Source organism: Mustela erminea, chromosome 4 (assembly GCF_009829155.1).
Source record: "Mustela erminea isolate mMusErm1 chromosome 4, mMusErm1.Pri, whole genome shotgun sequence".
In the NCBI taxonomy this organism is placed as follows: domain Eukaryota; kingdom Metazoa; phylum Chordata; class Mammalia; order Carnivora; family Mustelidae; genus Mustela; species Mustela erminea.
In genome coordinates this window covers 68,671,747-68,743,835 of record NC_045617.1, presented here as the reverse complement: position 1 = coordinate 68,743,835, position 72,089 = coordinate 68,671,747, and the positions used below count along the sequence as shown (strand labels likewise).

General features: G+C 39.0%; 1 protein-coding gene across 3 annotated transcripts; it reads right to left on the bottom strand.

The window, feature by feature from the left end:
• Positions 1-24,389: 24,389 nt before the first annotated feature.
• STX7 (syntaxin 7) lies at positions 24,390-71,431 on the bottom strand. 3 transcript variants are annotated; one of them, XM_032339499.1, is made up of 11 exons: positions 71,241-71,330; positions 68,009-68,121; positions 64,574-64,724; positions 39,530-39,599; positions 36,694-36,787; positions 35,860-35,997; positions 34,895-34,947; positions 34,306-34,402; positions 33,008-33,080; positions 30,057-30,139; positions 24,390-27,301 (listed from the first exon to the last, which is right to left on the bottom strand). In XM_032339499.1, exons 3-11 carry the CDS (start codon positions 64,656-64,658, stop codon positions 27,209-27,211), a joined length of 786 nt encoding a protein of 261 aa, XP_032195390.1. In that variant the 5' UTR covers positions 64,659-64,724; positions 68,009-68,121; positions 71,241-71,330; the 3' UTR covers positions 24,390-27,208. The 3 variants fall into 3 exon arrangements, with proteins under 3 accessions (XP_032195390.1, XP_032195389.1, XP_032195391.1); XM_032339498.1 differs by lacking the exon at positions 68,009-68,121 and having other exon boundaries at positions 71,241-71,431; XM_032339500.1 differs by lacking the exons at positions 24,390-27,301; positions 30,057-30,139; positions 68,009-68,121 and adding an exon at positions 32,080-32,265 and having other exon boundaries at positions 71,241-71,431.
• Positions 71,432-72,089: the final 658 nt, after the last annotated feature.

Sequence of the window (72,089 nt, the reverse complement as noted above, 5' to 3'; positions counted from 1 at the left end):
AGCTGAGAGAGTGGTGGAGTGATACAACAGAGAATCAAAAATCACTTGGAATCAATAGTCTATCAAAACAGAATAAATTTTTAGTTCTCAAAGTCTTTTTTTTAATGATAAGATAAAAACTTTAAAAATGAAATATAGATCCATTTCCCATATATATATATATTCTAATGATGAGGATTACTGTTACTGTCAATTTAAGTGGAACAGTTAATACATGTTTGCAATTCATCATTTCATATAAAACATCTCCAATTCTCCTTTCTTTGAGATAGTCATATATTGTTTTACTGAGACCAACTTGCCCCTTGTGATCAGTTTAAACTGTTTGCAGCCCTCTAGAGAGAAGCATTTTCGGGTATACCCAGGAACAAAATGGAAGCAAGTATGTGAACACGCATGGCGGGAGGGGGAATAGACCGGCACACCGTTTGTTTGTCATACTACCTGCAGCTCTGAGACCAAGCTGTCAGGCTTGTGTCTTTTCAGGACATGGGACACCTTTCACTGAGTTCGTGTGAAACTTAAATGCATGTAATTTTCCTGGAAAAAAGTCCCTCTGTGCACCTGTGCCACATATGGTATTCTACTAGGTACTCAGGCTATTGTATTCCAGGAAATCTGAGCTAAATTAATTTTATATGAGCTAATGCAAGAATCTGTATACAGATATTAGAGGAATCAGTGGTGCTTTTTGGATAACACAGTCAAGACAAAGAGACAACACAGAAGACAAAGAGACTCAAGTCTCGGGATTGAGGAAGGAAAGACTATGTTCACCTTCAGAGAATTCTTAATTTTGAATGAGGAAGATGAACTTGCATTGATTCTGTATTTATACATTATATATATGTAATATATGTATGTAATAAAATAAACTATAAAATATAGAAATAATGTAATATACCATAAAAATACATATAATATAGAAGTAAAGATAGCAAAGTTGTTAATGGGACGGAGTATTGCAACTGAAGAGGAGAAAGGTTGTAAGACAAGACCACAGGTATAGTAGGACAACAAGTGCTTAATTAACATCAAGACATCCTAGGTCTTTTTAGGTCTTCGGGTCCCCTGGCTTCCACCAAGCTTAAGCCTGAGAGAGCTCCAGATGTTTGTTCTCAGGGCATTTTCTGAAATACAAGAGAAAGAAGTTTATTTTCTGACTCATGGGGTAATAATACTTGACCTCTGCTCATATCTGCATCCAACAGGACACAGTTACTCTTGGTTCCGTCCCCCTCTTATAAATTGAAAGTCGTGGAACATGAGTGTTTGAGACCCTTCATTGACCAACTCACTCGATGCTCTCTCCAAACTGAAAAGATAAAAGATATGCATCAACTGACTCAATAAATTTTTTTTTGAAGAAGCAGGAGAAGAATAAAGGGTGAAGGGTATAAATATAAACATGAAACTCAGTCCATCACCGAACAACCTCAACCTGTTTTGAAGTTTTAAAGGTCCAAGTTCAGACTGGTCGTCAGTATCATAATATAGCTCTGTTCTGCACAAGATTTAATACCGTGTTTTATATTAGAAAGTCAATTGGTTAACTGAGTAAAATATTTTTCTGTGTTTCTTTTCTCTGTATCTTCTGGATATAAATTCACCACCATCTTTTTCTCCATCCCTAACTTGTTTCCTAATGATGAGCCTCCCAACTGCCCTGCCTTTTGCTAGCCTTCCAAGTCATTTGTAAGTGGGGAAATGTTTTGAAGTCAAGTATAATGTAGAAGAATTGTGATCATTGCCTGCTCTGGAAATATGGCTTCATTTAGAGTGTTTATAGTTATTAAACTCTAGGAAAAATATAATTGAAGGGAGGTAATGTGAACGCAGAATAAATTTTTCTTGTTTATAAATTGCTTTAAGTTCACTAAAAACAACCTATGGTGGATTTTCTCAAGTGTAAACAGTGTTGATTTTCAAATGTCAAAAGTTGCTCATTCAATCATGCTCTTTCTTCAAATGGAGCCAAAGGGTGTAGTAGTAATCATCACTGTGCAAGACTATCTTAAACCAAATCTGAGGCTACAAACAGAAAATGCCTTATTATTTTTATTCTCTTTAAAGGTTAACCACTAAAAGTTTAGAAAGCAAATTTGATATTTTCTAATATTTTATCCTTTGTGCTTTTATTCTAGATATTTGATATCTCTGTTATTTATTGGTTTAGCATGTGCTTTTCAATATTTAGGTTGGTTATTTGCTGGAATAGTCAGTTTAATTGATTTTTTTTTCTGTGAAATCTCTTCTTTATTTGAAACCAAAACATGTATTAATTCTGTGTCAGTCTCCTTCCACCCTTCTTGCATAAGCTTGATTCTTTAAACATAGATATACGGAAGGGCTACAATACCACACAAATATTCTCAAAACTATAAACTAGTTAAAACAAGTTTTCTGATATCTCAATACCAAGGTTATAAATGCATCTCTGTAAGCATGGCCAAAGATATCCATAGTCACGTACTTCTGCAGGAGTCAAAAAGCCTACCTGGAAGGGATTCAAAGGAAGGTGGGCCAACAGGACTGAGATCAACAGGTAGGTCTTTGGATTGAAAGGAGAGTTACTCTACTCCTGGAAGCTTTCCACTGAACCCATAATCTACTTAATTCCTGGGAGAACTCTATTGATGCTGAGAAGAGAATGATCCTTCTCTGCAGAACTTATTGCTGAACTTGGCTGAATTCATGTTCCACAGAAGAAATTCCTGCTTTAAGGTTTTGGAGTCAAGTTCTTCATTCAAGTCAAAGTGTTTGATTTTTTTTTTTAAGCTGTCAGTTATTTTTGCTATTATTACCATTATTATTATTATTTGAGAGGTGACGGATTCATGCACCCCATGAAGATTCAAACACAACCAAGCACCAACAAACAAGGAGGACCTCATAAAATAGCACATGCCCACACTTCAACATTCACAAAAGGTGTAGCAGGGAGGGGCACCTTGCCGGCTCAGTTGGTAGGACATGCATCTCTCGATCTTGGGGTCATGAGTTTGAGCCCCATGTTGGGTATTGAGTATACTTTAAAAAAAATGTGTAGTGGAGGAATGCTCAGGACAGAATTCAGGGCAAATCACCTCTCTTCCTAGGGCAGGGGAAGATCAGAAGTTGCCTATTCTGAGGCACTGAGACCACAAGGGACCCCCAGGAATATATGCAGGGAGGGGGAATCTCAATGCAACCACTTGTTATCAAATGAAGTGCTTTTCTAAATGTATGAATAGATAGAGATAAGATAATCTCATCTTTAATTAGTCCCTGACTTCTTTGGGTCAGGGCTACCTTTTGGAGAAGTGGACCAAAGACTACACTTGGATTTAGAAGTGGTTCACATTAGCACATGCCTGCTAATGAATATGGATTTCCTTGTCCACGTTTTTCATGTTTTTATTTTTATTTTCTGAGAATGTGGAAGACACAATGTAGAAAAAGTCAAAATGAAGGTTTTTCTTTTTTTTTTTTTAATAGAAAAGATCATTGACAATAGGTGTTTTTTTGTTGTTGTTTTTTGGGGTTTTTTTGCTTTTTTGGTTTTGGTTTTGGTTTTGTGTTGTTGTGTTTGTTTTGTTTTGTTTTTAAAAGCAAGGCCAATTTGGAATTTGTAAAGCATTATTGGCATTCTCTTGTAAATAAATGTTATTGTTGGTTGGGTGATTCAGTAGAGAATCAGGAGATTTTGAGAGTTATATGATTCTTCCTAACATTTTTTGGTAATGCTAAATAATTTTTAAAAGATAACGTTAATATTAATTAATTTATTTGTCTGGTGTTTTTTGCTTTTATGGAGGGAGACACCTGGATGCCTCAGTAAGTTAAGCAGCTACCTTCCGCTCAGGTCATGATCCCTGCATGTGCCTCATGCCGCATCTCATGCTTTGGACACGTACTGATTTCTAGAGTCCTTCCAAGAGTTGCCCTTATAGAAACAGAAAGGTTTTCCACCTGGAAAATATGAGAAAAGAGGTAACAGAGAAATCACAGAACTGAAGAAGTTTAATATAGGCATTGATGCATCTTAATGCCAAGGTGAGTCTTATAGGAAAACGAAGGTGCACTCAGGCCCATTCAAGATTTTTAAAACTAGAATGACCATTGAATAGAAAGGGGATTGTTTTGGAGGAAGGTTGCAAGAACAAAACAAACAAACAAAAAAACGTTTTGAAAGAAGAAGATGTGGACCACAGGAGAGGCCAGAGTTCCCAGGGAGGATGGAAATCTCAGTGAAACTGATTTTTGTGACAGAGAGTAGTAATTACTAGGATAGGCAACATTTCTGATAATTACGAAGGCGTGGGAGCAGAACAGTACAGAGATTGAGAACACGGAACTCTAAGTCAGATCGCCTGGGTTCGAAACTTCTCCATATGTTAGTTAGCGGTGTGACCATGAATAAGCTACATCCTTTCACCTCGGTTTTCTATCTGTAAATAATGATGTGGATAACACCTGCTTCCCAGGGTTGCTGTGAAGATAAAATAAGGTTCTAAGAACATCAGCGGTTTGTAGCACAACATGGGGCCACACTCTGTATTTAGCCAGTCAAGAGGCTGTGTATCATCATGACAATTATTAGTAATTGCCCATAAATAGTGCAGAACCATGAACTATAACCAAGCAGAACTTAAATGTAAAAGCCTAGTATGAGAGAGGGTTAATTTCTGTATCTTCTCCAAAATCTTGAACATTCAGTAAAATCTGATGTCACATGATAGTATCCATCTAACAAGGGCCTTGGAAAATGAGGTGAGACCATGTTCAGGTTTTGAAGAAAAGAAAACCAGAGAAAAGCTGGAGAGAGGACCCAATACAAACCAATAAACAATTGATTTCAGAAGAGGATCCAGAGGTCATAGCCACCCACCATATTAACATCCTCCTCAGGAATGGCTAAAGAACCTGGAGAAAATGCCAGATCCCAAAACTACCTAGGATGGGGACTGGAGCTATCTTATTTGATTATTCATGTAAAAGGTGACCACTAGCTTGGAAAACGTACAAAGATTTGAGTTACATACTTATAGATGTGGAGTATCTATCTACACAAGAAAAATCCTGGAAGGCTATAAATCAAACTGTTAAACAATGTTTCCTGGGAAGGAAGATAACTTCTATAGATAGGTATAGAAGATATCTATATATATAGATATTCTATAGAGATAACTTCTATAGAAAGTAGAAAACCTTGTTTTCACTGTTTAAAAATAAGCATGGATTATCTTTATAAACATGAAAATCAGTAAAGATATTTTCATGAGCATTATTTTTATGTACCCAGTGGTAACTTACCTGATGGTGTTGTGTAGAAGGTATGAGCTTTATCATTCCCACTCTCCCTGCTGGCTAGCCAACAGGACAACCAAGGCATCCTTTATCCCTACCACAGGTCAAGAGACTTGTGGGAAGCAGAACACTAGCATCTCCCCGTTAGTCACTAGAGGCTGTCAAATGCAGAATCAAGACCACATTGCTGGTCATTCCTTGGTCTGGAAGGAACCAGATGACTCTCAGCAGAAGTGACTATTCCCAGAAAATTCTTAGTGTGAAGGCGATTCAAAATATATCACCTGATGATTCTCTAAATCCTACTAACAATAGTATCTCATGTGTGGTTCCTTCAAGTAACAAAAATCTCGGTTCTTTTCTACTTGTGTCTGTATAGAATCTTCCAGGAAAGAGATAGAGTGTGTTGTGTGCTACCAGAGCCAGTCCATGGATTGTTTTGCTCCAGCTCACGTTCAGCCTTCAGAAAAGCCATCCGTCCCTGGATCTCCAGCACCTTAAACACAAGCCCACAGGCGTGCTAAGAGATTCATGCGGTAATAATGACTTCAATGTGATTTCCTGGATGTTCACTTTCTCTCTCTCCCTGCTCACTGCCAGAGCTCTTTCTTCCTGCCTCTAGCTCCCTGGACTTGAAATGATGGTGGCCATCTCAGCTAAGGTATGCTCATGGTGTGCCCATCAGGCTACCCTGGGGACACCTCTCACGCTCTCAGTTCTGCTCTCTCTTGTCTGAGACCCTCTCTGTCTGCAGTATGGCTCGTGTTCTCCATCCTGGCTGCCCTTTCTACCAGTTAGGAAGCTCTGTTCCCTCCCTGTGTCCCGCTCTTTCAAAGAAGAAAGAGAAGTAGCTTCTGTAGCAATCTGTTCTATTCTCTGTCCTTTCTAGTGCAGCTTCCTGTTGTAAAATAAACCTCTCAGGCGATGGCTGATGAATCTGACAATTTTATTGCTACCGCAGGTCTTCCCCCAAAGGACCTCTTGTCCCTCCCTGCTGTCTGCCTTCCTTCGCTTCCCCATTCACCATCCCTCTTACCCTGCTCAGTCTGTCTCCTGATCTATCTCCACCCAACTAAACCCGAGGTCTGAACTGATTCAACGTCTCTTGTGGGATGTACGCTAACAAGAGCAAATTGCTTCTATTTGCCTTCTAGTCTTCTGACAGAGAAGCTCTGAGGATCTGTTTGGCAATGTACACAGATACCCTCCAGAAAGATGTTAGCTGTGGCCAGAAGTGGATTTATAGATTGACCACACAGCTTCATCTTTAGAGTCTCTTAATTGGACCTTCTTGAAGTCTTGCGGTGTTCTCTGGGTAACCAAGGAAGAAGAAAGGGCCCTCGCCATGTGCACAAGCCCTGCTGAGCCTTGTGGTCACCCTCTACAATCTGGAGATGGTCCTATGACTGTAGTGTGCCTGTGTAGTGGGCTGCCAGGCATACTTCTTTGTCGTCCTGTGCCTCCAAGTATAACCCCAGACCCTGTGTTTGGCTCTAGGAGGAAGGATCCTGGAGATGTCTCCCTCTCTGTGGGGCACCATGACTTTTCTGTCCACCATCTCAGGTGCTGCCTAGTGGGAAGAGGGGCAGCAAAGACCTCACCAAAGTGGACCATCTTCTGGGGCAGGGATCATCAGCATCTATACTCCGTGGCAGAAACAGGCTGGGGTTTTGCCATGATTTTCCTGATCGCTGCCTGAGCAAGACACTCGGATGTGGTATCCCCAGGAATGAATAATAAGGTTGCAAGCAAGTTTTCTCACCTCTTTGTTTCCATCAATCACAGCAGAGGAAAGAATGAATTATACTTTTCACTTCTAGAGAAAATATTACAGAATATTTCATATGAAGAGATCATCAAAGTGTGTGCTGCCCAAAAAGGTAGGGAAAAAAATTGATAGAGATTTGTTGGACAGGTGACTACCATCACCACCTATTATTTCTCTAAATTTTGTTGTGTTTGTACTATTTTTCAGCTTTTTAAAAAAATTGTCATCTTTTAAATTCATTTTCTCATTCTAGATACTCACTTTTTTTTTTTTTAAAGATTTTATTTATTTATTTGACAGATAGAGATCACAAGTAGTCAGACAGGCAGGCAGAGAGAGAGGAGGAAGCAGGCTCCCTGCTGAGCAGAGAGCCCGATGCGGGGCTAGATCCCAGAACCCTGTGATCATGACCTGAGCCAAAGGCAGAGGCCCAACCCACCAAGCCACCCAGGCGCCCCTAGATACTCACTTTTATAATTAATGTTGTATTGGTAATTTTGTGGGTTTCTTAAAGAAGGCCCACCCACCTGGCTCCAGTCTGTCCAATACTAGCTCTTGTCTGGTTCCCATTCAGGCTAGGACTTGGCAAAAGTTGATCCTGCAGGGCCAGAAGCAGAAGACACAAAGGTTTTTAATTTTTATGAAGTTCAAATTAATTAGATCAGCTTACCACTGTGTAAGAATTTGCATCTGGTTTCTCAAGTCTCTTTCATTGATCTGTAGGTGTATTCTTGTGCCAATACCACATTGTCTTGAGTACTGTGCCTTGACAGTAAGCTTCAAAATCAAGTAATATAAATCTACCAACATCATTTTCCTTTTTCGAAATTGTTTGGTTCTTCAATGTCTTTTGTATTTCCACATAAATTTTAGGATCAGCTTTCCAATTTCTACAAAAATTTCTATTGGGATTTTGGTAGAGATTACACTGAATTTATAGGTCCATTTAAAGATGATTGCACAGGGGCGCCTGGGTGGCTCAGTGGGTTAAGCCGCTGCCTTCGGCTCAGGTCATGATCTCAGAGCCCTGGGATCGAGTCCCGCATCGGGCTCTCTGCTCAGCGGAGAGCCTGCTTCCCTCTCTCTCTCTCTCTGGCTGCCTCTCCATCTACTTGTGATTTCTCTCTGTCAAATTAATAAATAAAATCTTTAAAAAAAAAAATAAAAAAAAAAAGATGATTGCACAGGGCGCCTGGGTGGCTCAGTGGGTTAAGCCGCTGCCTTCGGCTCAGGTCATGATCTCAGGGTCCTGGGATCGAGTCCCGCATCGGGTTCTCTGCTCCGCGAGGAGCCTGCTTCCTCCTCTCTCTCTCTGCCTGCCTCTCTGCCTACTTGTGATCTCTCTGTGTCAAATGAATAAATAAAATCTTTAAAAAATAAATAAATAAAGATGATTGCACAGTGTGGAGATTCCTCAAGAAATTAAAAATAGAACTTCCCTATGACCCTGCAATTGCACTCCTGGGTATTTACCCCAAAGATAGAGATTTAGTGAAAAGAAGGGCCATCTATCTGTACCCCAATGTTTATAGCAGCAATGGCCACGGTCGCAAAACTGTGGAAAGAACCAAGATGCCCTTCAACGGACGAATGGATAAGGAAGATGTGGTCCATATACACTATGGAGTATTATGCCTCCATCAGAAAGGACGAATACCCAACTTTTGTAGCAACATGGACGGGACTGGAAGAGATTATGCTGAGTGAAATAAGTCAAGCAGAGAGAGTCAGTTATCATATGGTTTCACTTATTTGTGGAGTATAACAAAAAGCATGGAGGACATGGGGAGTTAGAGAGAAGGGGGTTGGGGTAAATTGGAAGGGGAGGTGAATCATGAGAGACTATGGACTCTGAAAAACAATCTGAGGGGTTTGAAGTGGCGGGGGGGTGGTGGGAGGTCGGGGTACCAGGTGGTGGGTATTATAGAGGGCACGGATTGCATGGAGCACTGGGTGTGGTGAAAAAATAATGATACTGTTATGCTGAAAATAAATAAATGAAAAATAAAAGATGATTGCCATCTTGCAACATTAAGATTTCTATAAATACAAAGTACATCACCATTTATTAGATATCTTCATTTTCTCTCAGCAATATTTTCTAGTTTTCAGTGTATAAGTCTTGCCCTTCTTTGCTAAATTGTTAAATTTATTCCTGTTTTACAATGCTAATTCTATTCACATGTCAATGTGAATAAAATTATTTCCTTAATTTCATTTATAGAATGTTCATTGTTAATATATAGAAATACAATGGATTTTTTGTATACTGATCTTGCAACCTCCAACTTTGCAAAACTCACTTATTAGTTCTACGAGTTTTTTTGTAGATGCCGTCTGATTTTCTGCATACGTGGTCACGTTATCTGCAAGTAATGACAGTTTTACTTTTTCAGTTCCTATCTAGATTTTTTTTTCTTTTTTGCATCATTGCAATGGCATAAACACCAGTATAAGGTGATATAGAAGTGATGCAATAGGCACCTTTGTCTTGTTCTCATTCAGAGGCAAAGCATTTAATTTTCCATTACTGTGGATGGTGTTAGCTTTGAGTTTTTTTTTTAAGATGCTTTTATCAGGTTGAAGAAGTTTTATCATGAAAAGGTACTGGATTTCGTCAAATGCATTTTCTGAATCTATAAGCCTGATCATGGATTTTTTGCTTTGTTCTATTAATCTGCTTAGACCAACCTTGCACTCTAAGGTTACATTTTTAATGTCTATCTTGTTATACCTGATCGTTCCTCATCTTTGCCTATTAAGATTACTCTTTCTGGGGTGCCTGGGTGACTCAGTGGGTTAAGCCTCTGCCTTTGGCTCAGGTCATGATCTCAGGGTCCTGGGATCAAGCCCCATATGGGGCTCTCTGCTCAGTAGGGAGCCTGCTTCCCCCCTCTCTCTGCCTGCCTCTCTGCCTACTTATGATCTCTCTCTGTCAAATAAATAAATAAAATCTTAAAAAGAAAACCTACTTAAAAAAAAAAAAAAAGATTACACTTTCTGAGCAAGTATAGGGCTAGAACAACTGGGGTTTCTCCAAAATTGAGACTGAGAAACATATGTTATGACATTTGTAGGCATACACCCGGGTCCAGATAGGTAAATATTGGGTTGTTATAGTGATAAATGACAGTCATTCTTCTGAGGATGACTAGGAAACAACAAATATTTTATTTATTTTTATTTTTTAGAAAGATTATTTATTTATTTTAGAGATGGAAAGAGAGTATGCACAAGTGGTCGTAGGGGCAGAGGGAGAGAGGGACTCTCAGGCAGACGCTGTGCTGAGTGCAGAGTCCAATGTGGGGCTTGATCTCACAACCCTGAGATCATGACCTGAACTAAAATCAAGAGTCAGATGCTGAACTGACTGAGCTACCCATGTGCCCCACAACAGCAAATATTTTATAAGCTGCTCCTCTAGCAGTATTTATCAATGAACTTAGGGCCCCTACCCTGAAGATTTAATGGAAATACAGATGAAGTGGGATAATGCGGTCTCTATAGGCAGGGTTCCTAGGTTCAAATCCTGGTCTTAGCACCTACTTACTATGTGACTTTGGGTAAGTTATTTAAACTCTTTGAGCCTTAGATTCCTCATCTTTAAAATCCCTCATCTATAAAATGGGGCAATAATACCACTTACTCCAAAGAGTCAGGAGTAAGATTGGGAAGATTACCAGTAAGTGTAAGTAAAACATGGAGCCCAATATGACGCACAGAACTCAACAAATGGCAGCAATTAGAAACCAAGGTGTTTTATGGTTCTCCTCAGCTTGACTAAACTTTAGACCAGTTTCTTCTTGACTAGGGGCCTCTGACCTTCCGTGTCATAGAGCATTTACTTGAGAAAACTTGTAATTATAGAGCACTGAGTAACATATGTTGAATCATTATATTGTACACCTGAAACTAATATAACACTATGTTAATTATACTTCAAATTAAAAAATAATTAAAATAAGACTGATGAATCACTGACTTCTACCTCTGAAACCAGTAATACATTATATGTTAATTAATTGAATTTAAATTAAAAAATAAAAATAATCAAAATAAAGTTCTTACTTGGAAAGCAAAAAAAAAAAAAAGAAAAGAAAAGAAAGAAAGAAAGCTTGTAATTATAAATTCTTTCTCTATTCCTTTGAGATGTACATCTTTTACAGCCCAAGAATATCTTTCTCAAGGATCTATGAGTCATCACTTTGAAATATAATCAAGAAAGTTCCCTCATCTCTGTGGGAAGATAGAAGCCTAACTTCAGGAAGCACAATTAGCAAACACAGATGGTCTAATGATATTGACCAACCTCCCCGCTGATGCCCTCCACTGCTTTTCCACTGGCTCCCCTCAGCGCTTAAAAACTCTACCGCCTTTTGCTTCAGCAGAGCTGAGTTCAATCTCTCCTATTGCAGTAGTCTTCAATGAAGTCCTCCTTGCCTGTTGAACCCACCCAGCGCGATTTTTCTTACATTATGATGATTATTATAAAACAGGAGCATGGGTTCTCCCTCTGATGGTTTCTGGAATGAAACTGAAGTCAATACCCACTGAAGACCCATAGTCACAGGAAATAATCTCTTTGCAAGTTAAGGGGAAGTGGCCTGGGGGTTGGGTGATAGAATGCTCATGTAAACTAAGAAGCATAGTGTTCTCATTCCTTTTGAGATCCTCTAGTTGAATATTATAATTTAAATGGAGACCATATACCCCATTAAAATATTGCTGTTGAAAATCTATTTGTCAGGCAGCTGGGTGGTTCAGTTGGTTAAACTTCTGCCTTTGGCTCAGGTCATGATCCCAGAGTCCTGGGATCAAATCCCAGACTGGGCTCCGTGCTCAGCAGGGCTGTCCTTCTGCCCCTCACCCCGCCTGTGATCTCTCTCTCATAAACAAAGATCTTAAAAAAAAAAAAAAAGTCTATCTGTCTTCTCCCTGTCAAATGCTTTCCCAACAGCCCTCAAAACATTTAAAGGAATTACAAGGGCAAATTCGCTAAAAGTCTGAGACAACTCAATATAACTGATGACCCAAAATAAAGTACCACATACTGAACAGTGACTTAACTGCTATTTAACAGATAAAATTGCGTCACCATTGTATGTTGGCCTGTGTGTGTCGCTCTCTGTTTGTTTCTCTTCAGTAATTGTGTATATTTCAATAAAAAAGAATAGTGTCTCCTAAGTAGTATTGTCATTTTGTAAAAGACAGTAATACCCTTGAATTTATATAATTTGGAAACAGTCAAGCAGAGAAACAAAATTTGATAAAAGTATTGAAAGAAAAAGTAAGGTATTAAATATGTATTGGGTGAGTATTGAGAGATTTTTTTTAATTTCCTTCAGGAGGGTAATACTTACTTATGCCTTAAGATAAATAGTTCCCAGTTAATGATTTCCGCAACAAGAGAGTCAATTTCTCTTTGCTCTCTTCCACAGAGCTTAAGGAAGTTTTTAGATTTGAAAAAACAAAACAAAACAAAAAACAACAACAAAAAAACCCACAAATATCCCATTGGAACCATTAAGTGGGAGCTTATGGCCTTTAAATTTGTTCTTAATACAATGATTAAAACAAAGGGTTAAGTCATACTACTTTACAAATCATCAATAGCTTTGGAGACTAGGAGTCAACCTTTAAGCATTCATTATTCGGTCAAAAATGACTGGCTAGGGCGCCTGGGTGGCTCAGTGGGTTAAGCCGCTGCCTTCAGCTCAGGTCATGATCTCAGGGTCCTGGGATCGAGTCCCGCATCGGGCTCTCTGCTCAGCAGGGAGCCTGCTTCCTCCTCTCTCTCTGTCTGCCTACTTCTCTGCCTACTTGTGATGTCTCTCTGTCAAATAAATAAAATAAAAAATCTTTAAAAAAAAAAAAAAATGACTGGCTAGAACTCACCTAGTTCCCTGAGGCACATTACTACCAGTCTTAGAAATGCAAATCAGAAAACACCTGACCCTTGAATCTCAGTGACCTGTACATATGTAATTGTCTCTTCCAATCATGTTTAATATCAACTAAATAAGGCATAGTACCAAACTAAGACCTGCTTTGTCTTTCTGAAACCCATATTACCTTGTCATTGTGTAATATACTTGGGATTAAATGTTGTTCCTTATTAGAACAATACAGAAAGAACGTCTGAAGGACCCAAATCAAAGAATTTTGTTTGCTGTGCAGTCAAATGCTCTACCACTGAGCTATACCCCCAAAGAATTTTGTTTGCTGTGAATTGTCAAATTCCTCTCTGATATAAAATTCTTCTTCATCATCTACATTTTAGAAATTACAGAAAGATTAATAGATTTGTAATCAATGTTGAAATATAGGCTACGTAAGTGTTTAGTATGCCAGCAATGCAGACAAACTAAGAATGACTAAGAAAAGTTTATCCGTGATGAATTCATAAAGCACTTCAAAGTAAGAAAATCCAGAAGAAAGTAATTTTAATGTCAATATTTACATGAGTTTTATGACTTTTTTAAAAAGTTAGTTTTCAATTACATGTGGGGTTATCATCATAATCTTTTCTGTATTTGGAGCCTCTAAAATTCTCTATCCAGCTCTGGATACAAAACTCTAAACACAGAGGGTTAAGGCATCAAAGATGAAAGCTAGTACACTTACAACTATTTATATTGCAAAAGCTTTGCCCTTCTGCAGGAACATGCAGTTTCCCAAACACTAACCTCTCTTTACAAGGTTATGCTTATTAGCTGGGATCTGTAGCTCAATGGTAACACTGTTCATCCTTGGTTCAATTCAGATTGTAATTTCTTTTTAAACTACCTGACCCTTATAATCATATGGTGAGTAGGTCTGATCATTCATCTTCCTGAGGCCAAGTTTTTGGTCTGAACACAGAGTTACTTGTGTTCCTGAAGCCTCTCAGCATTATGATGATTGGGGTAAAAACTGTCAATTGAGAAAAGTTTGAAAGAAACCTTTCATACAATGTTTTCATTGTCTTGCTCTTTTTCTGGAACTAAAATTCCCAACTGAAAAAACAGAAGTCTTCCTAGATACGAGGATGAGGTTTTAAGAGATGATCTTTGTTTCTAATGAAGTGTGGAAGTTATCAACGATTTCATCATCCTTGCGGTGAGAATATGCTGAATAAGATTTTGCTCTTTCTCAGGGCCCAGCATTTGTTAAGCACTCAGCAAGCTGTTATTGAAAGAATGAATGAATGAATGAATGAGCCAAATTCCTGACATCGCTCTTAGTATTAAAGCTGTATCATCCCGTGAAGTATTAAAGTATTGCATTAGTGTCTGGCTTCACATCCAGAATACCACATTTCAGGTGTTGCTCAAACTGGATGATAGGCTGAAGGAGAATAGGTTCTAGCTGATTGCTCAGACTGTTTCTGCCCATTCTTGAATGGTTCACTGAAACAAAAGGAATGGGATCAGGCTGACCGAGTGCCCAGCATCTCTGGAGTTAGGATGGAGTCAATTCCTCCCAAAGCACATGGCTGCTGCTCACTAGAGAATATTCCAAAATCTGGGGTTATTAAGAGCTGACAAGGGGTAGCATGGATACTGGGCAGACAACCAAGAAATATTGACAATGTAATTTCTATTTTTAATGTGTCTCGATGAAAAAATTGATGAGTGTAACTTATGTGTTAGAAATAATTCCCGATTTTTTAAGATTTAAAGAAAATCTCCTTTAAATTGGTTAAAACTGAAAACAAAAACAAAACAAAAACCCCAAACCTAAAAGATTGTTAATTACACTGAGCACTGTGCTTTTGTTTTGGGGGAAGAAACACTAAGATAGGATGCCACCTATTGTGTAGTGGAGTTTTAGAGTTTAACTAGACCTTGATTAGCTGATTGGTTTTGAGTGTTTCTTAAAGAGTGAACAATGCTGTTTCCAGAGAGGTTTTAAATGAAAAGTGGTTGACCTTATGTGGATTATGGCTATTTTTTTGGCATATTTTCTAAGAACTATTCACTAGAGGTCATAAAAACATTCTTCTAACATTTTCCCTCTAAATCTTGTATGCATGATTGAGGAAAATGTCCATTCTTTAGTTTCAGAGTGCATGATTCTTTATGTATTTTTTTTTAAAGATTTTATTTATTTATATGACAGAGAGAGAGATCACAAGTAGGCAGAGAGGCAGGCAGAGAGAGAGGAGGAAGCAGACTCCCTGCTGAGCAGAGAGCCCGATGTAGGGCTTGATCCCAGGACCCTGGAATCATGACCTGAGCTGAAGGCAGAGGCTTAACCCACTGAGCCATGCAGGCACCCCTCCTTTATGTATTTTTTAAATTAATTTTTATTGTGTTCTAAATATTTACTTTCTTGCCGCTTGAATGAAATGAAGGATGTATAATAGGTTTCTTCATTTTTTTTTCTCTGTAGTTCTGCTAATTTTGGATTTTCCTACTTTTTTTTTTAGCGCTCTTTAGAATTATTAGCCCCACTCTATTAACTAAAGCTTTCATTATTTTTAGACAGTTTTTATCCCTATTAGAGCTTTTCACTGTAGTATTTATAAGGGCTGATATTGATATATCTATCATAATGTGGTATATTTGCTTGTTATATCATTTTTCTTAATCCTACTTTCTGTCTTTATCTTTGTGCTTTCTGTCTTTTGTAAACTGCATATATTGGGAAATATAGCCTTCTTTTATCTGATAGAGTAGGCTATTTATATTTATTGCAACTATCGATCTACTTTGTTTTCCATTTCTTTGCTTTTTTGAATATGTTATCCTATTCTCTCCTGGCCTGAAAAATTTCTGCAGAGAAATCCACCAATAGTCTTATAGGAGTTCCCTTGTATGTAACTTCTCTCTTTTCTCTTGCTGCCCTTAAAATTCTTTTTTAGTCTTTGAACTTTGACAGTTTAATTATAATGTATGTAGTGTGACCCAATTCAGATTCAAGCTCTTTAGGGTCCTTTGGGCCTTTTGGATCTGAATGTCCATTTCTCTCCCTAAGTTTGGGAAGGTTTCAGGCACATTGCTTCAAATATATTTTCTGTACCTTTTCTTTTCTTCTCCTTCTGGAATTCCCATAATGAGAATATTATTTCTATTCACTATATTCCCTAATTCCCATAGGCTTTCTTCACTTTTTCATTTTTCTTTTTGCTTCTCCGGGTAATTTCCAATGTCTTATCCCCCAGGTTGCTGATTTTTTCTTCTGCATGACTGAGTCCACTTTTGATACTCTCTACTGAATTCCTTTGTTCAGTTACTGTGCTTCCCAACTCTAGGATTTGTTTTTTTGTTGTTTGCTTTATCTTTGAGACTCCAATTAGACATGTATTAGATATTTTCAGTCTTTCAGGTGTCATTTATATTTTCTCTCTCCTTGTCTGTCTTTGATACAATATGTGTTAGTTATTTCCTCAGTTAGCTAATGATTCCTTTAGCTGTAACTAAGATGCTTGAACTATTCATTGAGTTATATATTTCAATAATGATATTTCATAGTTCAAAGTTTTTATCTGCTTATCTTTTTTTTTTTTTTAAGATTTTATTTACTTATCTGACGGAGAGGGAGAGAGAGCACAAGCAAGGAGAGCTGCAGAGGGATAGGGAATGATGACCTGAGACGAAGGCAGATGCCTAACCAACTGAGCTACCCAGGTGCCCCCTGCCTGATCTTACATATTTCTTATCACATATCACTTTAATTCACAATTACTTTTTTTAAGCATTTCATAGCATCCCATTCCTTCTAATTCTAGTATCTGAAGTCCTTGAATATAAAAATCAGTTTCTCAATCAAAATGGCTTATTTCCCGCATGTATTTGATTAGTTAATCCAGAAGCATTAATTAGGAAGTCTTTCCTAATTTTTTTTTAGAGTAAGCATCAGAATTTACTGACCCAGAATTATTTTTTTTTTTAAAGATTTTTTATTTATTTATTTGACAGAGAAAGAGAGAGATCACAAGTAGGCAGAGAGACAGACAGGGAGAGAAGAGGAGAAGCAGCTCCCCGCTGAGCAGAGAGCCTGATGTGGGACTCGATCCCAGGCCCCTGGGATCATGACCTGAGCCAAAGGCAGAGGCTTAACCCACTGAGCCACCCAGGCGCCCCAGAATTATTTTCATACATTAAATATTCCTGGTTTCATGCAGGAGTCTTAGTTCTGCTTCTTGACTTTATTTACCTGGAATCCATAATTTGTCTCAGAATCACAGCTTTTTTCTGTTTCCCAACTACTTTGGGCTTAACTCACTTTCATTTGTAATGATTATCTTGCCTTCTAATGAGTCAAAAAATAAACCAAATATTATGTGTTTTACTTTTCCAAAACTTATTTAGTGGAAGGATCATTGAGCATATCCAGTCAACCTTACTGCCAGAGGGAGAAATCATCTACTTCTTTTTTGGTCAGTTTTGGCAATTTGCATTTTTGATATAAATTATTCACTTAATCTGTTTTGTAATGTATTGATATAAAGTTGTTTATATTATACTACTATTCTTTAAATCTCTCCTGTGTTTATTTCTTGAGTTCATCTTCATTCCTTATAATTGTATGTCTCTAATTTTTCTTAATCAATTTTGCCCAAGTTATGTGTGTGTGTGTGTGTAGACACACATTTTTTTTTTTTAAGAAACCAACTTTTGACTAAGTTTAAGTAGACCCTCTCTACTATATCAGTTTTATACTCCAGAGGTCAACAAACTTTCTTCTGCAGAGGGCCAGAAACTTTAAAACCAAAAAATACAGTAATCAGAATAAAACACTTAATTGACAGGCTCAATAATAGGATGGAAGAGGCAGAGGAATAGGATGGAATAAACAGAGGAAAGAATCAATAAACTTGAAGGTAAAATAATAGAAATTAACCATCCAAATAGCTGAAAGAAAATTTTTAAAAAGATAAACAGAAACTTAGGGACTTAAAAGAGTATAACAAATTATCTAACATTTGTGTCTTCAGAGTCCCAGAGGAAAGAACAAAGGCAAGGCAGAGAAGAACTTGAAGAAATAATGGCTGAAAACTTCTTGTATTTGGCAAAAAATACAAGTAAATGGATTTAAGAAGCTGACCAAAACTTAAATAAGTTAAACTCCATAAATCTGCACCAAGACAGATCATAGCCCAACTTTTGAAAACCTAAGGAAGGAAAGAGAGAGGGAAGGAGTAAGGGAGGAAGGACAAGAAATAGAGAAATGACACCTTACTTATAATGGAAAAAGAATATAAAAAAAAATGAGGTCCTCATCATTAATCAGAGTTCAGAAGGAACTTTTGGGGGAAAAAAATCTCAAAATTTCACCAGTTTGCTGGTGTTAAAAGGAAAGTAGAATCTTATTTCTGGTAAAAACATCCTTCAAAATGAAGGGAAAAATCAAGAGAATTTCAGGGGAAGGAAAACCAAGAGACTTTATTGCCAAGAGACATACAATAAGAACAATAAAAGCTTAAGAAAATTTCCCTAAACAGAGAAGAAATGATACACAAAGGAATTTTAAAAGACCAAGAAGGATGAATGAACATAGTAAGTAAAAATTTGGGTAAGTACAGTAGGCTTTCCTTCTACTCTTGAGTTTTCAAAATTATGTTAGATGGTTGAAGCAAAAATTACAACATGGATGTGGTTCTAAATATATGCAGAAGTACTGTTTAAGACAATCAGAAATAGGGAAGAGTAAAGAGACATGAAGGGAAGTAAGATTTCTACATTTGACTAGAACTGGTAAACGGATGACACCATACATGTTGTGAGCTTTATATTTATAAGGCAATACTTAAGCAAACAATAAAATGGTTTGAAAAAAATGCTAAAAACATCATCAAAAAATTAAAAATGGAATCCTAAAATATATTCAACTTATCCCCAGGAAAGCAAGGGAAAAAATAATGAAGATAGCAAAATGGAAAACATTAAAATAACAAAGAGTATTAATAAAGCAAAGAACTGTTTGTTTGAAAAGATCAATAAAATTGACAAACTTCTAGGAAAATTTTCAAAGAATACAAGTGATATGACACAATTTAACCATATCTGGAGTAAAATAGGGGCTATCACTACAGACATCAAAAGTATAACAAAGGAATACTACAACCGTACATACATAAACTTAACAAACAGATGAAATAGACTAATTCTTTGAAAAACACAAACTACTGCAACTCAATATGAAATAGGTAGCTTAAACAGCCCCATAAACTATTATAGAAATTTAATTTATAATTAAAACTCCCTCACCAAAATTCCAATGCCTAGATGCTTTTGTTGGAAAATTCTATCAAGTGTAAAAACAATTGACATCTATTCTGAACAATCTCTTAGGTAATAGAAGAGGAAGAAACACTTCCTAATTCATTTTGAAGCTATTACCCTGACAGAAAAACCAGACAAAGCACTACAAAAAAAGAAAGCTATGGGCGCCTGGGTGGCTCAGTGGGTTAAGCCGCTGCCTTCGGCTCAGGTCATGATCTCAGGGTCCTGGGATCGAGTCCCGCATCGGGCTCTCTGCTCACAGGGAGCCTGCTTCCCTCTCTCTCTGCCTGCCTCTCCGTCTACTTGTGATTTCTCTCTGTCAAAATAAATAAATAAAAAATCATTAAAAAAAAAAAAAAAAAAAAGAAAGCTATGATCAATATCCCTCATGAATACAAATGCAAAAATCCTTGACAAAACATTAGTCAATATAATTTGGTAACATATAAAGAACATTATACATTGTGACTAAGTAGGGTTTACTTCAGGGTTGCAAGGCTGGTTCAATATTCAAAATTCAATTAATTTACCTACCATATTAACAGGCTAAAGAAGAAAGATCATATGATCACATCAATTGGTGCAGGAAAAAAACATTTGATAAAATTTAACACTAATTCATGAAAATAAAAACTCTCAGAAAAATAGGAATAAAGGGAATTTCCTTAACTTGATGAAGAGCATCTACAAGAAACCTACCACCAACCTTATACTTAATGCTGAAACACCAAATCCTTTCCTGAGATTGGGAATAGGGCAAGGATATCTCTTCCCCACTCTTACTCAGATATAGTGCTGAAAGTTTTCAGCACTGAATTAAGAAAGGAAATAAAAGGCATACAGATCAGAAAGAAAGAATAACTATTGCTATTTGCAGATGATATCATCATGTAAGATATCCCAAGGAATCTACACAAACCTCCTAGAACTAATAATTGAGTTAAACACGGTCTCAGCATACAAGATAAACATACAAAAAACAATGCTATATATAGTTGCAATAAAACCATGAATATGTGAGTGAAAAACACAGTATCATGTACAATCTCAAAAAACAAATGAAACACTTAGGTGTAAACCTAATAAGAAAATATAGAACTTAATACATTGAAAACTACACAATACTGACTAAAGAAATCAAAGAAGATCTAAACAAATTAAGAGATATCTTGTGATCATGGATTCAAAGACTCAACATGGTAAAATGGCAAATTTCCTCAAATTGGTATAGAGGTTTAACATAATTCTTATCAAAATCTCAGTAAGATATTTGTGTAAATATGGATAAGATTATTCTAAAATTTATATGGAAAGACAATGGACTAAAACATCTAATTTTGGAAAAGAGTAAGGTAGAAACAAGCGGCCTATATGATTTCAAGTCTTATTAAATAGAAAAATAAGGGTGGTTCAGTTGGTTAAGCATCTGCCTTCGGCTCTGGTCATGATCCCAGCGTCCTGGCACCAAACCACACAGCAGGTTCCCTGCTTGCCTGAGAGTCTGTTTCTCCCTCTCCCACTGCCCTTCCCCACGCTTGTGCTTGCCCAGCTCCCCCCCCCCAAATAAATAAAGTATTAAAAAAAAATAGAAAAATCAATACTGTCTGGTATTGGTGGAGGTATAGACACATAGATCAATGGTATATAACAGATGACCCAGATACAAACCCACAGAAATATGTCCAACTGATTCTTGTCCAGTTTGTTTTCAACAGAGGAGCAAAAACCATTCAATAAGGAAAGAAAGCCTTTACAACAAACACAATATTGGAACAACTGAACATCATAAGGCAAAAAACCCCCAAAAAACAAAAAAAAAAACCCAACCTAGATGTAAGTCTCACATTTCATACAAAATTAACTCTAAATGGATCATGGACTTAAAAGTAAAATGTAAGACCACAGAACTTTTAGAAAAGAACACAAGATAAAAGTCAAAATCTTTGTGATCTAAGGCTAAGCAAAGAGTCTGTGATACCAAAAGCATGATCCATAAAAGGGCAAAATTGATAAAATGGACTTCATCCATCAAAATGAAAAATTTTTGCTCTGTGAAAGACCCTGTTAGGAGGAAGACAAGCTAGAGAGTGGGAGGAAATACTTGCAAATTATTTTAGATATTGGACAAAGGACTAGTCTCTAGAATACATATTTTTAAAAAATACCCTCAAAACTCAACGACGAAAAAATAAACAACCCAATTAGGAAAAGAGGAAAAGACATGAAGAAACACATCACCGAAGAAGAAATGTAGGTGTCAAATAAGCACATGGAAATGTGTTCAACATCATTAGCCATTAGTGAAGTATAAAATAAAACCCATTACAATAATTAAAACTTTGTGACATCACCAAATGCCGGTAAGGAAGTGAAGAAACTGGATCATTTAAACATTGCTGCTGGGAATGTAAACTGGAATGGCCACTCTGGAAAAGTCTGGCAATTTCTTAAAAACTAAATATTCAACTGTCCTATGACTCAGCAATTTCAGGGCTGGGCGTTTATCCCAGAGAAATGAAGTCTATGTTCACATAAACACCTATACACAAATGAAAACAGCTTTATTCAAAATAGCCCAAACTGATCAGATATCCTTCAGCAGGCAAAGGGTTAAACTGTGATCCATCCATACTGCGGAAAGCCACTCAGCTCTGAAAAACGAAGGAACAAGCAGATGCACTTGCAGCAAGTGGTATGAATCTCCCAAGAACTATGCTGAATGCAAAGAGCTTATCCCAAAAGTTTATAAACTGTATGATCCCGGTTATACAATGTTACTAAAATAAGAGTTATAAAAATGGAGAACACATGATGGTTGGAAGTAGGGGGTGTCTGTGGAGCAAAGTTGGTGTGGCCATAAAAGGGCTTCAGGAGGAGTCTTTGTGTTTGAATGTTGTATATGGAAATGTTCTGTGTATTGACTGTCAACGTCATTATCTAGGTGGGGATATTGTAGTAGTTTTGCAGCATGTTACTGTTGGGATAAACTGGGTGAAGGGTATATACGAGAGGGATCTCTGGATTGGTTTTTACTATTACCTCAAAATGAAAGTTTAAAATTTTAGCATTTGGGGCTCAGTTGGTTAAGCATCTGCCTTCGGTTCAGGTTATGATCCTGGGATACTGGGATTGAGCCCCACATGGGGCTCCCTTCTCAGCTGGGAGCCTGCTTCTCCTTCTCCCCTCTGCCACCCCCCTTCCTTCTTATGCCCACGAGTGCTCTCTCTCAAATAAATAAAACCTTTAAAAAATAAATAAATTTTTTAGCATTAAGCATGTTTTAATTTATAAAACGGGCTCTTTATTTTAAACGTCCATGCCATTCCAAAGGTTAAGTATTGGTCTGTTGCCTCCATTTCAGGCTTGAGAAGTTTAATGTAACATAGACAACTTCTGAATTACTAAGAAAAAAGATCAGGAAAAGACACAAGGGAAGTCCTAATTTAGAACAAATAATATCCTTTTGCATCCAAGACAGAACTAATTTAAATGATATGTGATGGTTACCTTACTGAATTATGGTATATGCCCCACCACAAAGTAATAATTAAATGTTAAAATTACGGTAACGTTTAGGAAGATTAAAACATTAAGTCTGGCACTGGAATTGGTCAGATGTGGTCAGGTATACTGCAAATGACTTTAAATGAACTTAAAATGACCATAGCACCTGGGTTTGGAAGGATGAAGTACAATATTCTCCACTAAGTTATAATTTTTTTTTCTACAATCATTATTGACATTAGAATCTGCTTTGACCTGGAAGCTTTATATGATCAGGTCTTCAGCTATGCAAGTTAGTATAAGCTTGTACCCTTGTACTGCTGGGTTAAAATCTCTTGTTTCTAGAGATATAAACTTGGCTGTCTTTATCTGGTCTGACTTCAGTATTTCAGATCTGCCGTTGAACAGTCGGTATGAACATTTCAGAAGGCATTACAAACTGAAATTAGTGTCGGGAAATCTTCAATGAGGCTGACTAACTGCATTTCTAAGTTTTCCATCAAGGCTAATAGGTTTTGGAGTCAGCGACTACTGTCTAGCAGTACTTACAGTAAACACTTAAAAATCTGTACTTTGGGTTTGCCAAAGTGGGCATTAGCGCCCTTTCAAGTTTATTTAAAGACCCGGTTCAGTTCTAGCTGACTCCCTCTCAAACAAGCAGGGGTGTTATGCATAGAACGACTGCACAGGAAATCTGGTTTTGCCTTCCACCACTTACATTTTAAGCAGAAATGCCATCACTACACAAAACCTACAGGAATCCCACTCTGAGTAATTAAGTGACCAACCTCTTAAAAACTTGCCAGAAGCAACAGTGTCTATAAAAATCGATTTAGTTTGTCAGTTATTGACTTCCACCTCTGCATTTTAAATTAGGATTATTTGGAGAAAAATAAGTTATCCCATCATTTTCATGGTCACCAAATAATTACCGAAACAAAGGACTGAAATGGACATTTTAACGCAGTGTCTCAATGATGGGAAAATGGGTTAAGGTGAGGCATGCATTCCGTCAGAGATGTGTTACAGTGAGGTCCTTTCAGGCTGCTGCTGGTGAAAGCTTTGTGAAGTGTTTCCTTACTTGAGACATCGAGCTGTTCAAATCCTAGGGTGGGCGGAAGAGGTCTGGGCTCCACAGGGAAGCGGTTCATTTTCTCAAGTGAATCATGAAAATACACAGGAAAAGCAGGAAAGCAGGACGCCTAATGATGTTCTTTTTTTTTTTTAAAGATTTATTTATTTATTTGACAGAGATCACAAGCAGGCAGAGAGGCGGAAGCAGGCTCCCTGCTGAGCAGAGCCCGATGTGGGGCTCGATCCCAGGACCCTGGGATCATGACCCAAGCAGAAGGCAGAGGCTTTAACCCACTGAGCCACCCAGGCGCCCCGCCTGATGATGTTCTTTACCACTAATGAGAAACTGTCATCTTATCTAAATGAACCAAAAATGCCATTTAACTCATGACTTGCCCAAACTCTACCCCCTTCCGAAATTTATTTTTATTCCAGCAACCTGGTCACCATGTGTAAACAGTAGTCCATTCTGAGTTTAAAAACATAAATGCTGAATATGTTCCCTTTGTAAATTGTTCTTTCCCATTAAGGCGGACAAGGACGTCTTTCTTTAGACACGTTTTATCTTTTATTGTGTTCTTTTCTCTACACGCAGAAACGAAAATTACAACAACTAGAAACACTGTTCTGCTCTTTACTTGCTAAAGCACAGACTAATTTCGTGGAACAAAAGTCTTCAAAAATCATTTTTCATTATAAATTTGTTGAAAAACATTGATATTCAAAACATGGTTTTTCTGTGTGTACAAAATGTCACTGTTTTATTTATTTATTTAAGCAGCGACGATGGTGAAGGCGCCGATGGCAATCTGAGACGCAGTGTTGTCAGCCGCCACCACCGATGATGCTGGGCACGCAGAGGGTTCGGAGGCCTGACTCTGGCTGCTGCCTTCACAGTTTGCTGGCCTCGATCGAGTTCTGTCTGTTCCCACACGTCTGTTTTTCTAGAACCGATCCCATGCCCACTAACAAACAAGTTTCATTGTTGAAATGGCACCTGTTATTTTTTATCATCAGCAGTTGTGCAAAACCCAAACATTTCTGTATTTAATGATCCGGAGAGGAGTCAGACACTTCATGCCACACTGTCATTCAATTTCCACACAGAGCCTGGCTGATCTCAGCTTGCGCTGTTCAAGAAGGTCTTTGGAGCACATTAAAATAAACAAGATGTGTCGCGTGACGGGGAAACTTCAGTTTGAGACTCAGTTGGGCTGATTCAAATTTGCTGTCATAAAAACAGCTTCAATTTTATTTTCCATAGTGTGAGCTTCACCTTTCAAAGTGATTTGAAAACTGGCCTAAAGGAGAACTTCAAGAACCTGAAAATCTTGGCTATTTTGGCTATGCTTTATACTTTTATTTTTTTCAAATCAAGACTACTCTTTGTGTTCCAAATATTTTGGGATAAAAATTGCCTTCAAAAAGCAATGTTTCTTGTAAGAGTGCATGCCACTGAAGTTCTTGTTTTTAATTACTGATCTGTGTCCCAGGTAAAATAATTTATAAAATATTACACTTTAAATGAAGATGCCCAAATCATGCAAAAAAAAAAAAAATTAAGTGCCTTGCTATTATTGGGAGTTCATTATGAAGTGGATAGCCTAAGTGCGTTTGCTTGTATGAGAATAAACATTTTATCAAGTACAACTGTGCAAAAAAACCCTGAACTGATTTGTGGGCACCACTAGGAGTTTTCTGTTGCTATAAGATACTGCTTTATCACATGCTTCTCTGAGCTCTTACAGAGAAAGAACATGTTCAATCAGGCCTGATGGGCTTGCACTGACCTCAGCACCGGTAGCATTTGTACAAATTCCTCTTCCGGACTGGCCCATCCTGTTCACTAAAGCAGACTAATTTGGTAAACACCAAGCCTCAAAGTTTCCAATCACTAACTCCCGAGAAAATTTTCTACAGTCTCTTGTGGAAAATTAAAAAAACGGCATTTTGCTGACACGCAAGGCAGCTTCTGCTAGCAGCAGAACTTTGACGATTGCCAAAATAAAACACTGAATCAACCAGTACTCCAGAAAGACAGAAGGGCTGCTGTGTGATTGCGTCAAGTGTTGGTCCCACAGAAGCAGGGTCCTCATGAAACAGAAATATCCAAACACTTTTAAAATCATCTTTATTTTGGTTGCAAAGATACAATTTACTCATGTAGTATTTTATTTGTTCCCATTTGAAGTCTCATAGCTTTGCCATGTAAAACACTGACTTCACTATCCAACTGCTATGTAAGAACGTTATAAAATACAAACTGTAAACTAAGATAATCCTCTTTACAGTATTCAGATTAGTGCATTAAAACAACATTGATTTAAAAAAGCAAGTGAGTTAATTGGCAAAAAGATCCAAGTTGTTTTCTAATGAAGGAAGGTACAAAATGGTATGCAAGGTAAATATTAAATTTTAAGTGTTAGTGCTCAAAAACAATAATTCTGGGAAAGTTCCTTCCCCAAAGTAATTCTGATCCAAGGATACACATGTAGCCATTACTCTAAGGGACTTAAGGTAATTAATTTTCCACAGTAATAGCTGTGGAAGTATACAACAGAATAATAAGGTGGGGTCTTCAGGTTCCTAATGCAGTAAGTATGGATTTTTCATACTCTTCCTTCAAATTAAACATTTATAGTGACTACACATTCCCCAGCAAACATGAGACTTACACAGGGCCTATGTAAAAACAATCTATCCTTAGTATTTTACTAGGCAATCTACAGCAAATGCTTAATATATACACATCGGGAGTATGAGATACTCTAGGAAATTATTCACTGATTTCATTTAGAGTAAACAAGGGTCTTAAGAGAAAACCAACAAGAAAAGTTAAATAGGTAATTTGTGCTGCTATGAACCAGGGAAAACAAACAAACAAACAAACACCACAAACAGGTATGATAATTTTTTTTTAATTATTGAGACTATTTCCTCTGCTGACCCAAATCAAAATTAAATTTGAGATTTTTAAATGAAGGAACCCAAATCTGGGTATACATCACTCTGTGAGAGAGACGCCCATGAAACACATGCACACCTTTACATTTACTGATTCCAAGAACTAAGTCAACAGGTAAATAAATTATAAGTGAAAGGCATCTACAATGTGGACAAAACCTCACAGTTATTAGATTGAAAAGTGTGGAAGTAATGCCAGCAGTCATACTGAGAAAAACTTTCAGTGTTAGAAAATACCAGATTGAATCCAAAGGAAAATTTCCCCCCAAATGAAAATAATGAAGTCTGGGAGCCATCCTTAATGGAGTAACTTAAAAATAATAATACAAAAGCCCCATGATTATAGGAATCTTCCTACGTAATTTAGAGAATGTAGTGCAATAGCGCGCTCCTTTATAATTTAGCCTTTGACTTTCCATATGATGAGACCGAGAATTACAACTCCGATGACAATGATGAAAATGATGATGCACAGGGTTTTTCTGGATTTGCGCTGCAGATGCAAAAACAAAACCATGTTTACAGGCATACTGGAGTGTCTGCAGCAACTGAAAATCACTTGCTCATTTCTAGAGTAGAATCAATAGTAATTAACTGCCCTCAAATTTTGGGCTGTGTTTTTTTTTTTTTTTTTTTTTTCGCTTCTCAAAAATCTCTTCAAATACAAATGGCACCATTCTTTCAAAAAAAGTCTTCCTGAACTAATGACATAATTCAGGGGCCAATTATTCCCTTTTTGTTGATCATATTCCTGGGTGTGGTCGGGCTTACAAAAGGAGACACAGAGAAATGAAAATTACTGACTTAAGCAACAGACTGAGGTAGACCTCTGTATAAAAACTAAGAACAGCTTAAAAGCTAACTTTTATCAAAGAGCAGCTCTTTAAAATGAGTTCTCTGAAAATATTAGCAAGTGTAAATGTTTGGGCATTTCTCCTGAAGTAAATTTATTCGGTTCCAAAATTCCCATTCTTAAATGTTAGTGGAAATTGCATTTAAAATTTCAACATACAAATGAAAAACAAAGAGCTAAAAAAAACTGTAACACAGTCATTTAAAATATAGAGGTTAAAAGTTTTGTTCCATTCTTCATTCTGGCCCAGCAGATTTCCTTAAGGGCTTGCATATCTCACAGCAACATGCAGGAATCCTTTCTCTCTCTCTCTCTCTTTTAAAGATTTTATTTATTTACTTGACAGAGAGAAAAAGCAAAAGAGAGCATAAGCAGGGGTAGGGGCAAAGGGAGCCGGAGAAGCGGGCTCCCCACTAAGCAGCGAGCCCTAAGAGGGGGTGGGTCCCACATGATCTGATTGGAGGCAGATGCTTAACCAACTGAGACACCCAGTCACCCCAGAATTCTTTTTCTTACAAGGCTGAAAAGTTTGTAAATTTTCTTTGTCAACACGTAGTACCATAAAATTTATGGAAAGATAGGTTTCCGACTGAAATTCTCCTGAAAACTATGATGACTTTCAGTATACCACATACTCAGCAATTTTTTCAATGAAATATTCCTTATTATGTGAAGAACAACTTTCCTAGAGTTTCAGTGTCATCTTGCCTACATATTTTCCCCAGACGCCACCTGAGTCCCATAGACACATGTGTAATACACCTGTAAGAACAATGCAGGCCTCCCCCTCCAGGGGATCTGTAGACACATACCCAGGGCATCCTCTCTTGTGTGGGATGGTGAGGTCCCAGGGTATGGCAATTGTAAGAGTACTGATCAGCTTCCCTTCCACTCATGGCTCACACAAACTATTTAGAAGCACCATATTTCACAGAAGCATGAGTTTACTCTCAAGGCTTCCAAGGAGAACTAGAGGGAAGCTGCTTTTTTCTCCAGCACTCATGTTGCATGGCTCTTCCCTCATCTCTCCAGGGTCCATGGGATTCAGTATTGGGCAGCTCCAGATCTGGAGGTGTGGCTTGGAAAGATGAGCTCTTTTCCCCCAGGGTGGCTGTAGGATTTGCCCTTCCCCGAGGAAGGGGAAAAGTAAAACTTGGAGATGTATCTACATCTCTCCAAAATCCAAAGCAAAACAAACTCATGTAAACCTAGTTACTGATAAATCCTGCTAAACACTACATTTGAGTAACTGCAGAGATTTATAGATTATCGTGTGTGTGTGTGTGTGTGTGTGTGTGTGTGTGTGTGTATTCAATTACTCATGAATGATCCCTATGGTCTGTGACATCATCCTGAGCTGCACACCTGAATCACATGCACACAGAAGGTCAAGGTGAGTTAGCATTATTACTTCACTGAGGACAGATAGCTGTAACTCAGCAGTGTCTATACAACTTCACTCTTCTCCATGTATCACTAAGTACACAGTGATTTGCCTAGGGGAAAATGGCACTGAAATGAAAGGGGACTTCTGAGGTTAATGAGAAAAGTGAAAAAAAATTGAAAATATCTAAGATTGTGATAATATCTTAGGTATTTTAGAAGAAGGCAACACGGTCTGAGAAAATAATTATGAACAACTATAAAAAGTGGAGTGTTAAGAGGTAAAGCAAATGCTGTGGTGGTATTTAGGGGTTCCCAAAGAGCCTGGCCTCATTCTTACTGTCTACATATTGTATGCTATATGCAGAGTTCACGGTCCTAATACCTGTGTAGTACTCTGATATCCTTTCTATCTGTCATGTATATGGACTCCCTACATTAACCTGATCCCCTGAAGAAATCAATTCATTCCTGGTGAAGGGTCTGCTGAATGCCTATGATACCCAGTGATCAAGGGCACTTGAAGGGAATATAAGTTCCATAGGACCTGATGAGAACTCTCTAGAGCACAGATCTTTGCCTTCTTACTGAAGAGTGCCACAGACAAAAAAGAAAGAAAAGGTGGAAGGAAACAGTGAGAGAAACAGAGGAGGAAAGTTATCAAAGATGTTTCTGGGTTGGAAGGTCACAATAGTATCAGAGACCGCCAACTGTCAGAAATGCCTAGAGGTGTCTGTCCACCGCTCCTCTCAGGTGTTTAGACATTGAACTTCCTATCCTGGGGCCACAATTCTGGTCTGATCCTGAGAACAAACAAGAAACAGGCTAAACCCAGTTTTAAACGGATTGGTAGATTTCTGACCGGTCTTTCATGGGATTTTAAATTTTAACATCTCTTGCCACTTTATACCTGATCAATCTCTCTCTCTCTCTCTCTCTCTCTCTCACACACACACACACAGGTTGGAAAGCCTAAATTACAAGATAACTAACTCACTGCGGTTAATATTACCTGATATTCTGCTGCCCTTGACAGCTGCTGGTTTGCCTGCTGAACGTGCACGTCTGCATTCTCCACGTTGGCTTCTATGCTGTCTTTAAAATAAGACACACACACACACGCACAGCTGTTAGATGTGTGTTGGTGTCCCAGTAAGAGAGCTACCTAAGTCAGAGACTTCATGCAACATAAGACCAAACATGTTCACTATTCAAATGTTAACGCTGGCAGTATACGGGCAAAGCTGAATTTCTTTTTAAACTGGCTGAGTCTTCCCTACACCATTCCTCAAACGATCCAAACAACACACAGATATTTGGAAAGAAACTGGATCACTCGTATTATGACACAATTCCAGTTCTACCTGGTAACCCCTGAAAAGTACTATGCAGTCTGTGTGCTCACGGTCAAGGCAGCAGCAGACATCTAACAACTACTCCTGAGAGTAAACGCCGCCTTGAAAACCATCATTTGCTCATGGTCATCACCAACCTACTTGCGGGCTGAAACCAAGCCCTCCCTGAGGGCTCAGGCAGCCTTCTTAAGTGGCGACAGTTGCCCTTCCCTCGCTGCTCTGGCGGAGAGGGAGAACCAGTGGCACCCCACAGCCTGAGACCACAGCCTCTCCCTTCTCTCCACCAACACTCAGCTTAAAGCTCACGCTTGCAAATGCCTCCAAACCCTTGTAGCAGACATTTGAAGAATGCATCGCTTTTCCTTTATTCTTTGAATATTTTAGCTTTGGATTCAATGATGGACCCTTCAATGCTTCTGTTACACACACTGCCAGTTTCTCAAGCCAGCTGCTGACCTGCTAACACCCAGCTTTCTCACGCCTTGACCACACTTTTTCAATGACTTCGCCTGTTTCCCCATCCCAGCCACCTACCTCCATGATCATGTCCCAAGCCTCATCATTACTGAAAACTGTAACTTCTCTATAAACTCACTTTCAAACCTCACTCTCCGAGCATCATCCGCTGTCTAGCACGCTCTTTCCGACACCCTGACTTTACTGACCCTACCGCTGACCCTTCATGCCCCTCATTACACTTCATGCCCTCACCTTCCTCCTGACCCAGCTTAGATCTCCTGGGACACCACGGAGCCATGCTTTCGTGCACTCGCCATCGGCTCCCTTGCCACCTGCTTCGGTCAGACTTATGTACAACACCCCAACCTGCATCCTCCTCACAGCTGAGCATGGGTACAAAAAAAAAACAACTGACATTGATTTCTTTCCCTTTGAATTTGTGACTGCCAAGCAAGCCTCCTTCATGTCAAATGACACCTCACACTTAACATGTCCCCAAATCGTTGCTCTCCATCCTTCCAGACCCTCCAGTTCCTCATGGCCCCATCTCAGAACATGGCAACATCATCATTTCCCTGGGCTTGTCCCTAACCTTACGAGCTGTCCTTGAATGAATTCTCTCTCACACCCACATCCAGCCGGTCACCCAGTCTTCTTGGCTCTACATTTTGCAGCTGTCCAGAATTCCATCGCTTCTCACTGCTTCGCTGCTTCCATCCCGATTTGAGACAACACGCTGCCCGCCCTGACTCCTGCCATCACCTTGGAAGAGGTCTCTCTGCCTCTGGTCTTGTCCCTTTATAGGCTGCTCTCAAACTCACAGCCAAGGTGAGTCTATTAAAACTCAAGTTGGATGACAACACTCCTCTGCTCAAATCCTCTTGTGGCTTCCCATCTGGTAATAGGAATGCAAGTCCTCACCAGGGCTCAGAGCCCTGCACAGTGCCGAACTTTACAACGTCATCTCTGTCTCCCTCTTGCTCGTTTCACTCACCAAAAATATCAGACGTGCTTCCACTGAAGGCCTTTGCACTTGCCGTTTGCTTTACCTGGAAAATTTTCACTTGCTCCCTTAATTCCAAGAAGTCTTCACTAAAATGTTATCTGTCAGTAAGGTCTTACTTGACCACCCTAGTAAAGCAGTAACATTCCCCATCCCGCTACCTGCCTTACTTTCCTGAGAGCACTTATCGGCATTTACTTACTTTTCTTTCCTTTTGTAAAAATTCTCTCTCTCCTCCAATTAGATTACAAGGTTCATGACGGCCAGGTCTTTTACCTCTTGTTTAACTTCAGCTCAATCCCCAATGCCTAGATTTGTGCCTGGGTACAGCAGGCACTCAATAAACATGTACTGGATGAATGAATGAATTGGTTTTTGAAATCTTACCCCATGATCTACTGTGGCTACAGAGAAGGGTTAGAATGGACAAGTAACATCTGTGGCAAAATATAGGTCCAAGTATTTCAATGAATATTTTCAAATGCAGAAAATATCTGAAATCTATCTGTGGACATATCCACTGATATCTTTGTATTTCTAAATGATAAAAATGATCAGGACACTCATCAGTATCAGTTGACACTCATCAGCTGACAGTTACACGTAAACTGAAGAGCTACTCCATTTAAAACTTACAGGGAGTCTGTCACTGATTTTTTTTTTTTTAAATTTGTAAAAGAATTCGCATCTAAGTAATATCACTGTATTACTGTACTGAAAAGACACTGGAATAAATGATCACCAAACGGCTACCTATCCCCTCTGGTCTAAAAGATAAGGTCGCATGTTCAATTATAGAGCACAGGTTTCCCAGGAAGTGGCTGGTGTGACGAGAACTGGTAGGGGCTGAGATGGAAACCAGGGGTCCAGCAAACAGGCAGCAGTGAGACTGCACACCACCTCCATGATCCTGGCGGCCACAGGCTCTGGTGAGATTCATTTCACAAATAAATGAAGCTGGTTGATTTAATTAGTGGGAGTCAAAGATAAGATCTGTTTCAGATAATGCCAAGGGTGATGCTTTGTCTGTTGGTAGAGCCTGTGCTTTTAATTCCAGGGGTTCCTGGAGAGACAGGGGTCACTCTTGCTTGAGACATTATAGCAGGTAAACTGCATGAAGCCTGCTCCCACCCCAGCAAGGCTTACCTATCACATCTCCTTGTTCGTGGATCATCATCCCCAAATCTTTAAATATTTCATTAATATCCATAATATCAGCCTGAGAGAAAGAGACATATGTTACTATAATCAGAAATTCAGCCCCAATCCATAAAAGGGGAAAATTAACCCTCCCCCCAGAAAAAACCCAAACCACCACTTAGACACAAGTGAGAATGCATCTAGGCTTAATATATAAATTTTGGAACTATCAGGAAACAATGTGATTAGAAGCAATCTTAAGGAAGATGACCTTGAATAACTGGAACCAGTTCCTTAAAAGTAAGTTTATAACATTAAAAATACCAAGCAAGGCAGCATGGAAACCAAGAATCTGTAACAGAGAATGGTCCTGGGTCACTGAGTTTTTGTTTATATAATCTGATAGTCTGTTATCACTAGCAATAGTATTTCCTCGTAAGAGTATAAAATATCATTGTTATGATTTATTTCTAGTAAAAACTTACATATCAACTTGACATTATAAAAGTATAAAACATTAAGTATAAATTTTAATTAATAAATTGGATTATGCAATGGAATAGTGATGAACAACTTTTAACTTCTCTTTTCTTTAATATACAATAAGTATTATTTTGCCTAATTAAAGAGTAAAGTTTAAATATTCTATTGGGGGGACAACTTACATATTCATCCTGTGTCTTAGTCTCCCCATCTATAAAACGGTGATGATGACGATACAATTAGCTACTTCATGGTTTTTATGAGAACGAAATGAGATAGTGCAAAGAATTTATCACACGGTGCTTAAAAACCCTCAACAAACTGTAGGAACGGTAAGCTGTTTTAATTTTAATTTAATTTTTATTTTAGCCTTCTAGAGAATAGGTAGGTTCCACAAGAACAAATGCCTATTAACCCTTCAACTCTCTTTGACACAGTCAACCTACTACAGAGAAATAAAAGACCCATAAAGTCCCTGTCAAGTTATTCAAGTGGCTCTTAGTTGTACTGTGTGTTCTGGAAGCCATCCAGACCCCGTGAGTAGACATGTCTGGACTGAGATTTTCTCCAAGCTAAGGACCTGAGATGATCTGACAGGATAAAAAACAAAAGCTGGAGATGAGGGAGGATGTTCTCTCATCTTAGCACAAATTCTAACATGATTTATTTTTAAAAAGGGAATTATTCTCATTTATACGAAATGCCACCACATGGATATATTTAGTTTTCTTTCTCAGGCCCCTCCCCCACAACTGTCTAAGCATCTTGAGGACAGACATGCAGAGAACAGAGCAGCCGTCCAACTGCCATATCAAGCTTACTTCAAGTTGCCTAATAGAAGATTCTCTCTCCTGAATAAGGCGGAGGTCATCCTCTGTGATTTCTTCATCTTGCACCTGCACTTGAGGTTGAGCTTGGCTAACAGACAGAACAGAACATGGGGGGAAAAAACAAGGAATGGTATTAAACTAATGGGACTTCTTTCTTTATTCAAGAAACATGAAATAGAATTATCTTTTCGTCAAAGTATTCATGTTTCATTTCACTGATTTTTTTTAGAGTTATTATTTAATTATGGGAAGCTGTATTTGGCAACTGGGTGTTCCTTTTTGGTTGACTTAAACGTCACAGGAGGTAATAATCTCCATCAAATAATAATTAGGTCAGCTGTATTTACTTGGGTAAATAATTATTTACAAAGTATTACTGCTATATTGGAATATTTTATGTATTTATAGACTTTATAAATAATTATTCTGAAAAAAATTAAAATTTACAGCTTTCTATTTAAAAACAACTAGGATAGTCCCGATACAATAAGCCAAAAGCTTTCCTTTTATTCCAGGGACCAAAATGTATAAAATGTATTTGAAAAATTATCTTTTGCTCTGTATGTTTTATATTTCTTACCTTTCCCAGGATACAAGATTCCTTTCCTTGGAGCTGTCCTCAGGAAAACCACCCTGGAAAATTTAGTGATAGAATGGATTGAGAAGGGGCAAAAACAAAAACAAAAACAAAAACAAAAAACCACCAACACTCACATTTTCTCTATAATAATCTAAACTGATTTATGTATGCATGTGCGCGCGCATGTGTGTGTGTGTGTAGAGAAAGAAAAATGATTTTGTTCTCATTTTCCAGACCAACACTCACATTTTCTCTATAATAATCTAAACTGATTTATGTATGCATGTGCGCACGCATGTGTGTGTGTGTGTAGAGAAAGAAAAATGATTTTGTTCTCATTTTCCAGGTCAAGTGCTTCGAGTAATAATAAAATTGTATCCTAATCTGACAAGGAAGGAATTCATCAAATATTCTCAAGGGCCAAATAATAAATATTATTTGATTAAAATGTACTATAGTCCTGGAGCCTCCCTATTAAGGAACAAGGAAACAACCTGCAATAGTTTCGAAGGGAATTTAAAATTAGATTAACTCAAAATTCCACTCCAAAGTTATCCTTTGGTTTATTTTCCCCAGGGTTATAATTCATTTTCAGTATTCACACAATATATTGACTGTTCATTTTCATCATCTTCATATAACCCCAGGAGTAAAGTGTTCCCTACGTGAGCCCCTACAGAAAGTGACAGCCTCTAATACAAATCAGTGTGGGAATATCACTCTGGGTCTGACCCCAGTCTTCTCTGACAAAATGCTTCCAAATTATTGTATAATAATCTGCAATCTTTGGTTCCACAGCAATACATAACTATCATCCTTTTTAAAACTGAGCTGAAAAACCTAAAAGTAAATATTCAAATACTGATTTCCAAGATAGTCACACACCCTTAGGCCTTAGAAAAATACTAATGTAGTCTTTCAAGGGAATACCATGGTCACTTTCTAATGCCTTATTAAATACTTACGGACACTCTGGAGCTGGCTCTTACTCGAGCAACAAACTCCTTCTCTTTCTCTGCAGCTTGCCTCTGGACCTTCTGAAAATTTGTCAGTGATGTTGTGAATTCAGCCACTAAGCGATCCTTCTGTATTTTCCTTTGACGCTAGAGGAAAGGGGGAAAAACCTACTAGAATCAAGCCGTAAAGTTTTACAGAATACGCAAAAGTTGTTTCACCACTAGCTGGCTCCTCATTTTATTCTGAAATTCTCATTCACTCTCCAATTATGGGACCCTACTGATTAAATCTCAATTTAACACTCTGACAACATGTTCAAATGCTATGTGTATTTGCTATCTTGAGGCAAAAAGTCCATAATGTTGGATTTCTCACCTCAAATTTTCATCCTAAAAACTGGGCCATGACTTTGACATTATTTTGAAGTAGTTCTTTTTGTTTTCTTTTTAGGAAAATAAAACCTTGTGCTCTACCTAAGGAGTAACTTCCTTTAAATAATAAGCAAGGAAATAAATGTGTGCCACTAGGAAACCTCACATCTTGAATGAGTGCGCACGTCACACGGAGTCAGCCCTGAAAGGCCAGGAAACAATTACTCAGGAAGTATTTTCTGAGCACTTGCTTAATTATGGGTCAGGGCAACTGCATGGAAATAATTTTTGCTTTATTGAACCACAGGATACTACATGGGCAATTAAATATAGTTTTGTGTTCTGCGAACTAATCTCAAATATAGTTTTCCCCCCTTAATTTCCTTTCTAGAATAACAGTTCAAAGACCCTACAATGTATGTGATTTCTTTCACATTCACTACATCAACAATGTGTCTTAAGGCTTGATACCTGTTCACTGGGGGTGGTGGGCAGAGAGCCAAACTCTTTAATGTACTTATCCGTTTCCTTGGCAAGTTGGTTAGTATACTGCTGCTTCTGTTGCCTAAGTGAGAAAACACACGTTATAGCGAAAGAACAAAGATTTTTTTAAGTTACAACTCTGGCAGCTGACGAATAGTTTGCTAAAAACCACTATTTTATAGACTGGCTCTGAATTTTTTAATTTGTAAAAGAATGCTTTGCATCTAAGTAATACCACTATATTACTGTACTGTTTTCTATGAGAACAAAAATTTCAGGGCACCTGATCGGCTCAGTCAGTAGAACACATGAACCTTAATCTCAGGGTTGTGAGTTCAAGCCCCACACTGGGCATGGAGCCTACTTTAAAAAAAAAGAAAAAAAAATCCAGATTCTATTTCTTGATAAATATTGAGCAAATATTACATGGAAAAATTCTTTACTCACAAGGAGCAACCAAGCTTTGAGAAATAAATCTCAGCAGCTATTTAGAAAGGAAGATGACTTGATTGAAAGCCAAACTGTGGGATGTCTGATGTTTTAGTTATGGGGGTGGGATGGTGGGAGCCTTCTGTCTGCATCCCACAACTGAGAGGTCAGTTGAATAAATGAAAAGGATTTGTCGCCTGAGACCACCCAGTTCCCAGGACTTATCAGTCTTATCTTGATCTGGACATTTATATCCTTATAGACACTTTTAAAAAAGAGGGAAAGAGGCAATAAATAATAATATGCATTTACTACTTTTTAAGTTTGCTGTGGAAAAAACAATAGCATTTCTCCATAAAGAGAAAGAACACAATAAAAGAAGTAAATTGTATCAGCAACTATATCTGTCTTGCTAGCTAGCTTATAAAGTACAAAGTCCGATTTTTTTTTTAAAGATTTATTTATTTGTCAGAGAGAGAGAGAGAGAGGGAGCATGTACACAAGCAGGGAGAGTGGCAGGCAGAGGGAGAAGCAGGCTCGTCACCAAGCAAGGAGCCCGATGTGGAACTCAATCTCAGGACCCTGGGATCAGGACTAGACTCAAAAGCAGATGCCTAACCAACTGAGCCACCCAGGCATCCCAAAATGTCAGATTTAAAAGAACTTTACTCTAAAAAAAAAAAGCTTATATTAACATGGTGCTTTACAAATTACAACATCAGTACTTCTCAAATATATTATCTCTTATTTTAAACACTTATTAGTCACACTTGGGATCCTTTAAAATAATGAGATATTGTATAAGAGTATTTTTAAGTATAGATACCTGTATTTAACTAATAAGGAAGAATTACAACCTACTTTTATCTATTTTCTGCCTACCCTACCTTTAATATGCCTTTTAAAATCTTTAGAAAATGTAAGATAGCTAAATTTCTGAAAAGAAGACTTACTGATATCTACCAACTCAATCTCCACTAACAACCTTAGCAAACTATTTTATCTATTAAGAATTACGTGTTTCTATTCCACTTTAGTTTTTTTTTTTTTTTTAAGATCTATCTGAGAGAGAGAAAGTGTGCACAAGTGGGGGGTGGGGGGGAGGAACAAAAGAGGGGAAAGTAAGCTGACTCCATACTGAGTGGGGAGCCTGACATGGGGCTTGATCTCACCACCCTGAGATCATGAACTGCACCAAAACCAAGAGTAAGACGCTTAACTGACTGAGCCACCCAGGTGCCCCTCTATTCCATTTCAGTTTAACAAATGCTGATTTATTATTTAGACTTGTGGCATTTTTACCATCCCAATATCCCACTGCAGTAAAAGTATAAATTAGACATAACTATAAATTCTTCAAAATGTACTTCATAAAAAACATGAATTCCCATCACCTATCTTTTAATTCCTTTCTCTTTGTAATTTTTTCCTTATATAGCTAATTTTGTTTGGAATATCACTTACTACATATATATTACTTGAAATATGGCTGTAATGGCACTGAATTGTGATTTAAGATTCAGGTTCACAATGATGTTAGGCAAATTATCACACCCCATGAGAAATACTTTCTTTTTGAACAAAATGAAATTTTTTTTTTTTTTAACGATTTTTAGTTGCTTATTTGAGAGAGAGTGCAAGAGAGATCACACAGGGAGAAGCAAGAGAAGTAGACTACTGCTGAGCAAGGAACCTAATACAGAGCTCTATCTCAGGACCCTGAGATCATAACCTGATGCTTGAAGACTGAGCTAGCCCAGCACCCTGAAAATAATTGTTTTGATCTATGTCTTTTACTCTAGATGAGAAAGATTCAGATGAGAAAATGTTTAAAAACACTGTAAAATCTGTAACACCACAAAGTATGACTACTGTTCTTTTCTAACAGCATTTATTATTTTCCTGAAACATGTACTGCATATGTAACTTCACTAAAACCTTTCTTTCTTCTTAAACAAAGGCTAATCCTTTCTGAAATTCAAGGATTTAGGTATAAGTTTTTTACGGATAGCCGTTCATACTGAAAATGTCCTTGATCTAAACCAAATAAAAATCTAGTCACTGAAGCAACTGTTAGCTATGGGGAAAAAAACACATAAATAGAGAGGCTTAGAATAGCATTTTTCTAAAGTCATCAAAACAACCTATTCAATTAAGTATAAAAAAGGCAACTAACGAAGTCCTGCTTTGCTAGAGTGAGCCAGCTCTTTAAAATAAAGAAAAATAATCTGCTTACCCACAACAGGGAAAAACATACACAAAATGTTGGTACAAATAAAGGAGCTGAAAAATCTTATTAACTTGCCATTGTTTTTCCAGTAAACATAACACTATAGACCATCAAAGCAACATAACAGTGATTTTTTTTTTCTTTTTTAAATTTTTAAACACTTACAGCTGTTGCCTCAGTTCAGGTGAATCTTGAGGTGTTCCAAGTTGATTCAGACTCCTCTGTATTTCTGCAGCTATTATGATGAAAAGATAAATATGTAATTGTTATAAATCTTAGGGCAAAAGAAATTAAGTTAGACATTAATACAGGCAACTGGACAATTAGAAAAGTAAAAAAGAACAAAGAGAGAATATAGAAAATGTTAATTGAGAAAAAAATGAAGATTAAGTGGTTTATTTAAATCCCAGTTACAATGATGAATTAATTTTCAAGAGGAAATTGTGTGGGGTTGTAAACACGTGAAACTGCATTTATGATCCAAAAATGTTATTTTCCTCCCTAGCTCCTCAGAGCATTTACAACAAGGGCACATGAACCTTCACTTAACTACTGGCCTAAAAACTGAGGAAAATAATTGTAACAGTTACATATCTCAGTGGATTACAAAGTGAATGAAAGATTGTTAATAAACAAGGGAGGAATAATAAAGATGAAACAATTATTTGTAATTTTCCATGTAACCATGGATCCAGGCAAGTGTCATCAGGGGATGCTGAAATCACAGAACATTCACACAATCTGGAGTTATCACCACATGGATGATATTAATGAAAGAACTAACTTCACCTCGGATAAATTTGTTGCTTAAAACAAATGATCAGGGCACCAGGGTGGCTCAGTCGGTTAAGCGTCAGACTCTTGATTTCAACTCAGGTCATGACCTCAAGGTCATAAGATGGAGACCAGACTTGGGGCTCCTTCCTTAGTGTAGAGTCTGTTCTCTCCTTCTGCCCCTCCCCATGTGTGCAGGTGTTTGCTTACTCTCTCTAAAATAAGTAAATAAAATAAAATAAATCTTTAAAAAAAGCCAGAAATGATCAATTTTTTTTTGTTTTTAATTCTAGAAAGAGAAGGAGAGAGGGAGTGTGTTTGTGAATGTGCATGGGGGGAGAAGGAGAGAGAGAATTTTAAGCAGGTTCCATGCCCAGCATAGAGAATGACTCAGGGCTTGATCTCACAACCCTGAGATCATGACCTGAGCTCAAGTCAAGAGTCCTGCGTTTAACTGACTGAGGCACCCAGGAGCCCCAGAACAAAGAATCAAATTTACGAACACCAAGGAGACAAACTGGCATGATGAGCTTCCTGAGATGATGCAATGAGAAAGTCACAAAATGATCTACATATATTTTTTTTTAAACCAAAATGTTTAACCAAAATGTTTAATCTAATCACAGGGGGACAAAAAAACAGACGAATCTAGATTGCAGGAAAATGTACAAAACAACTGGTCTGGGCTTTTAAAAACATCAATGCCATGAAAGAGGAGAAAAAAAGACAAGGCAGGGAGCTTTCCAAATTAAAGAACTAACCCATCCAAATTACTAAAATACCCGAAAGCAATATAGGGTTTCGGATTGGATTCTAAATCAGAAGGAAAAAAACGCTAAAAAACAAATGTGGGGCTACTGAAGATGCTTGAATTTGATTTTGAAATTTAAATTTGAAGAGACATACAAAACAAAAATGGATAAAGTCAACTACTGGGGAGCCAGGTGAAGGTCATACAAAAAGTTCATTGCACTACACTTTTCTGTAGGTTCTAAATATTTAAAATTAAAAGTCAAGAGTTAAAATTCAGGCTAAGCTCACAATCCAAACTCTAAAAACACTGCAATTTTTATAAAAAGGTTATTTCTCACAAATGGGGAGGTCCTGTAGCTATATGCATGTGTGCAGACAAATAAAATGTCAAGTAGAAGTTGAAAATCCACCTCCAAAGTAAAGGATATGCACGTTTCCAAGAACTAGAGAAAAATTATCTGACTCACCAATCTTTTTATTTTAAATGAGTGGTTTATTTACACAGCTTAAATGTTTTTAAATAGTCATTACTTATTTATGGGATCAAGGGAATGACTGTATCCCAAATCCAGGATAACTTTGTTCACTGAGGACAATGTAATGTCACTACTTTCAGGTCGAAGCTGAAAAATAAAAATACTGGAAAGGAATCACATAGCATATAGCAACTGTTAACTATTTGGCCAGTTTCAAAAGAATTTCTTTTTGCCTTTTTGTGGGGAGGTAGTAAATTTTTCTTTTGCAGGGCAGAGCAATGTTGTTTGCTGTGTGTAACTTTTATGGGCAGCTTGCTTTGAGTTACGTATTTCCTTCTGAATCTCAACAGGTTTTTCTGGACTGCCTTATAGGAGTTTAAAGCTTTTATTTTCAAAAATAAGTATGTTGATAAGACAAACTGTAGCGTGAGCATTTATCTCATCTCTAAAGGGTTCTTGTCATTGAAAAAAGTTGTATTAAGTTAAGAAAAAACAGCTTAATTCAATAAATGACATCAGGAAAATGACTAACCACTTAGGATTGAAACAGAAAACTACTGTACCTCATACAACAAAATAAATCAGAAATTATTTAGTTAAATATTAAAAGTTGAAACCATTAAACTGCTACATGAAACAATAAACACAAATTTATCATTATGATCTTTTTATGATCTTGAAGCGAGGGATAAAATATTATCTAAGCATGATATAAAACTAAAAGCCATGGAAGAAAATATGTTAAACCTGGCAACACAAATAATTTTTTAATGCTACATGCAAATGTGTATCTGTATTACAGATATATATATATATAAGTAATGTGTGTGTGTGTGTGTGTGTGTGTCTGAAAACATCTGCAGCATATGATGAACAAAGGGCTTAATATCCCTAAATATAGGAAAAAGAAAACTCCTACAAATCAATAACAGAAAAATAGTCCAGTGCAAAAAGGATAAAAGATGTCATCATGAAATTTGTAACAAGCAAATAAACATATGAGAAATTCAACTTCACTGATAACTTTCCACATAATGGAATGGTACACCCTAAGAGAAATAAGCAAATAAAGATACAATTACCATCAAAAGCCTTAAAAACAAAAGGTAGAGACATACCTAAGAAGAAGCAATATTCATAACATATGAAGAACTAGAAATAACAGAAAGGTCAGACAGGCCAGTACAAAAATGGGCCAAGAAGAGGGACTTCAATATTATTCATTGAATAAATGAATAGCAAAAAAAAAGATCAACAAGCCTAGTGAGCTTAAAAAGCAGAATCAAGTCTAACGTATGAATGCTACGTAAAATTGTTCAGGTATTAAAAAGAATTATATAGAGCTGCTTCCTACAGGCCCAGTGGGAACCTAAAATCTATCAAGTGGTCCTCTCTCCAGCATTTTTAACAGACACACTCAGCAAGTCCAGCTCTCATTCTTACTCCCTGAGTGAAGGCTCTTATGGGGAAGAAGAAGCAATCAGAAGCCCCAGGGGCTCTGCAGTCTCACTGAGTAAACCAAGGGCAGCATGCTATGGAAATGCTCAGAAATGCTACCACAAGCTGAGCTATTCTCATTAACTGGTCCACCTGGAAAAATGCAAATAGTCCAGAAGGCTTAGCAGAAGCTTATTCAGATTAACTCCAATTCCAATAATCTCCAAAATGTGATCTGTTTCTAGAACAGACCATCACAATCTCCAGCACCTTGTATATACCTGCCGGTTTGGTAAACACTTCCTGCTCTAACTTAAAAACAGAGAACATAGCAAGGGGTCACATTCAGCTGGGTGGAACAGTAGTGAGACGTCACAGTCTATCTCAAGGTTACATACACTCTTTGCCTCTGTACTCCAATTTAGTTTTCAAAGATACTGATCATCTCCTCCTATAGAACACTACAGTAGTCCAATGCACTGTTTCCATTTGCTTTTAAGGACCTGAAAAGCAAGAAGTGACCATATACTCTTAGGTGCCTAGGAAGGATGTTAAGCATGACAGCAGGTAGAAGATAAATTCCAAGAAAATATAGGGTCCTGTCTCCTCCTAGTCCATTAATCTGTATGGACTGTTGACATACCTCCGCAAAGTAAATGACGAACTGCTTTCTCTGCAGTCTCAAATACAACTGGGGAACAGTGCTTCATGAGACTTCACGCTGCTCCCATTTTACTGAATGCCCTAAAAGGTTGCCAGCTCTGGCTTTAACTCCTCCAAAGAAAAGGCTATCCTGCTAGCTAGCTCAAGTCAGGGCACGAGAAGCTCTATATTTGGTTTTAATGGCTCAGTTGATCTAATGGCAACTTCAGTGCCCATGTTATAGCAGGATACTCTACAAAACGAGTTCCATGTCCCAACAGGAAAACACAGAGGGGTCCTTTAGAATCCTGAAGCAAGATCATGCTTTCTGCAACCAATGTTACCATTTTGAGGAACAGTTCTAGTCTTGCTACTGAGGCCTGTATAAAAAGGAAACAGTGGTGTGTACTAGATAACCAAGTGTCTCGAGTTGCCTACTAGATGGATTAGGTGTTGTATTATCCTGTTGATCTATCTCTTTCTGTATTTCGTTCTGTATACGTCAGCCTGTCCCTTGCCCCAACTCCTACAGCACTTGTTTGGTAACAGGAGACTACCTATGGTGTAGGAATAAAAGCCACATACAGGCTCACCAACTTCCCCTTACTGAGACTATCGAGATTACTGGCACTGCCATATACCAATTTGTAGCAAAAGCAACCAAAAGCTAATATGGGATATGGTGCCATTCTTGGGAGCATTAGCCAACCACCAAGTGACATGATAATTGTGCTTCTTCAATCTTGAATGAAGCAGAATTTTATGTTCACTGAAACGGTGATTACGGATTGTGTTATGCTTCCTCTACTCCCTTCCCCCATACTCCCACCAGCTTCCTAATCCATGCATTAGTCACAACCATGGTACTTTACATATCAGAGTTTCTGATTAAGATACCCACTTTACAGAGAAAAAAAAAATGGACAGACTTCCAAAGACAATGGAGTTTCCCAGTTGGCCAGCAGCCATTATCTAGGAGGTGCTGGACTTTTTAAAATGTTTACTGGCCCATTTGAGACTCAATTGTGGTGTCACTTGGGGGACCATATCCCAGGAAGGTAAAGCTCTGTCCTATAGGAGACTCTTTATGCTCTCTAAGAACAACCACTCCAGGGTGCTGTTTTACCCTGAAACAGGAAGAAAACTAGATTTGGGAACTAAGTGGTGAAAATAAAAAGAAACATTTCACATTTACACTCAATTATCCATTTGAAAATTTCCTTCCAGGCTGGAGGTTAAAGACAATATTCAAGTGAAGGCTATAAACCATGTTTCTACCAGAGCAGAAACTGAGATTCCATGTAGCCATAGGAAGCCAGAACAGTATAGTATCCATGGAGGTATCTGTTAAAGGGATGTGGGCCTGTGCCCACCCACACCCAAGTGAGAAAGAGGAGTGGGAACATGTCCCTGGAGATTAGCTGGGGAGAACTTGCTAATGCTGCCATCCTTAATCATTAAGCACAAGAGCAGAAGCAACAACCCAGGTTTGAGAGGCCAGGTTACTCCATAGACAAGGTGTAGAATGAAGGCAAAAGGGACATGGAATGGCTACTAAAGGAGAGTAAATTATTAATGTGAACCGTGACCGTGTTTCTGTCTGGGGAGGGGCAACTAACCACCAGTGTTTTCTTCCTCGCTCCGCAATGTACCTGTTTAGGTGTGTTAACTGTTTGTCTCCGCCCCTGCCAACATCCTCCCCTGTTTTACACAGGGTGTGGGGTGGTTACACATACTCTCTGGTCCAATGGCTAAGAAGTACTGTGATTGAATCTTGCTGAAACAGAGGAATGGAATGAAATCACCCTCAAGACTTGGTGCTGGATGCAGGAACTGAACAGACCTTGGTTTTCCCCTTTTGTGGAAATGGGAGAGGACTTCTGGTGGTTTGAGATAGGAGTACAATGTTAGGCAGGGATTTTTTTTTTAAAGCTAATGTACAAATATATATATATATATATATATATATATATATACATGTATATAAATATATATGTTCACTGTAGGAAACAAAAGGCATGAAGTATAATGGGTATTTATTTTTGACCACCTAATACCTAGAGTTCTTAATTATATCCAGATCATCTCGGTTATAATATAACAGCCACTGAGAATGATCATCACAAATCCAGTCTCAGGAGGAAAAAAACCTGGTTGTTAAAGCAACACAACTGTTCTAAGAGGCTCTACATTTTGCTTATCTCCACTAGGAATAATACAGGTGATGAATAGTAACAGAACTAGTAGCAATCACAGAGAAAGGGAGACTGTTTAACAAGCTAGTTATAAACAAAAGCTAGACTTAGTCATTGCTGTTTAAATCGCATAGATGCTGAAATTCCTCATAAGAGAAATGCTTTAGCTGATGACCCTGCCACTCTGAAACAATCCTTTTGATAACACAGTATCTTACAGAATGATGTTTACTAGGAATGTTCCGATTATGTTATTGCCTAATTGATGCATTTAACTGAGTGCTAGATGCTTTTCATGATGCTTTCTCATGAAAATGTAAGTAAAATAAGGCCTCCTATATTTACCTAAAAAATAAAAGGAAAGGAAAACACATCACATAAGCCCAAAGAGGAAGCAGGACCATTAAGTGCTATAAAAATGCTTCCCTTAAGGAGCATCATTGGTCTTCTACTGGAAGGCAACCCAGAAAGCCTAAATGGAGGTGGTATTTGGAATAGCTTCAAAGTGTAAGAAACAGGACACTTGAGCTTGGCAATTCAAATCTCTAATACCATATTAGCATATAAGTTGAAATAATTAAATTACTTAGCTCCCTGACTTGAAAATAAACTCCTTATTAAAGGCAAAAACTAGTCTTACTCATTTTTGTGTCTCTCAAATCCACTGAGTTGTTGACACTCAATGGATATTTTAAAAGCTGAACCACAAAAGGGCATTTATTAGAAAGATCAAGCCTTATGTAAGGTAAGTATTCCTAACATAAAACACATACGTAACACTAGAGTTAAGAAATGTTAAGTGTGCTCAACCACTCATTCATTCAGCAAACATTTACCGAGCATCCATTATGTATCTGGCACAGTGGGAAAGGTTTTGTACATCAACACTGATTCAACTGTGGTCCTTTAATTTCTATAGCTCTAAACTTGTGGCTCAAATAAAGGTATCTGACAAAGGGCCTATGAAAATATAAATCTGAAATTACTGAATCAAATTTAGAAGAAATATCACATGGCATTCATTCGATCCTATTTTATAAACAAAAAGTTGAGAACCAGACCAAATAACTGAGTTATCCAAGAAATCAGTTACTTAGTAGAAGAACTAGGATAAAAAATGTAGATTTCTGAGTTTTCAAACCAATATTTTTCAGTGTACTACAAGGGCTGAAAGTATTTATTTATGTATTTTTTTAAAGATTTAATTTATTTATTTGAGAAGGAGTGAGACAGAGAAAGGACAAGCAGGGGCAGAGGAAGAGGGAGAAGCAGACTCCATGCTGAGCTGGGAGCCCAATGTGGCTGGGTCCCAGGACCCTGGGATCACGACCTGAGCCGAAGGCAGATGCTTAACCTTCTGAACCTCCCAGGCACCCCAGGAACAGACTTTTTAAAGGATTATTTCATTATCTAAGTATATGTCTGCCAAGGCAAAAAAGAGACAAATAAGTGTATGCTAACTTGGACTAAAGAACTGAGCTGTAAGTTTCATGGCCCACCAGTGGGTCACAGGGATCCTTGAGTTGGGCTGAAACTGATCAGGAAAGAAATGCCTGTCCTTTCTTCAGATCTTACGAACTAGCAGAGACATGATTTTACATGACTGATATTACCCTTTTCCAAGAGGGTCAGCAAATTGTGGCACATCTTGTATAGCCTTCCAGCTAAAAATGGTTGTTACATTTTTAAAGAATTAAGGGGGAAAAAAAACAAAAAAGAACAAAAAAGAATACGCAAGAGACGAGATGTGACCACAAAGCCTAAAATATTTACTATCTGGCTCTTTACAGAAACAGTTGGCCAAACCCTGTCCTAAATTAGTCAAAATTACTAAAACTTTGTATTCACATACTCTGACTCAGTGTTACTCCAGGGTATGAAGTACTCACTATGTTACCAAGCCTATGTGGTACAATATTTAACAATGCCGCAAATTTTTCACCAACCAGGCATGTATACTGAGTTGAATTTTCGCAATTTTCAGAAATAATACATAATCAGTACATCACAGGTGCTGGCTTGATAGGTTATTTCAAATGCTGCTCTTTTCACCTTAATTTAGAAACAGAATTAGTTACCTTTTGTCTACTGGCTGAACATTTTTACAGAGTAACTGTTGTATTGTTACCCCTCTATTATTTTATTACTCTCCAATTTTTCACTATCTCTTAGTTCTTTTTCTTCTGGCAGATAAAAACAGTAGGATAGTGGTCCGGAGGATCTTTTGCCATGCCCAAGTTAACCATATTAAAAAATGCTGAGGAGAGATGAGCTTACAGAACGGGAGTCACAGTAAGGTCTCTATGCAGATGACAAGCAGGCTGGTGATGTGAAAAAGCTGGTAAGCAATCCTGGTTTCTCCCAAGTCAGGTTCTTTATGGCTTCACTTGATTATCTAGTCTGGGATATTGTTAAGTTTATAGGATAGTCGTATTCAATTCTAATTGGCATATGCTTAACTTTAAAGAAAATACTCATGAAATATTAAAATTAAGGAACAAATTCTTTGCATAACCATAAAGTGTCTTGAAGAAAAATTCACCTACTAAATGGAGATAGATTAAGTTCAGTGAACAAATACAATGAACAAATTGTTTTTACATTACCTGCAATTTTGAACTATTTGCACCATTATATTTCTAGAGAGATGACTTTAAAGAATACATCACATTTTTTCGTAATATAAAGAGAACACTATTTCCTACACATCCCAATTGGTGCATTATTACTTTCTCAAAAACCAAGCAGTCCCCTTTCCAGTGCTCACCTTTAGTAACAAAGACCCGTTCTAGTGCACGTGGGTCTGCTGCCATCTAGTGGATTTCTTAAGGGAAAAATGCTGCATGGCAAACTATTTTTTTGCCCTAAAAATTGTAGGTAGGCGTAAGTTGGTGCAGGGAGGGGCTATGTGATGTTGCGACCTGTCACAGTTCACTGGGGGTATGAGGAGGATGCGATCTGACCGGGGAGAGTGGCCAGCAGGCGGCGGCACCTGGGCCAGCCCTACCAGGCACACAGAACCTTCCAAGAATTATCTCCAAAAAACAGAACAGAATATGGCTATTTTCTAAGCACTAAACATCTCTGCTGCTCAACCCCCAAAATAACTCAGAATTGTAATAACCAACCAAAGAAAACAAAATAATAGTTAGGAAAGCCCCTGGGCAGGTGAATTTGAGACTCGGACTCAGTGTCAGGCACATCATATAGTATAAATGTGCAGACCAGCAAAAGCAGCCTTGTAGCCAGACAGCCTGATGAAGCGGAAACCTGACCTCACTTCTTCCTAGCTGCTGACCCCTGGCAACTCATGTAATCTTTCCAAGCTCTAACTGCCTCAGCAGTCAAATGGAGAGAAAATCACCTCTTTTTCAGTTATGAATTTCAACTGAGAACAGTGTATGGAAACACCTTATACTGGAAATTTTAAGAAAGAATTCAATAAATGGGAGCTAATGGTGTGAAGCAGTTAATGTCTTTCTCCTGAAAGTCAGAAATGAACAGTAAGAATATACTTTTTTTTTTTTTTTTTAAGAGAGAGCGAACATGTGAACGAGCAGAGAGGGGATGCAGAGAGAGAACCTTAAGCAGGCTCCTAGCTCATGGCAGAACCTGACATGGGGCTCTATCTCACGACCATGAGATCAGGACCTGAGCCAAAATCAAGAGTCAGGCACTTAAGTGACTGAGCCCAACGCCCCCAGAGGCCCCAAAGAGTATTCTTATTAACGTATCTTAGCTAACTAACTAAGGTGAGCCATGCACTGAAACTTCATAATCTCTGATACAGTTACAAGAACTGCAGAGATGAAGATAAATATCAGCTGACACAGAACAGTTGTATTTTATCATCCAACACACGAAGAGTTAGCTGTTGCCAACACTGAAAGTATCTAGCAGTTACTTACCAATGATAGATCTGAAACTGAAGAAGAAAACAATGAAACATGGAAAGAAACAAATTCCATTTTAGCCTCCCCTCTTTTCTCATCTATCAATCAATCCCTCTACTCATTTTAAAGAATGATTTGGAGTATTACAGGGGATGATAGCTATGAAAAACATTTTGAAATGGCGTAGAACTCTTTAAGAATAAAAGGTACTGTTACTGGTCGGTTTACCATAATTCGAAGTAGAACCATTAGGTTAGGTTCATTACAGTGTACAAGATGCACAGTATAATACATCATTAAAAAAATTAGCGAGTTGAAAAGAAGTATCAATATAAAAAGGTGCTAAGAAAAAAAAATCAAGTGAAATTGGGCGATATCATAGATCAAGAAAAACCAAGAAAAGTGTATTATAATTCTAAAAAAGCACTAGCTGGGGAAAACCCCCCAGAGAATCTGAAAGACAGCTACTAAAATAATTATGGGCATTTTTCCAATATGCTCCCTATCTCATGCTCTGTCTTGTGACCTGGGTGGGCAGCTTATCTTCTTTGTGGGTAAAAGAACTGAAGCAAACTGTGGAGAGGAAAAGGGGTAAGAGCAAGATAAAAGATCTTCTAAAGGAGAGTCCTGAGCTGAGGCTCCACAAGGGAGTCTGCGCCTCCAGAGGCCAAGCCCACTGGTTCGCCAAGCTCTCCTTCCAGAACTAACCAGCATGCCTGCATGCGCAGCCTCTTCCACAAAGTGGTCTCAAACACTGAACACATTTCTTTTTAAGTTTCTCACTGGTTTTCTTCCCAGATATTTCAAAGGCAGGAAGGCATACAGATGAACAAAATGGAAAAGCAGGGTATTTTAAAACTACTGTAGATTCATAAAGAGTTAAATCTGAGGGCACGGTTCGTAAAAATTGCAAGCCATTTGAAAACTGTATGTAAACTGTACTCTGGACATCTAAGATGGCTGGAGTATTACAAACTCTCTTAGCAAAGATATTCAGTGCTACCATTTTATCACATGGATCTACTCAGTTTACCTACTGCTCTGAGGGAGTCCAGACTCAGAAGTAATGAAGGCCTGGAGGCAGATGCAGCCCCTTGAGAAGGTGATTTGTTTGAGCAGCAAACCCAGGCAAGGACTCCCCAGTGGTCAAGCCCTGCCCCTCCAGCAATCCAGCCTTCCTGGTCCTCTTGGCACACCTTCTTGACAAGCTGCCCTCCTGTCACCCACCGAACGGCCCATTCATTCTCTTTCTGCTCCAAAAGCCCCTGAGTGGTGTTAGCTATGTCATGAAGTTCACCTCCAGTTTCTATGGCAGCAATTTCCAAACTGTCACCTCACTCCTAATTTCTGATCAGTTCCGTCTACCAAGACACTGCTACTCAGATGTCACTAACTAAAGTGGATTGAACATAGATTTCTGTTGCCTACAGCGACATGGTATAAGCCTGTTTCTGAATCTTCCCTCCTGAAGTCACAGAGAACAAAGTGGGGGAGGGGGAGAAAACCCACAGAAGTTTTGTTTTCAGAGAAATGAGGACAATAAAAACGTCTAAAAAACATATACATGTGGTCAAAAGCAACAGAAAAGAGCAGCTCCCGAGTGGGAAGCTGTATGGGTAAGGTGGGGAGTAAGGGGGATGCAGAGCGGTAGAAGGGAGGCAGAGCTCCAAGATGAAGATGCGGGCAGCAAAGAACTGGACGCCCTCTTGGGGAAGGAGGAAGAAGGACGTGGGGCCACGCTCAGGGCCCCTAGGCTGCTGACTTCTAAAAGTACCATCTTTCCCTAAGAGCAGGCGGATGCCTTATAGAAAGGTAGGTGTGTGTCTTGGGACCAAGAGAGTGATGCAGGGCTATGAGGACTGGAGGGGGAGGACCTTCCACACAAGACTGGGTTCTGAGAGGCAGAGGGGGAAAGAAACAGGGCCTCAGGACAAGACAGAGAGAAATGAGCACCTGAGCGGAGTGACTCAGCGCTCGTCTCCTCACAGGACTCCCCTGCCAGGAAAACCAAAGTCATTCCGTTGAATAACATATCAAGAACAGATACAGCTACCACAAAAAAAGACCATAACAATTGTGGAAAAGAATGGCAAAATTCCCTTCGAGAGAACACAGCAGGAAAAAATGTGGCCACAATGCGGATAGGGTAAAAATTATAGCCCAAAATAGCACCACAGTTTTTTGGGTTTTTTTTTTTTTTTTTAAACCCAATGAGACAATTGCAATTTTAAAGCTAGGGCACAAAAGAACTCATAGATGAGATGGCTAGATAGTAGGCCCTAGGGAAGTAGAAACTTGAACTCAGGAAAGAAAGAGAAAGGCAAATTCAGAAGGGAAGACTAGTGACAAGGAGGACAAGAAAGAATGGACACACACAAAACCTCGAGGACCCTGTCACCACTACCCATTACAGCTGAGATCACTTCGTGTTCCTCGGCCACGCCCCCTCACCTGCTGATGTTTTAGCTCCTGCCTCCTGGTTGCTCTTGACTCCTGCCTCAGATCTCTGTGATATCAACATACATGTTGATGATCCTTCCACCAGCCTGGCCTCAGTTCTTTGCACGCTCCGCCCCAAAGATCTGGTCCTCCATCCCACCTTAGTCACACTCCTCAAGATCCTATCAAATGCTCGCTCAGTGCCAGTAACTAACTTTTCCATCACCTTCCTCTCATGCACACTATTTATGACCCACCACCTCCGGTATGTCATGCTCACTGCCACTGGGCCCTTGGTTCCAACAACAGGCCTCTGACCTACCAGAACCTTCCATCCTTTGGTTCTGTCATTTTGCCACTGTCACTCACACAGCCTCCCTGTCCTCCATGTCTTCAATCATCTCCTCACCCAACCCAAACTCTGGGCAATCATCATATTCACTCTCTAGCACATGTGCCCCTCCATCCCCTCCCTCCATTTACCTTAACCACTTGACAAACCCGGAACTCTGCTTGACCCCAACACTGTGCCTCCTCTATTAGATCCGTGTGCTGTGCAGCATTTAATCTAACCTCTGTTCATGGACATTTTATCCTAAGACTATGTGTTTAAAAGTTGGGGAACTCACAACTTAATGCTGACTCCACAAATGCATCCCTCTGAGCTCTACACAGATCAAATAAAGTGTGATGCTGACTGCGTGATAAAATTCTCAGATCTGTTTCCGCACTCCATTTATTTAAATGCTCAAAACCTTCGTTCTACCTGGAATGAAAAGTCCAACTCCTTACAGTGGCCCACAGGCCTCACCAATCCAACCACAGCTCCAACTCTCCCTTCTCTGTGCACGCTGGCCTCCTCACCAGTCCCCTAGTCCTGCTCCTACCGCAGGGCCCTTGTTCTTGTTATTCCCCACTAGAACATTCTTCCCCCAGAAGATCTAGCTAAGATAATTAATGAAGGTGGCCAAACTAAACAACAGATTTTCCATGGAGATGAAACAGTCTTATCTTGGAAGAAGATGCCATCTAGGACTTTCATAGCTTGACAGAAGTCCATGCCTGGCTCCAAAGCTCCAAGAGACAGGCTGGCTCTCTTGTTATAAGCCGAGATAGCTAATGACTTTTAGTTGAAGCGAGTGCTCATTTACCATTCCAAAAATCCCAGGGCCTTTAAGAATCATGCTAAATCTACGCTTCCTGTGCTCCAAAGATGAAAAATGAAGGCTGCATGATACCTCATCTGTTTACAACATGGTTTACTGAGTATCTTAAGCCCACTGTTGAGACCTACTCTTTAGAAAAAAGATTCCTTTCAGAGTATTACTGCTTATTGGGGGTGCCTGGGTGGCTCAGTCCGCTAAGCCTCTGACGCTTGATTTCAGCGCAAGTCATGATCTCAGGGTCATGAGATCAAGCCCCATGTTAGGTAGAGTCTATTTGTCCACCTCCCTCTGCTCCTTCCCTCTCCCCATTTGTGCACTCTCTCTCTCTCAAATCAATAAAATCTTCAAAACATATTATTGCTCACTGACAATGCATCTGGTCACCCAAGGACTCTGATGGAGATGTTTAACAAGATTAACTCTGTTTTCACGCTTGCTAACACAATATCCACTCTGCAGTCAATGGGAGTCATTTCAACTTTCAACTTTCAAGTCTTATTTAAGAAACACACTTCATAAGGCTATAGCTGTCCCCACTAGTGACTCCTCTCATGGGTCTGGGAAAAGTAAATTTAAAATTTCTGGAAAAGAGTTACCATTCTAGAGGCCATTAAGAACATTCATGATTCATAAGAAGGCAAAACGTCAACATGCACAGCAGCTGGGAAGAAGTCAATTCCAACCATTATGGATGACTCTGAGAGGCTCAAGACTCCAGCTTAGGAGGAAACTGCAGATGTGGCAGACAGACCAAGAGAACTACAATTGAAAGTGGAGCCTGAAGATGTGACTGAATTGTTGCAATTCCATCAGACATTAGTGGCTGAGAAGCTGCTTCCCGAAGAAGCTGGTTTCTTGAGATGGAATCTACTCCTGATAAAGCTGCTGTAAAGACTACTGAAATGACAACAGAGGTCTTAGAACATCACATCAACTTAGCTGGGCAGGGTTTGAGAGGATTGACTCCAGTTTTTAAAGAAGTTTGGCTGTGGGTAAAATGCTGTGAAATATCATCCCATGCTACAGAGAAATCGTTCACAAAGGGAAGAGGCAACTGATGCAGTAAACTTCACTGCTGTCTAATTTTAAGAAATTGCCACAGCCTCTTGCACTTTCAGCAACCACCGCACTGCTCAGTCAGCAGGCATCAACACTGAGGCGATACCCACCAGCCAAAAGATTATGACTCCCTAAAAGCTCATATGATGGTCCACACGGTTTAGCAATAAATTATTTTTTAGTTAAAGCATGTCCATTGTTTCTTTAAATATAAAGCTACTGTACATTTAACAGGCTATAATATAATACAAATATAACTATATGCACTGGGAAACTGAAAATTTAACTTACTTTATTGTTCTGCAACCAAACCCACAATATCTCCAAGGTATGCCTGTAGTTAAAAGATACTAACTTTAGTTAAAAGATACTAACTTTACACATCTTCTAGAGACTTCTGAATCAGGCAGAGTATACTGGCAATACTGTATAACTCAAATCACTGGATGTATTTCCACCACCCTGCCCAGCTCTCCCCCCAAGCCCCAACAGCAAGACAGTGCTCTGGGTATTCACAAATAAGCAGGCGTCAGCTGGATTTTTAGCTAACAGTTTTCACAGTCCTCGCTAAGAAAATAACAGTCTACACGCTGGGAAGGAATCTTGTTCATGACTGTGGGCATGCCCTTGGCTTTGAAAGGGATAACGGCTAAGCTATCCCAGAGAAGTAGCTAGCTGGCCATATTCAGTATCAGTGACATGCTACCCCAACAATGGTTTCTTCAAATAAGACCAAGATAATGACACTACAACAAGAAAGACTGGCAAAATAAATGCACCAAAACCTACAGAACACTATTTTGTAAGACTTATAGGTTCATCCAAATAAATTAACAGGCAAATCAATTAATACCTGCTTTTAAAAAAAAATCCAGTTTGGAATGAGTATAAATGGCAATTACTCTTTAATGGAAAATATTGCTCAGGAACTGGTGAAAAACAACATAAAAGAGTCAAAGAGAGGAGGACAAGAATTGTCATAATTATTACAGGAAACCCAAACTAAACAACCTAGCCTAGCATCTGCTGTCTGACTCCCACATCAACACTGAACCAACTAAAATGTACAGATAGGCAGCAGCCCGGGACCGTTGAGAGGTCGTTACACAACCAACCACAAACTTCATTTTAATAAAAGAGAAGCTACTCTGTGACATATAAGTACTAAGCACACTGAATATATTTATAGTGAAACAATACAGTAATAATTAAAATGTTTTTACATAACATGGGTGGGGAAACATACATGAGGATTTTATCATATAATCAGCATCATACCTTACCTACATGGAATGCAGGAGGATTCATGTGTGGAGGCAGCATAAATGCTAAGTTCCTCGACTTTTAAACATACAATCTTAGGACAAAATGTCCATTAATAAAGGTTTGGTTAAATGATGTGTGACACACTCATATAATGGAAAATTATTTGGCCAACAGATAAGACCAAAAGAAGCAAGCAGGAAAAGAAATGTATAGTATGATTTTGTTTTCATAAAAAAAAAAAAATGAAAGAATATAATTATATGCAAACACTTCTGTAGCCATCAGATTCACATTCTGTCATAAACATCACTCATGTTTGGTCATGTAGGAAAAGCCATCAGAGAGGAAAAAAAAATTGTCGCTCTCTGTTAAAATTCTCTTGGAGAAGGCACTAATTCCGACACCTATCTCTACGCTGTGTCAACACCCTAGCCATGAAGAAAATTACAGCAATGAGAGAGCAAAGGTACTAAGTTTTTCTGCTCAGGGGAAAAGATCCAACCAAATATTTTCAGATGAGTGATGTTAAACATAGCTATATCAAACAGCATTGGGGGGAGGGACAAGTTTTCATCTCTTTTTCCTCTATAAACCACCTTTACATCTACCAAAACCCACAGAGACTGCTCCCCAAGAAAAAAAGACACATTCCTAATTCCTGGGTAAATATACAGTTCCAGTAAATTTATTAACTTCTCAGGACTGGAGCTTTTTTTTTAAAAGAAAAGTTGGCCCTGACACCAAAAAAGAGAAGCTGATGATATTGCTTCCCTTTTGTTTAGTCATGTGTTGAGAGGCAAAAACAAGGGACCCCTTCACCAGACTACAATGAAAAGAACTGTATTCATTCTCAAAAGTAATAAAAGGACTCACACATTTATATAGATTTTATATTTCATCTCAAAGTCCTAGGAACCTCATGAGGACAAAGGCAAGCACTGATCCTTTTTAATAAATAAGGAAAGGACCCATACAGAATGAGAGCTCATCACAACACAAAGAAACCAGCAATATTTTTGCAACTCTAAACAAGTCTGTGTTGAAATAATCTACAGGAAATAAATGACAGAAAATGAAACAGTGAAGATTCAGCATAAACATTTTCCATTCACCTTCTCTTCATCTTTACAACATGGGTTTAAGTTTACACATTTTATGCCCCCCTAGAAGGTTCTGCTCTCCTGAACCCTCTGGAATGAACACACATGCACATATGACATGTTATGCACATGTTAGCAGAAAACTTCTACACTCATAAATGCAGCTGAGTAGTATTTTATGTTACCGATAGATCTAATTTGTTCATTTCCCACAGGCTAACTTGTAGCCATTCTCTTTCTCTTTCAGATTATTCCTTTTAAAAAATACTCAAATGCCAGAATTCTTATTAACATTGGTAGTAAGACTTACTATGTGTACCCGTGGGAAGATTTTATTTCAATGACTAGGTTTCTTTCTTTCTTTCTTTTTAAAGATAGTATTTATTTATTCGTCAGAGAGAGAGAGGGAGAGCGCACAGGTAGGGGGAGCAGCAGGAAGAGGGAGTCTGATATGGGACTCGGGACTCCATCTCAGGACCCCTGGATCATGAACTGAGCCAAAGGCAGACACTTAACCACCTGAGCCACCCAGACACCCCACTGATGACTATGTTTCATGGCCGACTGTTGATATTTCTACTTATGTTTCCTTCAATTCATACCTTAATTAATGAAGACACCTTTGTGACTGCAACTCTCCCATCTTCTAATACTTAGAAATAATACACAAGTCTTCATGGAACTCTAGCTGGTCTTGTGAAGACTATTTCAATTACAGAAATTTGAAAGTATGTGTTATGGATCCAGATATGGCAATTTGTCTCTTAATAACAAAGAGAACAATCCTGCATCTGCTGGAAGAGCTTTTAAGATTCTTTAAAACTTTGGTCACAATTACAGCTTGTTCAAGTTGAAAGAGGCCATAATCCAGCCCAGAGAAAATATATGTAAGAAAATCACGTCCTGGGAATGAAAGAGCTTACTCAAGGTCATACTGCTACCAGGATCTGATTTCAGGAAGTGTGTACGCACTCACAGAGAGCTTGCTTAATTAGAAATCTTTCCTATCGTCTCGCCGATTTTCCTACCTCAGCGACGTTCTAAAAAATCTGATTCTAATCAGGGAATTGCAATATAAATCACAATGAGATAGAACTATGTCTAAAGGGGTGAAATTTAAGACTGTAAAGGCCAAATGCTGGCAAGGATTTGGAGCAAAATGAACTCTGATACACTGGCTGGTGGAGTATAACCTGGTATGATGACTTTAGGTAACCACTAACTACAGCTAAGCATACATGCATCCTGTAACCGTACTCTTAGGCACGTAAGTCAGACAAAAGAACATGTAAAAATGTTAAGCATTGCTCATAATAGCAAAAAAGAAAAACAGAAAGACAGAGACATTCTAAATGTACATAAACAACAGAAAGAATAAACAGCTTGTGGTCTGGTTGAATATGGAATACTACGCAATAATGAAAACATATGACCTACAGCTACACGCCACAACATGGTGAACAGTACAAATATAACGGGAGAAAGAAGTCCAGCATGAAACATAATACATGACTCTACTAAAGTTAAGAAATTGGGACTATCAGTCAGTCACGTTAGAGGTTTACCTTTATAGAGTATGGGGCGGGTAAAACATGAGAAGGGCTTCAGGGTACTGGTAATGTTCTTCTTGGTATATGTGGTGTTGTAACAATTTATTGAGTTATACACTAATAACTGGTGTACTTCTCTCTCTATACATTATAGCTCTATTTTTTAAAGATTAAAAAAAATGTTCAGTTATGAGATGGATTTCAATAATTTATTCTGCTTCTTTCAAAAACATGAGTTACTTCTGTGTGTTTTTGCAACTCTAAACAAGTCTGTGTTGAAATAATCTACAGGAGATAAATGATATCATTTATTCAAAAATGAGTACATTTTTCTGGGTTTGGTTGTTTGCTTGCACAAGGATGAATGGTACCAGTGAAAATATCCTACTCTGCTTTACCTTATGTAATGGGCTCAGCCATTTCCACCCATAAAGGCTTGTTCATCCTTACGCTACCCATCACTGGTAGGAGTTTGTGTCAAAGAAAATACAGACAGGTGATAAGCGGTAACTGGGTATACATCTCATCTCCAAATACTACTAATAAAAATGTTACTTGTAAATATCTCAAGCCAAAGCCTAAGCATTAAGTCCAAGCATTTCTTCTGATGCATGATCATCTTCTAGACCTGGGATAACAAATCGTTTTATTGACATGCCAACTCCTGTCTATTGGGAATGGTTGCCTGCAGCACTGGATTGAGAAAGACTGGATGCCATGGTGGGGCCATCAACGGAACAGTGTCTGTGCCACAGGCAAAGGATGGAGCAGCTGGGGCACAAATACCTTGCTGACTCTGTGACAGAGTCAACAACAAAACACTTTCTCTCACAGGGTCAAAATATTTTCTTCATCGGGATCACACTGAGATCTAAATAACTTTCCTCATTGCTTCCACCTCCACCCCTACCACCCTGTCAATAAAATTCCATATTCAGGAAAATTTTCAAATAAATAGTTACATTAAGAAAAAAATATGTATTTTCTTAATTATTTTAAATGCTCTAGAGAAATCCCTAATAAAGTTCTAATCTGTTACACTTATTAGTCATTCTTAAAAAGTTAACGTTAATATAATCTATTTCTATCTATTTTATATTTATGAATTTACACTTTAAATATTTTTATATAAGTTACATTATTGTAATATGATTTAAGTAATTCACTAGTAAAGAAAATTGATAAGATTACAGATATTTTTAACAAAAAGTATCTTAAGACAAAAAAAAGTTAAAAATATCTTGTTTCATCTGTTCTACTCTTTGCAAAACAGAACTCTCAGGATATAGTACTAGTTAAAGAAAAAATTCCAATCTTAGTAAATGTTATTCTTGGGTCCCTCCCAGAATCAAAAATCTTTTTGATTGCTATTTTCTTTTTTGGTATAAACTAAGCCATAAAAATTAATAGTTTACAAGTTTTCCCTGATCTCAATCAAAAGTAATATCAAAATAAACTTCTCCCACTGCAGTATTTAGGAAGACGTTAGCTTTAGTTGAACAGGTGCACATATTCTAACAAGGGTATTACCCTACTTACAGCATCTTCTTCTAAGATTTCTTTTGTGCAACTAGATAATTTGTCTGGACACAAATTTAAGAGATGCAAATGTAGTGTGAAGAGAAACACCTAAATGTGGTGCAAAGTACCATCTTATTCAATGACATCCAGTATTATTAGCACTACCAGATGGGAAAAAAATGAACTGAAATTTCACACTTCTGCCTTTCACTTCCACGTGATTTCTTCATATCCGATTCAGTGATGCACACGGGGTAGGTTAGATCTTTAACACTAACAAACTCTACCTCATCTAAACTTCCCTTCATTCAGACACTGACTCTCAGAATTAGAAAAAATACATAATGATGATTGGTTTCACTAAATTCATGATCCCAAATCTCAAGTGAGTACTCAACATGTGAAACAACCCTTCATTCCAAGGTATGTCAATCCTTCCCATTGTCAAATCTGTAACTAATCACTTTCTCCTTTCCATAAACTTCCCATAGCCTTCCAGCTCTTCTCTGCCTAATGCCTTTGGCTCCTACTTCATTTAAAACCAGGCCACCCAGACGGAACCTCCCATCTTTGCCCACCACATTTATATTCATGCCATATTCTGCCTGGGCTCTGTACAGTGAACAAAACGCAAACCGGGCACTGGTGACCCATTCCCCTCCCTCTCTCACCTTCAGAGACCTTCCTTTCGCAATTGTACTCTCGGTAGACTCTCTCTTATGTAGCAGAAAAAAGCAGCCTCTTCTTAGACCCTCTTTCTACTTCAATGGTAGAATCCTCCAACTGCCTCCTAAATACTGAATTTCTTCCCCTTCTTAAATAAAGCAAGCCCCAATTTCAGTAAGCATAGTGCAATCCAGCCTTCCCAGCAACTAGGTGTAGCCAGGTCACTATACATAAGCTCTACTCAATGATACAAGCAGAGGAGAGTAGGAGTCTAGGAAAGCTCTTTAGTTGAAAAAGGATCAGTTCTTCTCCCTCCTTTTCTCCATCACACTCAGACATGAATATGAGATCTTTCTTCCTTTCTACTTTCTTTCAGATTTTATTTATTTGACAGAGATCGAGAGAGCAGCAACAGCAGGGGGAGTGGCAGGCAGAGGGAGAAGCAGGATCCCTGCTCAAGTAGGACTCTGGGATCATGACCTGAGCCAAAGGCAGACGCTTAACTGACTGAGCTACCCAGGCGTCCCTGAGACCATTCCTTTCCAAGCAACCAGTCTGCCCTAACCAATTCTCTGCTTTTTAGTCTCTCGGCAGCATGAGACACAGATGATGGCTCACTCAGTCCTGAAACACTTTTTCTGATTTCTGGAAATCCACCAGATCCTGATTTTCTTCTTACCTCCCCAGTCACTCTGATTCTTCATGCCTTCTCCCTGCCTTCCTGACTTCTACATTTTTAACGCTCCTGCTCTCTGCTTCTACTCCTTTGTGATTATTTTAGACCCATGGTTTCAAATACTACTTATCCTCTGATGACACTCTGATCTCCAAATTCATAAATCCAAACTAGATGTCTGACATCTCTAATTAGGAGTTTAAAAGATATCTCAACATTGGGGAGGGTATGTGCTATGGTGAGTGCTGTGAAGTGTGTAAGCCTGACGATTCACAGACCTGTACCTCTGGGGCTAGTAATACATTATATGTTAATTAAAAAAAAAAAAAAAAAAAAGACATCTCAAACTTTACTTCGCCAAAAAAATTCTCTCTGTTTCTAAACTACAGTATATACCTCAGTATGTACTTGGCTGCTCAACGAAAACATGGAGTCACCCTAAACTTCCTTCTCTCTCTCTCAATCCACCCACATTCATCAGCAGGTCTTGCTGGCTCTGCCTCCGAAGAACATTCATCAGTTCTCTCTGTCCCCACTGCCACCACGCTGGTACGAGCCAACATCAATCACCAGACCCGTGCGATGGACAACGAGTCCCCACCTCAAACTCCTTGAAGTCCACTTTCTAAGCAGCAGCAGCCAAAGCAATCTTTTCAAAGTACAGATCTGACTGTGTGTCTTCCTTCTCAGAATGAAATCTAAACTCCCTGACAGCCTCCCCGGCTCAGGGCGGCCTGTTTGACCTCCTCTCTGATTTCATCTCCAGCCATAACTGCCTCATAGGCTGTGTTTCAGCCACACCAGGCTTCCCTTTCTTGTCTATTATCTTGCTTCAGGATTTTAATACCAGCTATGGTTGCTTCTAAATGTTCTTGTCATACATCTTCTCACTCCTAGCCCCTTCTCGTCCTCACTCAGGGGACCATCTCAGCCATGGCAGCTTCCCCCTCAGGTACCTGCTCTCATACTACTTTCATTTTCATTATAGGACACCATGTCATTCATTTTTCTTAACTTCTTAAAAAAATTCATTTAAATTAATTAATTAGCATATACTGTATTATTAATTTCAGAGGTAGAGGTCAGTGATTCATCAGTTGTATATAACACCCAGTGCTTATTACATCATGTGCCCTCCTTAATGCCCATCACCTGGTTACCCCACCCCATTAAATTTTTTTTAACCATCGGTTTCTTCCTACACTATAAAGTACATGAGAAAAGGGCCAGAGGGATCTTGCTTACTGGATTTCCAGAGTCTGGTACCATGACTAGCAAGCAGTAAGTGCTCAATAAATTATTTGCTGAACAAACAGAGAATATCTTAATTACAAGTCACTTAGTCTGAACCATTATTCTAGTGTTTAAACCTCTAACAGACCTGAGAAACAGTATTTGACTACCATATACTCGTCACTTAGTAACAGGGACTGCACTCCTCCTGAGCTTGGCAATTCCATCCCTGAATAACCAGGATTATTCAAAAGCCCTATCCTTCCAGAGCTGAAGTCTGGCTACCGTTGCTTCTATTCATTTGTGGAGACCTTCATGATCATGCAGAATACCTTTCTTATATTTTATATAAGACAGTGTTTCTAATATTTGAAGATGGTGATTATAGCTTCTCATAGCTGAAGAGACCTAGTATTCTTTTTTCTTTTCTTTTCTTTTTTTTAAAGATTTTATTTATTGAGAGAAAGAGAGCAGATGTATGAGCAAGGGAAAGGCAGAGGGAGAGAAAGAATCTCAAGCAGACTCCACACCTAGCACAGAGCCTGATGCCGGGCTCGATTTCATAAACCCAAGATCATGACCTGAGCAGAAATCAAGAGTCAAATGCTTAACGAGCTGAGAAACCCAGCGCGCTCCACAGTCCAAAGCTGCCCCAAAGCACACAACAAAGTCACATACTTAGTTATGAGTTATGCCATGAATATGCAACTCTGGCCCAACGTATCACTCCTCATCTGGTTGGATCAACCGATCTCTTTCTCGGTGGACATGACTTAAGTTACTCTTACTTCCTTCCAGTTCAAGCCCACACATGATCTCCAGTCTGTATATCTGTCATACCACCGGATAATTACTGCCTCTATGATCTCAGCGCCTACCCTCATTCCTCCTCCTCTTCCCAGAATTCCTAACATTCACTTTTCCCAGCCCAAAAGACCTGCCTGGTCCTCTGGAGGAAGGCCTCCTGGTCTGGTTTCTTACACAAAGGTCCTGATTTTCCCACACATGTAAACTAAAATTATAACCTCTCTTAATTTTCACACATGAGCCTGAGGCCAACCAGCACTACTTCTAAGAAAGAAAAAGAATCTTGATTTCTTTGGCTTTTATTATTATACCACTGTGCACAGCAGTGCCTTCTTAGAACCATCTGTAATCTACTTTTACTCCTTTTGCCTCCAAAACATGCTGACACCTTACTGAAATCATCTGGGTAAAGTAGTAACTTCTCAGAAGTTAATGATTAGATAAGAAAACATGGTTTGGTCATCTGAAAACATTCTTTATTTTCACAGTGTGTTAACCCATTCTGGTAAAGAGAACAGGAGACTTAACAAAGTAAGCTGAAGAATAATGCTGTTTTAACACACCCTAAAATAAACTCTTTAGGTAACACTCAAAGGGGCAAAATACTTATCACAAGGTAACTAAAAATAATCCACATATGTGATTAGCTATGATTCGGAAACACAATGTAGAACTTTAGGTTTTACTTTCGGCTCAAATTTGCTACAGTAATCTTTTAAACTATCTATCTATCTATCCATCCATCCCAAGGAGTAATAATTTCTAAAAAAAATGCTACATGGGATTGGTCTACTAGGATAGTTTTTGACAGGTGTAGCACAGATAGTTTGTGGGAATTCTGAGAATTATCTTCTAGATCTGTCTCAATGGATTAAAATGCTGCCTTATTAGGGGTGCCTGGGTGGCTCAGTGGGTTAAAGCCTCTGCCTTCAGCTCAGGTCATGATCCCAGTGTCCTGGGATCGAGCCCCGCATCGGGCTCTCTGCTTGTCAGGGAGGCTGCTTCCTCCTCTCTCTCTGCCTGCCTCTCTGCCTACTTGTGATCTCTGTCTGTCAAATAAATAAAAATTAAAAAAAATTAAAAAAAAAAAAAGTTGCCTTATTAGTTACTCCCTGCTCCTTAAAGATGGACCGTGTATTTTTCCCTCTACAAAACTTTATTTTTAATAAATGTAAACTCTTCTTGGTACTCCCCAGCTCCAATCCTATGGCATTTAATCAACAAGCCTCTTTAATCTCATCCAGAACCAGATGATTTTAAAGCAAATATAAGTATCTATTCTTTTATATCTTTATTTCATTAATAAAATAGTGTATTATGTGCATGGCACTCTACAGAAAAATGCAAAAGTATTATCTCTTCTAATTATCTTTCACATTCACTCTAAAAAATTCTAGCCTTCTTTTTTAAAAAAATTTTTTTATTTTTAATTTTAAGAGTTCTAGCCTTCTAAAATCTGTTTTTAGAGGATTGCTCCTCCCTTTCTCAGTCTGGGAGTTGTCCAAGTATGAACGTCGAAGTTCAGTTAAGAATTGAAAACAGTGAAGTCAACTTACAACATTGTGTGATCTTCTGGATATTAGAAGAGATACGCTGGGCCAGTAGAGCGGGGTCACCACCAACTCCCGGAGTGTAAGACATAGCTGATTCGCTTATTCACTAATTTCATCAGATGTTGGCGGGCTGGACAGTTTTCTAAGCAGTCACCTACAAAACAGAAGTCACATAATTGTACTTTTAAAGTTATTGGCCTACATTTTCCAAATTATCACCTAACAGAGTTGAAATATGGCAAAGAGACACATCAAACAGTAAAACTCTCATGGCTATCAAAAACACTGGCCTTAAAAAAAAACAAAAAAACAAAAAAACACTGGCCTTAGAAAGGTCCCAGTCATGTTAAACAATTAAAATTAAGCTCAAATTGTACATTCCCTTTGAAAACTTTGATCTAAGGATAAGTTGCCAAGTCCCTTTTTTGTGTATAATTTTAATTGTTTACATATTTTTCTCCTTAACTAAAGTGCCAGCAACTATAAAGCAGTGTCTACATGCGACGTATCTTTTCTTTCTCCAACATTTAAAAATTTCTGACATGGGGTGCCTGGGTGCCTCAGTGGGTTAAAGTCTCTGCCTTCCGCTCAGCTCATGATCCCAGGGTGCTGGGATTAAGCCCTGCATTGAGCCCTCTGCCCTGCTTCCCCCCCACCCCTCTCTGCCTGCCTCTCTGCCTACTGGTGATCTTTGTCAAATAAATAAAATCTTTAAAAACAATAATAAAAAAATAAATAAAAATTCCTGACACAAAATGGGTATTTACATATTTATTAAATGGTATACAAAGTTCAGGGTGTCCCCAGAAATGTCACTTTATCTAATTTAACACACAGAGGAACAGCTTCGGAACATAGGACTGATGGGTCTTCTAATTGTAATAGCATAGGTCAACTTTGAGAGGCAGAGCTGACAAGTGAGGGGAAAAGGGCATGCTCCGTAAAAGCTCACCACACCTTACCAACAGAGCAAGGAGAACACACTCCTCTTCCAGAAGCCCGCATGAGGACAGGAAGCAAAGCTGGGGCACTGCCACAGGAAGGAGGCGAGAGGAAGCTCTTTTCGGTCTCAATGCACGCCACACCACATGTGTCGCGGTTTGGAAAGAAAGACGGAAAGGGTATCCCGGCAGACAGGACTGGGCACAGCACAGACTCTCAACAACTCCACACCCATATTTCACTGAGTGCACTGACTGCAGCAAAGCTGTAGGCAGTCCATGTGTGAACCGACTCTCTACTCAGAGTCTGCTACATGGCCAGCATGAAATGAAGCACTAGGGAGTGGCAAGCAAACAGGACAAGAATCTGCTCAATTCATGTTTGTCATTTTGGAGGGGGGAGAAACTTAGTAGAGTAAAATAAGAGCAACACAAATCAGCAAAAGGTCATGTGCCAGACAAAGGTGAGAGGCTAGGAAAAGGAAATTTTCACCATTGCCCTTATCTTGAAAGAATTTATGACACAGAAACAGAAGATGTAACTACCTGGGTATGACTGGTACGGAAAATGACAAAGGCAAAGATGTGAAGCCTGGGACCGGCAGACCCAGGACGCGCATACAGGGTACTTGGCAGTGTGGAATTTCGGGAAGGCAGGGATGGTTGCTAGTCTACCTGGGATCAGGAGAGTCATGGCTGGGACAAGTAGGAGACAACACGGAGAGAAATGACCCAACATTTATTGCCCATCTGAGAAATGAAATGCATTTCACACAGACCGTCTATTCTAATTTTTAAAGCCTCCCCCTTAAAGGGGATAGTAGCAAATAAACCTTGTTTTAACAACAAGCAAACTGCGGCTTATAAAATGAAGTAACTATAAATGTAATCCAACCACCTACCGTGTGGAGGTGGGGTTCAATCCCAAGGTTTGGGCTCCCAAGCCACCCATGCCTGCTACCAAACAAAACTAAGGTCATGGAAAAGAGAGGGCCCTGAATGCTGGATTTAGTTTTAATATGTTGCAATAAGAAGCCACTGGAGATTGCTGGTAGGGGAGAAGAGGGCAGTTCTGGCAGGAAGGACACCTGTAGAACTGCAGAGACAGGCAGAACAGTACTGGCTCCATAGCTGAAACTCTGGTGCAACGTGGAATGTCCCTGGCCACTATGGAATTCCTGGGAACTTTCAGATGCTCTCCATTCATCCTTCATTGATCCACAGGTCCAATTTACCTATTCTGGGCTCTTCAGATCTCACCTAGTCCTATGGATAGACCTAAATCTCAACTCAGACAGAACTGCCTCAGGAAGATGGCAGATGGCCTTGGCCTTGGGCCTGAGGCCACCTGAAGAGCTGTGGCCCAGTCAGAACAAGATTGGACTGAAACCAACACTATCGCATGCATCTCACAAGCCACCAATTAGATCTTGAAATTCTGCATCTTTTTTTTTTCAATAAAACCTTGAGATGTAATTCACAACCATGCAATTCACCCATTTAAAGTGTACAATCCTGTTTTCTGCAAACTCTCCCACTAATCTACTTCATGTCTTCATGACTTTGTCTATTCTGTACATTTCCTCTGAATAAAATCACACAATGTGCCTCTTTCTTTTAACATGTTGCCAAGGTCCATCCATATCGCAGCATGGATCAATGGGTCATTCCTTTTCATTAACAATTAATATTCCACTGACAAAAACAGGCAATTCTCTCCTGGCTCACTGACACCTTTCCTTTTCCTTTCCCCATTAACTAGAGCTCTAGAAAAACTGCCTCACTGCCAACACAAACATATGAATGAGAAAACCTTTCTCATTTACTGTCTTCAGGAGGCTCCTCCCTCCACATACACAGTATTAAAACACTCCCCTTAATCCTCAAAACTCCTGAGAGCCTAACCTAAGCCTTCTCCCTGTTTTTTTTCTAAGGCCCCCTTTTTCCTCTTCAGAGAATCAATCAATTGGCTTAAAACACCACCAGTTTTCCTCACCCCTTTAATCAAGCAACTAAATTCTCAAAAGTTCCTGCTGTTGAGATAACTGGGCTTCCATCATCCAAAGAGGGGCTGCTGCTGGACTGGCTGGAATCTCCTTAGAGGAACGGAACAGTGGGTTATCACCTCAGCTCTGTGTTGAACGAAGAATGAAAAGAAATGTGCAAATGATAGAAGAGAAAGATCCATTAAAATCAACAGGATTAACAATGGGTAATTCTTATTTCCAAAGCATTTCGCTTAGGACTTCTAGATTTCTTTTCTCAGTCGATTCTTATGGCAGACCTCTGAGGTAGGTACACTTACTGTTCTGATTTTTCACATGAAAACACTACCGTATAACAAGAATAAGTAACTTGCTTAATTTTAACAGCTAAAATTTGAAACTACATCTTACAGCGCTTATTTTTAAAACACTAAATTATACTGCTTCACCATATAACAAAAACTCAGGACAGGTGAACCCACTCAATTAAAACAAACCAAAACAAAATTTACCACTTTTCTGCAGACTCCAATCTTAGGATGAGGAACAGATAGCTACATGAGTAGATCAAGGTAACACAGCTGAACAGCATAGTCCTTTTCTCTTATTCTGCTAATAGTGATATCTAAAAGACAACAATGGTTGGCCCTTCAGATGAAAAAATATGAGAAATAAAGGAGCCAAATGACTAACTTTACTGCAAAAACATATACACAAATAGATAAACCACAGTTACAGCTAACTATAAAATGACTTAAAAGTTTATGATCTGTGCATATAGACTAGAATCAACTAAGTTATGCTGATAGCTGCTGTCCACATCAGTCTCCAGCACTTAGCCCAGAGCTAACAAGCACTAAAGGACTCTTGATGATTAATTTTTTTTAAGATTTTATTTGTTTATTTGATAAAGATACAGCGAGAGAGGAAAAACAAGCAAGGGCACTGAGAGAGGGAAAGCAGGCTTCCTGCTGAGCAAGGAGCCCCATGTGCGTCTCAATCCCAGCACCCTGGGATCATGACCTGAGCTGAAGACAGACGCTTAATGACTGTGACTGAACCACCCAGGTGCCCCTCCTGATGACTATTTTTGAAAGCTCATTCAGAATTCCTAGTTTTATTGCTCAGAATAACAATAACCCTTTATCTATACCTGCTCTACCAAATATTCAAATATGACATGTGAGGCCAGGGGCCTATATAGCTCTTGTGTAGAACATTTCCATCACAGCAGAAAGTTCTACTAAATAGTGCTTATGTAGACATCTCAACAATTACCTTTCTATGAAAATATATGGACTGTAATGGGAAAAAAGGAAAGAGAGGATCAGAGTGCAACACTCATCATGAGGATCTTCTCAAGACTTTCTATAGAGCACAAATAAAAGAACAAAGGGAACTGTGAAATCTTAAGTGTCAAACACTACCCCCAGGTACCACTACTGGACACACTGCAGAATCCCAAGACTCCCAATAAGCACAAATCTCATGCTCTATAATCAAGCGTGGACAGAACCACAGAAATACTTTCACTTTCTAATTTGGGAGTACTAACATAAAACACTGGACTTCCTCCACACCATGCACCAGAATGTAAGCTCCCCGGAGGGCAAGGTTTTGTCTGTTTCGTGCACTATTCTAATCTCAGTACTTGCTTCTATAACAAATATTTGTACTTAATAAATATTTGTAGAGGGGCGCCTGGGTGGCTCAGTGGGTTAAAGCCTCTGCCTTCAGCTCAGGTCATGATCCCAGGGCCCTGGGATCGAGCCCCGCATCGGGCTCTCTGCTCAGCGGGGAGCCTGCTTCCTCCTCTCTCTGACTCCCTCTCTGCCTACTTGTGATCTCTGTCAAATAAATAAATAAAAATTTTTTAATAAATAAATAAATAAATAAATATTTGTAGGCCGAATGGATAAATATACCTATTTCCTAAGAACACATACCTAGTCTGAGGATAAATAGTTATCAATCCTAAGACATTACATTCCAGTGTCTTCTTTCAGATCCTAAATGCACTGGGCTGATTACTGCCTTAGGGCTTTGCTGAGTGTCATTTCCTATCCCTAGAAGGCTTCTCCCATGATCCCCACATGACTGACTCCCTTACACCAGCAAAGTCTCACTGCATGCTGGATAAGTCTTTGGTGACTACTTGCATCTAAAATGAGAAATTACCACTCCTGCCACTCTCTGTTGATCTAACTTCCTTTATCGTAGTGCTAATCACTATTTAAGATGATCTAGGTGGTCTACTGCTCATTATCTATCCATACCTCGGCCATATAAACACAAGACAACCTTGTTAGCCTTGTGGAATCCACAGTATTGGGTGCTCGGTAGATGTTCCATAAGTGTGAAGGCGATCATTCTAGGGATGTGAGCATTCTCTACCCAAACCAAATTAACTGAATTCTTTAGCTCAGCATCTCCATCTATTAAACTATTATACTATTTGGTTTTACTCACAATACCAAGGATTATTTTTCACCCTTCCCTACACCAAACTGTCAAATGGAATCATGACAAACTTTACTCAGACTTACTGCCAGTGTTTTATATAATTTATTTTTCCACCGCCAGCACTTGGCTGAAGTTTGATATCCTAACCAAAACGAGGCTATGTTATTGGAGCAGCAGAAGCAAAATAACCGAAGAAAAATGATGCAGACATTAATGAGGTACTATAATATATTAACTTCTACAACAAGTTTGAAACAATAGCATAATTCTTAATTAGTCACAGTCTGAGACAAACTCCTCAAAGCGGCCTTCAAAACAGAGGCCAGCCACATCACAAGACACTGCTCTACACTGCTAAAAGTCTCTGCATGGGTGAGGCTAAGGCTGCTCCAGAAGAAATGTCCACCTGCAACATTACTCAACACACAGCACTTCATAATCATTTTCTTCCAGATTGTGCACGTTTTAAATTATAGTCAAAATACACTGATGTGAATTAAATAAAAAGTAATGTATGTATACAAGAGCCAAGCAAATACAAGAAATTTGAGAGGGGAAAAAAAAATACAGCATTTGACCAAAAGGTAATGTTATTTTCTTCTGTCTATATTTTTAAAAAGCAGGAACCTAAAAACAAGGAGCCGGGTGGGTGGTAGGGGGGCGGGTATCTTGAAATATTTTATGTATTTTTAAAGGTCTTTATGTAAACCAATTAATGACGTGTACTGAAATCAAAGAAAGTTAGCTTGCCTTCAAGCCAGACAGAAAACCAACTACAATGAGCCTCGGAATAAATGGCTAGGGCTCCTTCACTACAGCCATCTATTTTCAGTTCCCCTGTATTCGGGAAGAGAACTTTAAAGTGCGTTTTCTAACTCCACGAGTCGCAAAGAGGAAGAGGTCACTTGGTGTCCCGCTCCGGGCAGAAGCAGGATTCCCGAGCTCCGCCCCAGCGGGCCCCGGCGCCGGCCCCGCCCGGGTACGCGCAGCCCGCCGGTGCACCGCAGCCAGCGCCCCAGCCGGGCTGCTGCGCGGCGTGGCGTCGCGGGGCCGGCGGGGCCGGCGAGGCCGGCAGGGCCTGCCTGACCGGGGGCGTGGGCAGCAGCGGTGCTCCGAGGCTGGAGCAGCACCCGCCCTCCGCCTCCCGACCACAGCGGCAAAGCGCAAGGCGGCGGCCACCTGACAACGCGCACAAACAAGGAGGCGCGGCAGCCGCGGGGACTTAGCGCCTTTGGGACACCGGGCCTGGGGGCCCCCTCCCTCCCCCCAGGCTGCGCTTACCCCAGCCTCCTCGGCTTCCTCCTTCTCCTCCTCTGGCCGTGGGCACCCACGGGCCCCAGAGGCCCCCGCTACGGTTCTCAGCTGATGGGCGGTGGCACTGGGGCTCCCAGTCCGCATGCGCACAATACAGCTCTGGGAAGGAGGCGGGGCTGGCTCCCCTCTCGTTGGCCGGCGAGATTGAGTGACAGCCACTCTGCCCCGCCCCCTCCGTGTCTCAGCTAAGGAATAAGGTACCAAGAAAATTGCAAGGGAGGTGTTTTTGAGGCCTCGACTAACGGAAGGCAAACGTCTTAGCCAGCGTCCAAAAAAACCAGAGGAGGGAACGGAGAGCATCCGTCTTTATCGGGTGATGGCGGCCTCCCTAGACTCGTATCTTCAGCCCGCCCCATCAGGTCCTGCCCATCTTCTTACTCTACAGTAGAACGTATTCAGGGCTCCATTAAAAAATGCTAAAGCAAATATGCAGTCCTAGAGAGAACAATGACAAAATAAGTGAAGAGTCGCGCATTTAGTAGACATATTTTCTTTTTCTTTTTCTTTTTTTTAAATATTTTATTTATTTATTTGACAGACAGAGATCACAAGTAGGCAGAGAGTCAGGCAGAGAGAGAGGTGGGGAAGCAGGTTCCCTGCTGAGCAGAGAGCCCAATGCAGGACTCCATCCCAGGACCAGGAGATCATGACCCCAGCCCAAGGCAGAGGCTTAACCCACTGAGCCACCCAGGCACCCTCAGCTTACTTTTAATCGTCTGCTTTTAAGAGAAAAATGAGAACAAGAAATATTTCCTATTTCACATCTTTCCTGAAGAAAACTACAGTAAGTGTTTTAATAAACAGCAACTTACATTC

Coding starts and splice junctions, on each gene's coding strand:
- STX7 (XM_032339498.1), bottom strand. CDS start 64,658: ATGTCTTACACTCCGGGAGTTGGTGGTGACCCCGCTCTACTGGCCCAG. Junction 39,600..64,573: donor CCAGAAGATCACACAATGTT/GTAAGTTGACTT, acceptor TCATCATAATAG/CTGCAGAAATACAGAGGAGT. Junction 33,081..34,305: donor CTTCTATTAGGCAACTTGAA/GTAAGCTTGATA, acceptor TCTTTCTCTCAG/GCTGATATTATGGATATTAA.